Source organism: Euphorbia lathyris, chromosome 4, assembly GCF_963576675.1.
Source record: "Euphorbia lathyris chromosome 4, ddEupLath1.1, whole genome shotgun sequence".
In the NCBI taxonomy this organism is placed as follows: Eukaryota; Viridiplantae; Streptophyta; class Magnoliopsida; order Malpighiales; family Euphorbiaceae; genus Euphorbia; species Euphorbia lathyris.
Genome location: NC_088913.1, coordinates 84,937,036 through 85,009,124, shown reverse-complemented (window position 1 = coordinate 85,009,124; position 72,089 = coordinate 84,937,036).

The window sequence follows — 72,089 nt, the reverse complement described above, 5'->3', positions numbered from 1 at the left end:
ACTTGGCATACAACTGGTTCTCTCTTAAGGTCTGAAGAACAAGCCTCAGATGCTGCTCATGTTCTTCTTTACTTTTAGAATACACCAGAATGTCATCTATGAACACTATCACAAAACGATCAAGGAAGGGCTTAAACACCCTATTCATTAGATCCATAAAAGCTGCAGGAGCATTAGTGAGACCAAAAGGCATCACCAAAAATTCATAGTGACCATACCTAGTCCTGAAAGCTGTTTTAGGTATGTCAACATTGTTAACCCTCAACTGATGATAACCGGACCTCAGATCGATCTTAGAAAAGTACTTTGCACCCTGGAGCTGATCAAATAGATCATCAATTCGAGGAAGAGGGTATTTGTTACGTATTGTGACCTTGTTCAACTGTCGATAATCGATGCACAATCTCATTGATCCATCCTTCTTCTTCACAAATAACACAGGAGCACCCCAAGGAGAGACACTAGGGCGGATGAACCCCTTGTCAAGCAAGTCTTGCAATTGTTCCTTCAACTCCTTTAGTTCCGCAGGAGCCATTCGGTAAGGAGGCATATATATGGGTCTTGTTTTGGGTGCTAAGTCAACACAGAAATCGATTACTCTTTCAAGTGGCAAACCTGTCAAATCTTCAGGAAAAACATCAGCAAACTCATTCACCACATCAACATTCTCCAACTCGACACCCTTTGCTTGAGTATCCTTGACATGAGCTAGAAAGCCTTCACAGTTCTTATACAACAATCTTCTTGCAGCAATAGCAGAAATAAGACTATGAGGAGCCATGCTACGATCTCCTTGAAATTGAAATTCTATCTCCCCAGGAATTTTGAAAGTTACTAACTTGCTATAACAGTTTAAAGAGGCATGATATGAGGCTAACCAATCCATTCCCAAAAGCACATCAAAATCTAACATTTCAAGTAATACAAGATCAGCTAAGAGTTCCCTTTCCCCTACTTTTACTAAGCAATTCTTAAAAGCTAGATTTATGTCAAGGACATCTCCTATAGGTGTTGCCACAGATAACGGACAATCTAACATAGTGGGTGGTACACCAAATTTCATAGAAAAACAAGGAGAAACAAAGGAATGTGTAGCACCAGGATCAATCAAAACTCTAGCATCAAATGAACATACAGAAATGGTACCTGTCACCACTGCATTAGATTCCTGAGCATCCTGCTGTGTCAGAGCAAAGGCTCTAGACTGACCTCGACCTGCTGTTGCATGATTAGGAGCTGAGTTGGGACCTCGACCACCCTGACCTCGACCTCCTGAACTCTAGCCTCTACCACCATACTGAGAAGATGGCTGAGTATCGACAAAAGGAGTAGAAACTGTATCCTGACCCACAGCTAGTGTTGTGTTACTGCTTGGGAAATCTTTTCTTCTATGTCCCACCTGACCACAACCAAAACAAGCCCCAGTTGCTCGATGGCATGGAGAGTTACCATGGAATTTACCGCAAAGCTGACAAGTAGGGAATGATGATCTAGAGGAACTTTGACTATTCTGAGTACCAGTGGACTGAGCTCTCTGACCATATCTCTGATTATTCTTGGAGTATTGCCCTCCTTGACTAGGTAAGGAATGGGACCCATGAGATACTGAATAGTTACTTCCCCTACTATGTTGACCACTCTGGTTGTCATATCGGGCACGTTTGTTCTGATCACGAGCCCTACGCTGATCATCAAACATCTCCATCTGCCTGGATCGATCCACCACTTCCTCAAAGCTAGACAATCGTAAAGGAGCAGTTCGGTCTAACAGTCTGTCCCGAAGTCCCCTCTCAAACCTCCTTGCCTTCCTCTCCTTAGTTGGAATAAGATGCTCACCGAAACGAGCAAGTCGAGTGAATTTCATTTCATATTCACTCACAGTCACACCACCCTGTTTCAGCACTTCAAACTCTAAAGCTTTAGCTTCCTTAACACTAGGAGGAAGGAACCTCTCTAAGAAAGAATCACGGAACTGTGGCCAAAGGAAAGCGTTATCAAGTCCATTCCCTCTATTGGAAAGATACCAACTACGCGCCACTCCTTGTAACTGATTCCCTGCTAACAATACCATCCTAGCACTAGTGCATCCCAAGACCTCATAACATCTGTCCATAGCATCCAGAAAATCCATAGGATCTGTTACAGAATCCTCACCCGAAAACTTTGGAGGTTGTAACCTCAAGAAGTCACTGAGATCCTGTAATTGAGCTCTATCATTAGGTATAGCAGATCCTGTAGTTCTTGGTTGTCTGTTTTCACCTACCACATTTGTTAGCCTTTCAACTGCTTGAAAGACCCCTTGCAACCCAACAGCCAAATCAGTGTTAGATATTTGAGTAGGCTGAGAGGTTGAAGTTGTACGCGTGGGCTGAGATGACCCTCCAACTAGTTGCAAAATTGGTTCAGATGCTGGAGCTGGTCCTCCAATAGGGTGTGAAGCTCCCCCATCAAGTTGGGATGAATTCTCAACGGTCACCCTACTCCTAGTACTAACATTAACCGTATTCTTGCCTCTTTTTCTTCCTTTAGGAGGCATGATTACCTATCCATGCAGCAGAGTTAGACACTTTAGCAAATGAGATATTGAAAATGAGTAAATAAGAAGACCCAGATAGATATGCAAGATAAGGGATACGAACAGAACACGTGAATCCTATACAATAAGTCTCTGATACCACTTTTGTCACGACCCAAACCAGGCCATGAACGGCGCATAAATTAAATTAACTTTAATCTATGCTAGCCTTAATTATGAACTAATAGAAACTCCAAAATTTACTAACAGAATATCAAACTCGTCTCAATTACATGAATAAACCTTAAAAGAATCAAATGTGCAAGTCTAAACCTCAATAATCAAAATTCTCCAAAGATAATATAAAGCTAATTTATTAGGCAATCTCCTTCAACATCAATCCAAGGGTTACCTCACGAACAAGGACCTTAATCTGAAAAAGAAAGATTCAACGTGGTATGAGATTTTCGTCTATACGAGCGAAAACCTCAGTGAGTAGCAGCTATGGCACACAACAGAAAGGGAACAGGCAGGCATGCTGATACTTTTAAATTATGACAAATATAGTTCAAAATATAGTATTTCAAAATCAATTAAACTAAAAGGGTCAATATACGATAATCAATTCAAAATGCTGATAAGCAATTGTCAAACATAATACTGAAACCTTTCAAAATATCAAATATTAGGATAATCAGAAAATAAGACAGAACCTTTAAAACACATGGTACAGTGTAACAGAGTGGTGATACTGCACACCACTAGGGCCAGATAAATGGTAAGCGCGCTACCAATAACAGATACAGATAACAGATATTTGCCTTCACCGATCTTATGCATGATTCTAATGTTGACACAACTGATGACAAACTGACAACCTAACTCAAGGACAGATGCAAAGACCTAATGTTATGAAGATCGGTGTGAGGCCAGATAACAGATACAGATATACTGAGCACTTGTACCAGTTTGAAAAAAACATATAGGATATATATATAAATCAGAAAATCATAACTGATTGAACGAATTATCAGATTTCTAAAATAAAGGTAATAACCGCGATGAATCGCGTGTCAGAAAATACAGATCATATCAAATCAATTTTTAATAACTTCTTTGAAACTGATAATAAAACAAATCAATTATTAAGGCCTGTTCCCAGAATATACGCTCTATAACACTAAGGATATTTAGTAAACGTAAAGTTCAAGATATACGATATAAAACAAAATCTATATTCAAATGCCAATTTTTGATAAACAGCTTCAAGTTTCAAGTCCGATAATGTCACGACCCAACCCAGGCCATGACCGGCGCATAAATTAAACTAACTTTAATCTATGCTAGCCTTAATTCTGAACAATTGAAAATTTCAAAGTTTATTAGCAGAATATCAAACTCATCTCAATTACATCAATAAACCTTAAAGGAATCAAATGTGCAAGTCTAAACCTCAATAATCAAAGTTCTCTAAAGAATAAAATAAAGCTAAATTCTTAATCAGTCTCCTTCAACATCAATCCAAGCGTTATCTCACGAACAGGGACCTTAATCTGAAAAAGAAAGATTCAACGTGGTATGAGATTTTCGTCTATACGAGCGAAAACCTCAGTGAGCAGTAGCTATAACACACAACAGAAAGGGAACAGGCAGGCAGGCTGATACTTTTAAATTATGACAAATATAGTTCAAAATATAGTATTTCAAAATCAATTAAACTAAAAGGTCAATATACAATAATCAATTCAAAATGCTGATAATCAATTGTGAAACATAATACTGAAACCTTTCAAAATATCAATTATTAGGATAATCAGAAATAAGACAGAAGCATTAAAACACATGGTACAGTGTAACAGAGTGGTGATACTGCACACCACTAGGGCCAGATAAATGGTAAGCGTGCTACCAATAACCGATACAGATAACAGATATTTGCCTTCACCGATCTTATGCATGATTCTAATGTTGACACAACTGACGACAAACTAACAACTGACATAACAGATACAGATATACTGAGCACTTGTACCAGTTTGAAAAAAACATATAGGATATATATATAAATCAGAAAATCATAACTGATTGAACGAATTATCAGATTTCTAAAATAAAGGTAATAACCGTGATGAATCGCGTGTCAGAAAATACAGATCATATCAAATCAATTTTTAATAACTTCTTTGAAACTGATAATAAAACAAATCAATTATTAAGGCCTGTTCCCAGAATATACGCTCTATAACACTAAGGATATTTAGTAGACGTAAAGTTCAAGATATACGATATAAAACAAAATCTATATTCAAATGCCAATTTTTTATAAACAGCTTCAAGTTTCAAGTCCGATAATTCAACCAAATAGCATCATGTACTATAATTACCACTCACCTGATATCCAAACGAATGATATATCGAAGAATCCCGATAGCTTGCCACTCAATCGTCCGAAGGAATATTGTTATATCCTATGAATTCAAGTGGGGAAAAACATTACTAAATTGATCTAAAATTAGGATCCAATCTAAATTAATGGGGGTTAATATTTGGTTTAGAAAGAAAAGAGAAGGAATCGAAACAATATACTTAAACTGCTAAACATATCTATTTTGGGTTTCCTCGAAAAATTGAATTAAGAAGTATTAATCTAACTAACATTAAAACTTAGCCCTTTTAATATTTTAAACCAAACCATAACAATAATAAAGAATGTAGAAAAAGAAAGTGGTAATTAACATCAATTTCTATCCTATTCCACATGGTGGGTTTTGTATGGAAAGAAGCTTTTTCTTTCATGGACTTTGAAAACCATCCAAAAAAAAATGATATACATATATGTTTATATAAAAAAATAAAAAAATAATTCAATATTATAGGATATCTTTACTTATTAAATTAGGGAGGAAGAAGTTATTGGGACATGTCTACAACTCTTATTGGAGAAACCACACAGATTGAACCCAAAATCAAAATCCAACTTAAGGGTTTCAATTAATTAAATTTTCCTATATAACCATAAAATAGGAACACCTACCAGAGAAAAATTGGAGAGAGCAAGGGAGTGGAAGATAATAAAAATCAAATTCTGCAGGTGCTCGACTCCCACCCTCGATGGACGACGACGGCGGCTATGTTTCAAACAGTTTTTTTCTTCTTTCTTTTCTTTAAAGTGAAAGTGGAAAATAGTTTAGGTTTAGAATTGGTAAAGTAAAACAAATATTATATATATATATATATAATAATATAAAAAATATATATGTAAATACTTATATATATAAATATATATATAAATATATATAATTTAAGTATTTCATTTCAAATCCGATAAAAATTGGGATTATTACATTCTTCCCCCCTAAGAGAAATTCGGTCCCCGAATTTAAATTACAAGGACACTAACCTGGAATATCGAATAAATGAGGATATTCGATTCGCATTTCAGATTCAATCTCCCAAGTGGCTTCACTACTAGAATGGTTTTGCCAAAGAACTTTAACCAAAGGAATCTCTTTTGAACGCAACTTCCGAACTTTAATGTCTAATATCCTTATAGGCTGCTACTCATATGACAGATCATCTCTAACTTGTATAGTTTGAGGTTTCAAAACATGGGAAGTATCTGGAATATATTTCCTAAGCATCGATATATGGAATACAGGGTGAACCTTAGAGAAATCAGGTGGAAGAGCTAACCGATATGCAACTGCACCAATCCTTTCAAGAATCTCAAATAGACCTACATAACGCGGACTCAATTTTCCTTTCTTGCCAAATCGCATGATTCCTTTCATCGGAGAGACTTTCAAAAACACATGATCCCCGATCTGAAATTCTACATTCTTGCGCCTTGGATCAACGTAACTCTTTTGCCTACTTTGAGCTGTCAATAGTCTCTCACGGATAACTCGAACTTTGTCTGAAGTCAACTGTATCAACTCGGGTCTAGTGAGTCTCCTTTCTCCAACCTCATCCCAACAAATCGGCGACCGACACTTACGACCATATAAAGCTTCATAAGGTGCCATCTCAATGCTAGCTTGATAACTATTGTTATAGGCAAACTCTACCAAAGGTAAATGGTGATCCCAATTTTGACCAAAATCAAAGATACAAGCTCGAAGCATATCCTCTAGAGTCTGAATAGTCCTCTCTGACTGTCCGTCCGTCTGAGGATGAAAAGCGGTGCTAAACTGGAGTCTTGTGCCTAGCGCTTCTTGAAATTTCTTCCAGAATCGAGAAGTAAATTGAGCACCACGATCTGACACGATAGAGACTGGAACTCCATGAAGTCTAACAATCTCATCAATGCATAACTGAGCAAGCTTAGAGAAATCATAGGTTGTCTTCACATGAAGAAAATGAGCTGACTTAGTTAAACGGTCGACTATCACCCAAATGGAATCGTACCCTCCCCTAGTACGAGGCAATCCTACCACAAAGTCCATAGCAATATTCTCCCACTTCCACTCAGGAATGGGTAATGGTTGGAGCAACCTAGACGGTCTCTGATGTAATGCCTTACTTTTGTAACACCCTGATCCAATACCATGTAGATATTGTCCGCTCTGGACCAATTCCAACACATTGGGCCTCACGGCTTTAAAACACGTCTACATGTATTGGATTCTCATCTTACTAATAAGCCCCAATCACTCTCTCTCCATTTCCGATGTGGGATTCAGTTCATTCCTGCCCCCATCGCCATCCCTTAGGACCGCTCCTTGCTCAGGCCTTCTTACCCCGGCGCCACCCACTCCGGACCGGGTCGTTACAGGCCCACCAGCTTCCGCCTGGTTCATCCCCAAACCACACATCGTACGTGGAGAGTCGGCTCTGATACCACATTTGTCACGACCCAACCCAGGCCATGACCGGTGCATAAATTAAACTAACTTTAATCTATGTTAGCCTTAATTCTGAACAATTGAAAATTTCAAAGTTTATTAGCAGAATATCAAACTCATCTCAATTACATCAATAAACCTTAAAGGAATCAAATGTGCAAGTCTAAACCTCAATAATCAAAGTTCTCTAAAGAATAAAATAAAGCTAAATTCTTAATCAGTCTCCTTCAACATCAATCCAAGGGTTATCTCACGAACAGGGACCTTAATCTGAAAAAGAAAGATTCAACGTGGTATGAGATTTTCGTCTATACGAGCGAAAACCTCAGTGAGCAGTAGCTATAGCACACAACAGAAAGGGAACAGGCAGGCAGGCTGTTACTTTTAAATTATGACAAATATAGTTCAAAATATAGTATTTCAAAATCAATTAAACTAAAAGGTCAATATACAATAATCAATTCAAAATGCTGATAATCAATTGTGAAACATAATACTGAAACCTTTCAAAATATCAATTATTAGGATAATCAGAAATAAGACAGAAGCTTTAAAACACATGGTACAGTGTAACAGAGTGGTGATACTGCACACCACCAGGGCCAGATAAATGGTAAGCGCGCTACCAATAACAGATACAGATAACAGATATTTGCCTTCACCGATCTTATGCATGATTCTAATGTTGACACAACTGACGACAAACTAACAACTGACAACCTGACTCAAGGACAGATGCAAAGACCTAATGTTATGAAGATCGGTGTGAGGCCAGATAACAGATACAGATATACTGAGCACTTGTACCAGTTTGAAAAAAAACATATAGGATATATATATAAATCAGAAAATCATAACTGATTGAACGAATTATCAGATTTCTAAAATAAAGGTAATAACCGCGATGAATCGCGTGTCAGAAAATACAGATCATATCAAATCAATTTTTAATAACTTCTTTGAAACTGATAATAAAACAAATCAATTATTAAGGCCTGTTCCCAGAATATATGCTCTATAACACTAAGGATATTTAGTAAACGTAAAGTTCAAGATATACGATATAAAACAAAATCTATATTCAAATGCCAATTTTTGATAAACAGCTTCAAGTTTCAAGTCCGATAATTCAACCAAATAGCGTCATGTACTATAATTACCACTCACCTGATATCCAAACGAATGATATATCTAAGAATCCCGATAGCTTGCCACTCAATCGTCCGAAGGAATATTGTTATATCCTATGAATTCAAGTGGGGAAAAACATTACTAAATTGATCTAAAATTAGTATCCAATCTAAATTAATGGGGGTTAATATTTGGTTTAGAAAGAAAAGAGAAGGAATCGAAACAATATACTTAAACTGCTAAACATATCTATTTTGGGTTTCCTGGAAAAATTGAATTAGGAAGTATTAATCTAACTAACATTAAAACTTAGTCCTTTTAATATTTTAAACCAAACCATAACAATAATAAAGAATGTAGAAAAAGAAAGTGGTAATTAACATCAATTTCTATCCTATTCCACATGGTGGGTTTTGTATGGAAAGAAGCTTTTTCTTTCATGGACTTTGAAAACCATCCAAAAAAAAATGATATACATATATGTTTATATAAAAAAATAAATAAATAATTCAATATTATAGGATATCTTTACTTATTAAATTAGGGAGGAAGAAGTTATTGGGACATGTCTACAACTCTTATTGGAGAAACCACACAGATTGAACCCAAAATCAAAATCCAACATAAGGGTTTCAATTAATTAAATTTTCCTATATAACCATAAAATAGGAACACCTACCAGAGAAAAATTGGAGAGAGCAAGGGAGTGGAAGATAATAAAAATCAAATTCTGCAGGTGCTCGACTCCCACCCTCGATGGACGACGACGGCGGCTATGTTTCAAACAGTTTTTTTTCTTTCTTTTCTTTAAAGTGAAAGTGGAAAATAGTTTAGGTTTAGAATTGGTAAAGTAAAACAAATATTATATATATATATATAATAATATAAAAAATATATATGTAAATACTTATAAGTCTAGTGGGTAAGAGATGGAACAAGAATTATAATGGGTTGAAAAAGATAAGATTGAAAGTGGTAATTATCAAAATATTAATAGATGTAATGATGATGTCCCTACAATAAAATAAACTAAAATCCATGAACACTTACTTGTATTTTGTTATGAAAGAATGGAGAGCAATCAATTCTCTAAAGTCATATATATATATGTAGGTTTCGAAGAGGGGTAGCGGTGGAATTGAATTAGGATTTTAAAAGGACAGAAAAAAAATATATATATACTATTTGAAATATCAATTATTTAAAGACATAATAAAACTTTAACTCAAATAAACAAAAAAAACTATATGCATAAAATATTTTAATTGAGTGTTAAGTAATAATATAATCTAGGTCAGGTTATTACAAAATAAAAGTTGCTTTGGCGGGAATATGGCCCTCAAAATTGACATCAGAAAAGCTTTTGATACCCTAGACTGGAACTTCCTACTCACGGTTATGGAAGCTTTTGGTTTCTCGCTCAAGTTTCGGGACTGGATTCTGAACATTCTCTCCTGTGCGCGGATCTCTATTCTTATCAATGGAGAATCTAAAGGGTTCTTGAATTGCTCTAGATGGGTTAGACAGGGGGACCCTATCTCCCCAATACTATTTGGCATTGCGGAGGACTTTCTCACGAGATGGTTGGATAAATTGGAATTGGAAGGTCTCTTTACTCCAATGGCTTACACTAAAGGGGCAGCTTTCCCCTCTCACCTGCTTTATGCGGACGACATGCTACTTTTTGCGAAAGCTTCTATTGCTAATATGCAGACCATTAGAAACTGCTTCCAGTTATATGGGGATATTTCTGGTCAAACCGTCAATTGGGACAAGTCCTCGGTTTTTTTCAGCCATGGTGTCACGATCAGAAGACGCACTAGGCTAGCAGGTATTCTTGGCATTCGGCAAGCGGTTATACCTTTTCAGTATTTAGGAGTTCCGTTATTCACGGGGTCTCCCAAGTCCAGTTCTCTGCTTGGCATGACAGATAGATTTATATCTCAATTCAGCAACTGGAAAGGCTCAACATTGTCAATGGCGGGGTGCTTGACATTAATTAAATCCGCTTTTACAGGTGTCCTAGTACATGCCTTTACAGTCTACAAGTGGCTCGTGAAACTGCTGAAGAAAATAAACCGTTGTATCAGAAATTTCTTCTGGACCGGCTCGATTGAATCCAAAAAAAGTATAACTGTTAAATGGAGTCTTTACTGCAGGAGTATAGCCTCAGGGGGACTTGGTATTAAGTAGCTCCACAACTTCAACTCTGCTCTTATCGGAAAGTTGGCATGGGAGCTCATTCAGGGAAGGTCCTTCATTTCCACGCTTCTGCAAGCCCGATTCCTGAACAGCACTGGCAGTCCAAAATTGATCAGTTCTTCCTCGGTTTGGACCTCTTGCAAGTCTATGTTTGGGGTTATTCAATATCGGGTTAGGTGGTGGATTGGGAAAGTATCACATATGAATTTTTGGTTGGGGCCATGGATTAAACCAGTTATTGCGGATCAACTTCACCTCCCAAGGGCTAGTCGAAAATTTCTGGTCAGCAGTGTGGAAAACTATCTCGACGGTGATGATGGGATAAACTTGGACATCTTTCCGGATCACGTCCAAGACAATATCAGACGTATAAAAAGAGGTATGGATGATTTTGACCTTTGTATTTGGGAACCTGCTGAATCTGGGACTTTCTCCGAGTCACTGCAATCACATACTCCAGCTTCTGACTCACACAAATTTATTTGGGGAGCTCATATCCCTCCGTCAAGATCGCTTCTCTACTGGAGGGTGTTAAACAACCACCTACCAAACCATGAGAATTTGCAGGCCCGGGGATTCATGCTCGCCTCTTTCTGTTATCTTTGTCTGGAAAATGCAGAGACCACAACGCACCTGTTTGCCTCATGCCACTTCGTTACTGCACTTTGGCATCATCTCAGTTTCGTCTTTGGCGTCATACTAGACCTCACGGGTAATACTAGCTCCTTTTTTAATCAGCTCATGCATATGAAATTTGGCAAACAGGTTTACCGCCTATGGCAAGCGGTTGCGATCAGTTGTTTCTGGTTAATCTGGAGAACGAGATACTTAACATGCTTTGAGTCTAAGCTGCCTTCAATCCAAAGATCTGTCATTAAGCTGACCTGCCACATTCGTGAATCTGGTTTTCTGTATTTGGGGCATTGCTCTAGTGCTTATGATGCTCAGGTGCTTCGATACCATCATATCCGGCCCCGGCCTCCGCCTGCCCCTAACATCATTGTTGTTCATTGGCTTCCCCCGCCTCCGAATTGGACGAAGGTAAACACAGATGGCTCCGCGAGTGGTTCGCCGATTGCTGCTGGTTCAGGAGGAATTTTTCGAAATTTTAGAGGCTTCCCAAAAGGCTGTTTCGCCATCCCGTTGGGGTCTACTCCTGCACATTACGTGGAAATACAGGCGGTTATTTATGCAGTTGATATTGCCAGGATGCGCGGTTGGTTTCATCTTTGGGTCGAGTCTGATTCGGCGCTCGTGGTTCAGCTTATGCGCAACAGGTCTGATCAGGTCCCCTAGTCGATCCACCAACAATGGTTGAATTGTCTCCATCAGTGCTCGGGAATGGAAATCAAAATTTCCCACATCTTCAGGGAGGGAAATAGGACTGCTGACGCGCTTGCTCGTCATGCAGTAACAGCGAATTGCAGCCTATGGTGGCATTCGGCTCCCGATTTCTATCAGAGATTTGTTCTTGATGATATTGCTTCGGTTGTAAATTATCATTTTTCTTAGCACTTTTTATTCTTTCTTCTCCTCCCCCCTCTCTTTAATTTTGATGTAAAACATTCTTTCATTTTTTATATATAGTTTTGGGTTTGTGTGTTTTGTCCTTGGGGTGCCAGCCTGGCTGGGATGTCCGTGGATCAAATACACTCGTCCCAACCTTTCCATAAAAAAAGTTTTGAGGCTTCATCCTATAAAATAGAAAATCAAATGAAATATTAATCACTATTTGAATATAAATAATGCATGCTATATGTATCATTAAAGTTGTCATTGTTGAGAAAATGAATATAGATTTACTTTAGTGTACATTAAAAAAAAATAGAATTTGAATTAAAGAGACTCAATAACTTAAGACTGATGAAAAAATAGAATTTAAAGAGACTTAATAATTTAAGACTGCTGAAATTCCCAATAAATATTTATTGGAATGGAAAGGTGTGTGTGTTCGATATAATAAAAAATAGAAGATGAAGAGGTTCAATCATTTAAAACTGTTGAGATTCCCAATAACTGATTATTTATGCGTGTTGTGTATAGCATGTCTTCTATAAATATTATTCTTTTCTCTCTTGTTTGTACTTTCAGAAAAAATGTTAGGAAGTAGTTCAAGTTCAGGGAAGAGAAAGAGATCTCCTTCTCCACCAGAACAACCACCGCCACAGCCACAACTGAAAACTCCTTCCAAGTTTCTTCAAGTAATTCAAGACATGCATGATGCTTTTCACGAGAGGGATGCTGATGAGATGATAAGGAAAGTGAACAGAATGAAGGCATTCGTGTTTTTCTTCTGTGACTCAATGGTATCTTACATTGAGAAAGCAGAAGAACAGAAAGAGGATCTGAAGGAGGAACTGAAGGAAGAGAAGAAAAAACTGAAGAAAAAAAATAGACAATACAACAATGATGTTTTAGGTCCTGGTTCTGTTAATTTTTTTAATTATGTATTTTGTTTTTTTAATTATTAACATCGGTTGTTATGAATTTCTACTTTAATTATATATTTCTTTTTTTCATGATTACGTGATGACACAAATTTTTAATTACATATTACTCTTTTTCATGATGAGTTGTTCCAAATGAGAATACAAGTTGTTCCAAGCTGGTAAACTTACATTATTCCTTTCGTTTTTTGGGCAGTTTCTAATATCATGGTGGCACAATTGATTACAACATTTGCACATCCTTTGCTTTTTCTGTGTTTGTTCAATTGCTTTCTCTTTTTCTCCCTTCAATCTTTTCTCACTGTTTGTAATATGAATCCCAGTTCCTTTGTTTTTTGAAACTTTAGGTTCTTTGATTACAACTTCAGAGGGCCGACTTGTTCCAACCAACATCTCTATGTCTTGTATTTTACTAGAATTGTTGACGTTGTTCTTTCTCTTCTTTGCTTCCAAATCTGTCCTCAATGCTTTAATGTTTCTTGAAGATTAGTGCGGTCCTCTTCATCACCTTCAGCCAAACACACAGACATGTGAATCTCAAACCACAAGTTATTCAATATTATTTTCCTATCCATTGTTCGAGCACATTCTTCTATAACATTATTCTGCAATGTTATCTCTGGCAAGATTTTCCATTTGTTCAGAACATACTGATGAGGAATTCTGTCCAACATTCTATCCTTCCACACGAACACCATATGTCTACAAGGAATTCCTCCTCTATTGAACATCTCGCATGAACATGTTGTGTCACTGTTGTTTGTATTATAAACAACCTGATATGTTGTTGTTTTACTTTTTTCCTTGACAATGATTCTGCATTTTTCATTGTATTTCTGTATATCATCAACTCCATAGTTAAAGGAAGCATCAAGCACTTGTTTTTTAAATTCATAAAAAAATTGTTGTTGTAAATACTTCTGATCCATGCTTTTCAATAGGAATTGGTGTTTCACACACAGGTTTTGAGTGTTTGGAATCACTGTCATTTTTACCTTGTGCATGTCTTTGTGCTTCCATTTCACCCTCAAACTAGAGAAGGAACTCAACAAGAGTTAAATGACTTTTTGTGAAAGAAGTGAAGAAGTGATTTTCACTTTCTGACCTTGGGGTTGTTCTTATTAAGCCCGCTAGGAATGAGTCTCTGAAATAAGCAGGTATCCATATTGATCTGATATCATACATGTGTTTCAGCCATCCATGTTCTTCTAAATTGAATTCCAACATAATTTCCATCCATTTTGGCTCAAACTCTTCTGGTTCCAATTCGACACTCCACATACATGAATTTGTCTTTGCGATAAAATTTGTTTCTTGCATTATTTGTCGTCCTGTATTAGTAACAAAAGAGTTTAGAAGAAATTGAACTTATGGAACAATTTATGTATGCGTATGGAACAACACATGTACTCTGTTGGAACATTTTAAGTATTGAATGGTATTATAGAAAATAAAGGGCATAGAATGATCTTTCGTACCTATTTTGTCTGATATCTTCTTCATAATGTGCCACATGCAAAATCCGTGTTCTGTTTTTTGGAAAACATTTTTTTATTGCAACTATCATTGTTGGATCTTGGTCTATTATCAAGCATGTTGGCTCATTGTTGTCCATGGCTTTGAGAAACGTTTTAAACACCCACTCAAATGATGCAATATCTTCATTAGCCACGAAACAAACCGCAAATGTAATACATTTTTTGTGGTTGTCAACCCCAGTAAATGGCCCAAATATCATATTATACCTGTTCAGTGTAGTATAAAAATAAGTTTTCTATTGGAACAACATGACTATTGTGTTGGAACAACATAAGTTTTCTGTTGGAACAACAGCATATGAAGGGAAGAAAACAATAATTTTATGTCAAAGATTATTATAAGAGTGTAGTTTTTGATACATTCAGGGTCTGCCCATAAAGCTCTACATAGTCTGTTGTCTTCATCTACTTCAAATTCGAAAAATAAGGCACTCCATATGTAACATCTCAATTTGGTGCATTTCATTTCATATAGGCATATGCATTACATGACCTTATTAGGGTACATTAGAAAATAATATTTGCATTTTTACATGTCATTAATGTCATTGAATACATGATAATTTATGTAGATACTAATATTATGATAAGTGAAAGTATATGAAATAGATGTTTAAGTGTGTCTTAAAAGTATAGGGACTAAATTGAATAATCTTAAAAGTATAAGGACTAAAGTGTAATTTGCTAAATTTATAATTTAAATAATAAATATAATTTCAGATCTAATAATAATAATAATAATAATAATAAGATAGTGGGGAGTGTAGGGATAGATGTGGGGTTTTACTCAAACCCATAAGATAACCTTGTGGAAGGTTTATTTAATCCATTCTAATCTGGAATTCTCCAGAAAATTGAGAGAGAGAAACACTTTTAAGAGAGAGAAAGTGAAGAAAAGAGAAGAAGATGAAGATGAAGTGGTAGAAGAAGAGAAAGGTACTCAAAACTTTGAAGATATTCCGGAGGAAGGTACAAGTCGCCGTTAAGGAAGCTAGCGGCTTAGTTGTGAGTATAAACATGATATGAATATTTTGGCTTTTGAAGTTGTGATTGAAATGTTGATATTAATTGATATTTTGTGATATTGTGAATTTTCTTACTATGTTTGATGTGAATTGATACTTGATTTAATTACTTGTGATGGAATGACTTAAATGCAAAGTATGTGCACATGTTGCATAAAACGTAAATGGCGTTGTGGTGTACCAGTCTAGACACTTATGACTACTTGATTATATGGACTACTTGGACCTATATGGTCAGATATATGAACTACTTGGGCCTATATGGTCATTTACATGGACTACTTGATTACATGGGCCGAAAGGTCGAATTATGAAATTACAAGGCTGCACAGCAATACATGTGTTACCGTTTACCTGCTACTTGATCCCGGCAAGTGTCTAGCTGGTGGTGTCACAACAAAATTAATAAAAAGGCTTAGCATTTGCATATGCATGAATTTGTACGTGTGCATGTGTATGTGATTTATAATTCATTGATTGTTTATATTCACTGAGTGGCGACTCATATAAATCGCTAAATTTTTCAGTTGGTTGATGAAGTAGACGAATAAGAGTTTCTAGAAAGTTCAGATATTGTAGATAGCATGGATGAAAGGTCGGTCTGCTGGATTCCATCTCATTCTATCTCCTCTCCTCACAAGCATGTAGTATAAGTAAACTTTTGGACTATACAAGTTTGTAGACTGTATGTATAAAGATATATATATATATATATATGTATGTGTGTGTGTGTGTGTATATTAACGTGTATATGTTTGATATACCTACGAGTATAGGTTGTTAATATATGCTTTTATCTAACGAATAGTTTTAGTAAAAAAAAAATTATTATACGTCTAGGGTGTTACACCATAGCTCCTTTTTTCTCTCAAAATTATCTACGAACATTTATGCATCTGAATCCTTAATATAGGCTTTCAGGTCTCTCTGGAAATTCTTAAAATCTATCTTCGATGCACCAATATTTTTATATCCTCCATAAAGTTCCTTTGCTTGTCTATAAGTTTTCAGAGGACGAACATTCATCTATTTAATCAAATCAGAACACTTTTTTTAGATGAAATGATAAATATTCTATAACTAAACATTTTAGTATTTATAATGCAGTAACTATTATGAAGAAGATGGTTTACCTTTGCATTATTAACTACCATCTTTTTTAGTAGAAGGTTTCATCTTCATGCCCTCTTTTTGATATTGTATACAACCTGGAGTGTAAAGAATATGATTATGTTCTTCTTTAAATTGTGTCACTTCATAGATTCCCTTGTCAGAAAGTTTGATAATCATTCTAGCACTGCATCCTACACGACTGAGTGTCCTTTTTCTGGGTTTTTTTTATCACTGGATGTCGTTGTTTGTCTTTGATATTTGTAACCTTCTTTATTGCATACAAAAAATTGTTCTTTTATAACACCATGTTTCTTTCTTGATGTTGATACCCTACTATTAAATCCAGCAGCATATGCCTATGACTTGTAGAATTCATGAGCTTTATTAATTCTCAAATGTCATTCCAAGAGCAGGTTTTAATTCATTTAAACAAGTAGGCAATCATAATTTTGATCCATTAGAACCATGGTTTTAAAAACCGGATCGGCCCGGACGGTTGAACCCGTTCAACCGCGAACCGGCCAGACATCCGATCCGGTTATTGTACTTTGGGGTCACTGCTAGTGACCCCATGTAAACCGGGTGAAACCGGCGAACCGGGATCAACCCGGTGAACCGGTTTCACCCCGGTTTGTGTAAAAAAAATTATAAAAAAATTCTAATACGCCGACACTATTTATAGAAGACCTTCTCTTTGCTGTGCTCTCCAAAAAGCGATGTGGGATTGTATATGTTTTGAATTTTTTTTCATTTGTACGCCTACATGCCATATCTACCAGTCCAAGATTATTTTTTTTTATTATTCTTTTAATATTAATTACTACTTGTAGTTTCAAATTTCCTAGTTTCAAAATTTGTACTCCTATCTATATTCTTGTTTCAAATTACAATTATATCCTTGTTTCAAATTACAATTACTATTGCTTAGGCCTTTTTTTTCTTTTTAGGTTAAAATTTAAAAACAAACAGTATCATGGCATAGAAATTTTTTATTACTTAGTACATACATATGGCTTAGAAATTATTGTAATGTTGATTATTTATATATTTGGGTCATATTTACTTTATTAGAATTTATTATATATATATATAATCTATGACGTCATCCGGTTCAACCAATCCGAGTCAACCGGTTGAACCCATTAACCCCTGAACCCTTTGTCACAACGGTTCGATATCCGGTCCGGTTTTTAAAACATTGATTAGAAGTGAATCTTGTAATTACTTCTGGTGTGTAAGTTACAATTGCAGTACAAGAGTGACTAGGTGAAAGCAAATCTACAAAACAGGTAAGAAAATTGAGATTAGGACAAACATGTTCTTGAAACAAATGGTACATTCGCTCGGAACAAATGGTACATTCACTCGGAACAAATGGTACATTTAGTTGGAACAAACAATACATTTAGTTGGAACAAATAATATAATTACATGGAACAAGTGGTAAAATTTGTTAGAATTCGATTTGAATAATTAGTGTAAACAGATTTCAATATTTCCAAGAATTACGAACAGAATATTATAAAGCAAATCTACAAAACAGGTAAGAAAATTGAGACTAGGACAAACATGTTCTTAAAACAAATGGTACATTCGCTCGGAACAAATGGTACATTCACTCGGAACAAATCATACATTTAGTTGGAACAAATAATATAATTACATGGAACAAGTGGTACAATTTGTTAGAATTCAGACTACAATCTTTTGGAATAATTAGTGTAAACAGATTTCAATATTTCCAAGAATTAAGAACAGAATCAATAATTATTGTAAACAGAATTAAGAACAACTATTATTAATAATGGTCGACAACAGAATCGATCAATAATGATGAGTAGAAGAAAATCGATCGATAATTCAGAGGAGAAGAAAATCGATCAAAATACCTGAAGATGATGTTCTTTGTGTCGTATTGGACTGATTCTGGTCTTCAGATTCCATGTCTTGGTGTTCGGATTTCATATTTAATGTGAATACAGATCAGAAATCGATCGAGAATAAATAATGGTGAGGAGAAGAAAATCGATTGTTAATTCAGAGGAGAAGAAAATCGATCAATAACGGTGAGGAGAAGAAAATCGTTCGATAATGGTGAGGAGAAGGAAATCGGAGATTAATCTGTAGAAATCGATCGAAGTTTTCGGTGAGGAGAAGAAAATCGATCGAGAATGGTGAAGAATAATCTTTGATTCGCACGTTTTTTGTCTGAGGGAGGAAGGACGCATGTTTTTTTATTGGATTTTCTTGCCAAAACTATGTAGTTTTGTTATGTCACACAATAAACTCATTGCCACACCTAGACCCCTGGTCGCACTGGATCTCACCCCTATATATATATATAAATAATAAATATCTAGTTACACAGTTGAAATATAAACTTCATACCAATAATAAACTGAAAAAAATTTCAAATTATAATATCTACTTCAATTTCATTCTCAAATATCACACTTCATATCAATAATACAACTTCAATCACATTTTCACAGTTCAAATATGTACTTCATATCAATAATAAACTCAAAAATATTCAAATTATAATATCTACTTCATAGAATTAACTAACCTCAACTGGCGCCGAAATTTATAATATATGTAACGTTAGTAACTGCACAAAATCACAACAAATATCATTTTTATAAACGGTTTTGATATATGCATCCCTTAGGGCTGCATATAGGCATTAAATATAATAGAATATTCTTTTGTATTTTCAAGATGTATATTTATTATATATTGAACTTTTAAATACATCAAAATTCATTTAATGCAATCATAAATTCTTTTATATTTTCTATATCTGTATTACTTTTTTATTGTTTATTTTTTGAAAAGATATCTGCATTTATTATTTCGACAGATTATTTGTAACTGTGTTAGTAACAGAATAAAAGTTACAAATAACTCGTCGAAATAATACAGTTACAAATAACATGCATTTATTATACATTGAACTTCTAACGTTTTTGAAACAGTGCAGATTTACCCGTAACTATGAATTTGTACAATTTTATTCCTAACAATGTCAAGTATGTTCGATTTTATCCTTACACAACTAAAAATTTGAACTTACTGATTTGACAGTTATTTGACTATCACATCAGATATTCCAAAGAAGTTCGTCGATAAAATAAAGCAGTTAATTGTATTTTGACGGGTTGTTTGTAGTTTTTTGTGTGTAACTTTTATCTGTCAGACTTAAACATTATCATTTCGATATGTTATTTGTAACTTTTATTCTGTTACTAACACAGTTACAAATAACCTGTTGAAATAATAAATGCAGATATCTTTTCAAAAAATAAAAAATAAAAAATTAATGCAGATATAGAAAATATAAAAGAATTTATGATTGCATTAAATGAATTTTGGTGTATTTAGAAGTTCAATGTATAATAAATAGGGTTCTTTACATGAAAATCATATATGATAATAATATTATTGTTTTGTTAATGTTGGTAATTTAATTTTTAATATATCAAAAAGTGTAATTTTTATTCTATAAATGTCAGAATAATTTCCTAAATGGTTTTTCTTTTGAAGTGGCAGTGGAGGAATAACTGTCAAAATATTAGGATTGATATAGTTGAAATAACTAATTGACAAAAGTGTAGATAGTTTTTAAGATTTAAATTTCTTTGTAAATTCCCCTAATAAATATAACGGGCCCGCTAACGCAAAAGAAAGGTGAAATGGTGGGAAATATTATGGAGGGAATGAGATTTTTTTCTTGACGGAAGATGAAATGGGATGATGAGAAACTCAAGTTTATTTATTCTTTTATAATTTATTATCTTTTTTCTAATGAATTAATAACCATTTTATTTATTCTTTCAATTAAAATTATAAAATTTATAAGGAAAGATGAAATGGTGGGAATAGAAAATATACGGAATGAGATATTATGGTGAGAATAAAATAGAGTAATTAATGATCAATTAGTAAAAAAAAATGATTAATGATTAATTAGTCAAAAAAAATGATTAATGATCAATTAGTAAAAAAATGATTAATGATCAATAATGATATCATTTTCTTTATTCTTTCAATGTATTAATTAATGGCAATTGTTTTTCTTATCTAGCGCCCCGGGGGCGCTCGTTAGCTTTTGCCTAAATATAAATTTTGAAAATACAAAAGAATATTCTATTGTATTTAATGCTTATATGCAGCCCTAAGGGATGCATATATCAAAACCGATAAATTATAGTATAAAATTCTCATTATATATATATATAAAGCATAAAATATCAATAACTTTACGTATACCAATTTCTCATATTTTTATACAATTTTAAAATATTAGTTACTATAATTTTGTTTAACTAACATTTATATACTATTATTAGAGTTTATAGGCAAAAATTAAAAATAATATTAACAATAAATCACAATCCACATCAATTTTAAAATTATACCATCAAATTCTCATTATATAAGTATATACATAAAAATCTCATTAATAATACATACAAATATATTTAGGTTTCTAATTTAAGAGAATTTCCTAACAAGTTAGTGTTTATAAGAATAATTCTAAAAAACTTATAAGTAAGCATTATTACAGTTTATAAAAATAATTCTAATTTTTTTCTAACATAGCTATATACATTTTTAGAGTTTATAACAATAATTCTAAAAAATACAAGAGATTTTCTAACAAGTTAAGGTTTATATAATAATTACATTTAACAATATTGTTTAATTTAACTATTAAATTCTTAACAAAGCTATGTACATTTATAAAATTATTAGAGTTTATAAGCATAATTCTAAAAATATTAAGAGATCTCCGAATAATTTACAGTTTATATTAATAAATACATTACATTTAACAATATTGTATAAATTAATTACTAAACTCTTAACAAAGCTATATACATTTTCATAACATTATTAGAGTTTATAAGTACAATTATGGTTAGTATTAATGGGTTTCCTTAAACAATTTAGAGTTTATATTAATTTTTTTTTGGTAGGAAAGGAAATAAAAAACAAAAAATCCGGTTTCCTTAAACAATACGAACTTTGTCTGAAGTCAACTGTATCAACTCGGGTCTAGTGAGTCTCCTTTCTCCAACCTCATCCCAACAAATCGGCGACCGACACTTACGACCATACAAAGCTTCATAAGGTGCCATCTCTATGGTAGCTTGATAGCTGTTGTTATAAGCAAACACTACCAAAGGCAAATGATGATCCCAATTTTGGCCAAAATAAAAAATACAAGCTCGAAGCATATCCTTTAAAGTCTGAATAGTCCTCTCTGACTGACCGTCCGTCTGAGGATGAAAAGCGGTGCTAAACTGAAGTTTTGTACCAAGTGCTTCTTGAAATTTCTTCCAGAATCGAGAAGTGAATTGAGCACCACGATCCGACACAATAGAGACTGGGACTCCATGAAGTCTAACAATCTCATCAATGTATAACTGAGCAAGCTTAGAGAAATCATAAGTTATCTTCACATGAAGAAAATGAGCAGACTTAGTTAAACGGTCGACTATCACCCAAATGGAATCGTACCCTCCTCTAGTGCGAGGCAATCCTACCACGAAGTCCATAGCAATATTCTCCCACTTCCACTCAGGAATGGGTAGTGGTTGGAGCAACCCAGACGGTCTCTGATGTTCTGCCTTGACTTGTTGACAAGTAAGGCATTTAGCAACAAAGTCTGCAACATCTCTCTTTATTCCACTCCACCAGTATAACTCCCTTAAATCTCTATACATCTTAGTGGAACCAGGATGAACTGTATAAGCTGAACAGTGTGCTTCCTCCAAAATTTCCCTTTTTAAATCATCAACATCAGGAACACACAGTCTAGTCCCATAACGAAGAACTCCATCATCACCAATCACGAATTCCTGAACCTTACCCTGACAAACACCATCCCTAACTTTACACAATTGAGGATCTTCTTGTTGGGCTACCTTGATTCTATCTAATAGAATAGGTCTAACACGAAAATGAGCTACTAACGCTTCAGAAGTTGCCTCAATTTTTACTCCTTGATCAATCAATTCATGAATGTCACTAATTAAAGGTCTCCTCACTACGGAAAGATGAGCTAAGCTACCTAGAGATTTCCTACTTAAAGCATCTGCTACAACGTTTGCTTTCCCTGGATGGTATTGAATTGTGCAATCATAATCCTTGAGATACTCCACCCATCTTCTCTGCCTCAAATTCAAATCACGCTGATAAAAGATGTATTTGAGACTTTTATGGTCAGTGAAAATCTCACATGTCTCCCCATACAAGTAATGTCTCCATATCTTTAGGGCAAAGATCACTGCTGCCATTTCTAAATCATGAGTTGGATAATTCTTTTCGTGCTGCTTTAATTGGCGAGAAGCATATGCAATCACATGACCATGTTGCATCAATACACAACCCAGACCAACCCTTGAAGCATCACAAACACTGTGTAGCCCCCCGATCCAGATGGAAGAGCTAACACTGGTGCTGAAGTTAAACGAACTTTCAATTCTTCAAAGCTCTTCTCACACGCTTCTGACCACTGAAACTTCACATTCTTCTGGGTTAACTTGGTTAAAGGAGAAGCTATTCGAGAAAAGTCTTGCGTAAAACGTCGATAGTAACCCGCTAACCCAAGAAAACTCCGAATCTCCGACACTGAACTAGGCCTTGGCCAATGAAGAATAACATCAACCTTCTTCGGATCAACGCTCACCCCATCTTTGGATACCACATGCCCTAAAAATGCGACACTATCCAACCAGAATTCACATTTTGAGAATTTGGCATACAACTGGTTCTCTCTTAGGGTCTGAAGAACAAGCCTCAGATGCTGCTCATGTTCTTCTTTACTTTTAGAATACACCATAATGTCATCTATGAATACTATCACAAAACGATCAAGGAAGGGCTTAAACACCTTATTCATTAGATCCATAAAAGTTGTAGGAGCATTAGTGAGACCAAAAGGCATCACCAGAAATTCATAGTGACCATACCTAGTCCTGAAAGCTGTCTTAGGTATGTCAACATTTTTAACCCTCAACTGATGATAGCCGGACCTCAGATCGATCTTAGAGAAGTACTTTGCACCCTGGAGCTGATCAAATAGATCATCGATTCGAGGAAGAGGGTATTTGTTACGTATTGTGACCTTGTTCAACTGTCGATAATCATTGCACAACCTCATTGATCCATCCTTCTTCTTCATAAACAACACAGGAGCACCCCAAGGAGAGACACTAGGGCGGATGAACCCTTTGTCAAGCAAGTCTTGCAGTTGTTCCTTCAACTCCTTTAGTTCAGCGGGAGCCATTCGGTAAGGAGGCATAGATATGGGTCTTGTTTCGGGTGCTAAGTCAACATAGAAATCGATTACTCTCTCAGGTGGCAAACCTGCCAAATCTTCAGGAAAAACATCAGCAAACTCATTCACCACATCAACATTCTCCAAATCAACACCTTTTGTTTGAGCATCCTTAACATAAGCTAGAAACCCTTCACAGTTCTTATACAACAATCTTCTTGCAGCAATAGCAGAAATAAGACTATGAGGAGCCATGCTACGATCTCCTTGAAATTGGAATTCTATCTCCCTAGGAATTTTAAAGGTTACTAACTTGCTATAACAGTTTAAAGAGGCATGATATGAGGCTAACCAATCCATTCCCAAAAGCACATCAAAATCTAACATTTCAAGTAATACAAGATCAGCTAAGAGTTCCCTTTCCCCTACTTTTACTAAGCAATTCTTAAAAGCTAGATTTATGTCAAGGACATCTCCTATAGGTGTTGCCACAGATAAAGGACAATCTAACATAGTGGGTGGTACACCAAATTTCATAGAAAAATAAGGAGAAACAAAGGAATGTGTAGCACCAGGATCAATCAAAACTCTAGCATCAAATGAACATACAGAAATGGTACCTGTCACCACTGCATTAGATGCCTGAGCATCCTGTTGTGTCAGAGCAAAGGCTCTAGACTGACCTCAACCTGCTGTTGCATGATTAGGAGCTGAGTTGGGACCTCGACCACCCTGCCCTCGACCTCCTGAACTCTGGCCTCTACCACCATACTGAGAAGAGGGCTGAGTACCAACAAAAGGAGTAGAAACTGTATCCTGACCCACAGCTAGTGTTGTGTTACTGCTTGGGCAATCTTTTCTTCTATGTCCCACCTGACCACAACCAAAACAAGCCCCAGTTGCTCGATGGCATGGAGAGTTACCATGGAATTTACCGCAAAGCTGACAAGTAGGGAATGACGATCTAGAGGAACTTTGACTATTCTGAGTACCAGTGGGCTGAGCTCTCTGACCATATCTCTGATTATTCTTGGAGTATTGCCCTCCTTGACCAGGTAAGGAATGGGACCCATGAGATACTGAATAGTTACTTCCCCTACTATGCTGACCACTCTGGCTGTCATATCGAGCACGTTTGTTCTGATCACGAGCCCTACGCTGATCATCAAACATCTCCATCTGCATGGATCGATCCACCACTTCCTCAAAGCTAGACAATCGTAAAGGAGCAATTCGGTCTAACAGTCTATCCCGAAGTCCCCTCTCAAACCTCATTGCCTTCCTCTCCTTAGTTGGAATAAGATGCTCACCGAAACGAGCAAGTCGAGTGAATTTCATTTCATATTCACTCACAGTCATACCACCCTGGTTCAACACTTCAAACTCTAAAGCTTTAGCTTCCTTAACACTGGGAGGAAGGAACCTCTCTAAGAAAGAATCACGGAACTGTGGCCAAAGGAAAGCGTTATCAAGTCCATTCCCTCTCTTGGAAAGATATCAACTACGCGCCACTCCTTGTAACTGATTCCCTGCTAACAATACCATCCTAGCACTGGTGCATCCCAAGACCTCATAACATCTGTCCATAGCATCTAGAAAATCCATAGGATCTGTTACAGAATCCTCACCAGAAAACTTTGGAGGTTGTAACCTCAAGAAGTCACTGAGATCCTGTAATTAAGCTCTATCATTAGGTATAGCAGATCATGTAGTTCTTGGTTGTCTGTTTTCACCTACCACATTTGTTAGCCTTTCAACTGCTTGAAAGACCCCTTGCAATCCAGCAGCCAAATCAGTGTTAGATATTTAAGTAGGCTGAGAGGTTGAAGCTGTACGCGTCGGCTAAGATGACCCTCCAACTGGTTGCAAAATTGGTTCAGATGCTGGAGCTGGTCCTCCAATAGGGTGTGAAGCTCCCCCATCAAGTTGGGATGAATTCTCAACGGTCACCCTACTCCTAGTACTAACATTAACCGTATTCTTGCCTCTTTTTCTTCCTTTAGGAGGCATGATTACCTATCCATGCAGCAGAGTTAGACACTTTAGCAAATGAGGTATTGAAATGAGTAAATAAGAAGACCCAGATAGATATGCAAGATAAGGGATACGAACAGAACACGTGAATCCTACACAGTAAGTCTATAAGAACCTAAACCTAGGCTCTGATACCACCTTTGTCACGACCCAACCCAGGCCATGACCGGTACATAAATTAAATTAACTTTAATCTATGCTAGCCTTAATTCTGAACTAATAGAAATTCCAAAATTTACTAACAGAATATCAAACTCGTCTCAATTACATGAATAAACCTTAAAAGAATCAAATGTGCAAGTCTAAACCTCAATCATCAAAATTCTCCAAAGATAATATAAAGCTAATTTATTAGGCAATCTCCTTCAACATCAATCCAAGGGTTACCTTACGAACAGGGACCTTAATCTGAAAAAGAAAGATTCAACGTGGTATGAGATTTTTGTCTATACGAGCGAAAACCTCAGTGAGTAGTAGCTACAGCACACAACAGAAAGGGAACAGGCAGGCAAGCTGATACTTTTAAATCATGACGAATATAGTTCAAAATATAGTATTTCAAAATCAGTTAAACTAAAGGGGCAATATAAGATAATCAATTTCAAATGCTGACAATCAATTGTCAAACATAACTCTGAAACCTTTCAAAATAGCAAATATTAGTATAATCAGGAAATAAGACAAAAGCTTTAAAACACATGGTACAATGTAACAGAGTGGTGATACTGCACACCACCAGGGCCAGAAAAATGGTAAGCGCTACCAATAACAGATACAGATAACAGACAATCGCCTTCACCGATCTTATGCATGTTTCTAATGATGACACAACTGACGACAAACTGACAACTGACACCTGACTCAAAGACAAATGCAAGGACCTAATGTTATGAAGATCGGTGAGAGGCCAGATAACAGATACAGATATACTGAGCACTTGTACCAGTTTGAAAACATATAGTATACATATATAATTTAGAAAATCATAACTGATTGAACGAATTATCAGATTTCTAAACAAAGGTAATAACTGCGATAAATCGCGTATCAGAAACTACAAATCATATCAAATCAAATTTTTAATAAATCCATTGTATCTGATAATAAAACAAATCAATATAAAGGCCTGTTCCAGAATATACGCTCTAATACTAAGGATATTTAGTAAACACAAGGTTTAAGCTATACGTTTTTAGGAACGAAAATATATTGTCAAACGCTAATTTTTGATAAACAGTTTTTCAATCTAATATTTCAATCAAATAGGATCATGTACTATAATTACCACTCACCTGGAATTTAAACGGAAGCAAGCACCGAAAAGCTCATCTCTCAATCAACTGAAGGGATATCAGAATTTCCTATTGGTTCAATAAAAGGGAAAAATGAATTAACTAAGCTTAATCATATCTAAACTAATGGGGACAATTAATATATTAGGGGAGCAAGCAATAAACCTTCAGAAATCAATTAAACTAAACCATTTTTAAAACTACTTATGTGAAGATATTGCTAAAATTATTAAACCTTTGTTTGTGGAAAGAAAAAAAAAAGAGAAAACGGATTTACTGTGCCTTAATCCAAAGCTTTTATTTCCATGTAAAAAAAAGAGATTAAATGGGTCAAAGGTTTGGAAAAGTTTTTATTATATAATAATATATTATAATAGCAAAGGTAGAAAGGTAGGTAGATAGGATGGGATAGTCTTATCAATTCATGGACAAAAAAATGAAGTTCCAGAGGAAGGTAAGTTGTACTATTATATAATAATAAATTGGCAATTGAAATCATGGACAAAAAAAAATGAAGTTCCAGAGAAAGTTAAATCAATAGATTGTGCTATGCTCACTTTTCCAATATGAAATTAACAATAGTATATTTTATTTGTAAAACACAATGAATTCGAATAGGACTACGATTTGGAAAGGCAGAGAACAAGTTTTTTTTATAAAAATATATATATAAAGTTACCTGACAATGATGGAACAACCTTGAGAAGAGGAAATTATTATAAAAGTTTGATGGTTCCAAATTTGATAGAGCAGTTTTAGAGAACCTTGAAGAAAGCCATTGGCGGCTGTTTGAAACAATTAGAAGAAGAAACCCTTTTTTTTCACTTTGCCTTTTAGCAAGGGTTTATTTGGTAAAAGTAAACCCCTTAGCTGTAAAACATAAAATTTAGTATTTTTAATATGATAAAAATAATTAAATTAAATATATAATTTTCTCAAAATAGGGTTATTACACTATTTTAATGGAAGTTGATGATATGGCTATTATTATTTTTGTTTCGTGATTTCTTTGAGGAGGAGAGATGCGAGAAAGGATCCAGCATCAGGTTTTGGAGGTGGGAGAGAGATGGACGACTTTGAGCTTGAAGAAGGGAGGCTTGCTCAGACCATAACAACATGGTAATTATTGCTCTCTATTATGCAGTAAGTTGTTTCTTTCCTTTTTCCCGAAATAAGTTTGAGAGCAATTCTTTTTTTTCGAATTAAGGTTTTGCTGGAGCTAAATATCATAATGTGTTGACTTTTCCCTTTGGGGTATGCTGTAGATCTGAACTACAGACGGTATTGGGTTTTTTGTCTTCATTTTGATGGAAAAATTCATAGTAGCTGATAATTGTGAATCAATAAGATTCACTAGTAATCAAATTTTTGGGATTATATGACCTAGCTTGGTAATCATGAGGAAAGATGTTGAAATTTCTATGGATTAATTATATTATCAAATTTCGTGCGAAGTTCTATTTTCAGTTTTGTAACTGTTATAAGCTTCTCATCTGAATTGTTTTCCATGCTCTTAATGGAAAACAGCCACATCTATTCCATACTTCATCTATTACCTATGTTCATATTTCCTATTTTGTGGTTATTTTGGTTTTTCTTTTTTTATTTACAATTAACTCGAGAATGTTAACTATGTTGTGTAGAAAGTCTTTGTAGATATAATTAGCTCCCTTCAATCCAAATGTTGATATTTAACAAATAATATCATTTTTTTAAATTTTATAAATGCAGGAATTCACGGGCAGGTTTAAATCAGTGGCTAAGTAATTATCTAATATTGTAACTGAGATGTTTATGTTGGTGGATGAAGCAGAAAATATGTTTGAGGAGAATGACTTACCTGTACGAATGAATACATTTGTTGAGAACATTTTTACGAAGTACAGAGTCAGCAAGGAAGAGAGGATGAGCCAGCGTTCCGAGCGAATGCTAGCAAGTCAGCATTCGGGAAAATTATTTAAAGAATCTGATGAGGATAATGATTTTTTTAATCTTCCTGGTTTTTGGGAAGAATATAATGTTGTTAATGAAGAATACAACAAGCAGGTACAGAGAAAGAGAGTTGAAGGTTTTGAAAAAGAGAGGGGAGGAGCAGAGAATGAGAAGAAGAAGAAGAAGAAGAAGAAGAAGAAGAAGAAGAGAGGAGTAGTGAAGAAAGTTAGAGGGAAAGTAGAGTCATCTGAAGGACTGAGGTTGAAAATAAAGATGAATTCTGCTCCTCAATTTGAGTTGTTAAGCCAGTCCTTATCTGATGAAGCTGTTTCATCTCAAATGTAATTTATTATGTTTGAATAATTCCTGTTTTTTGTTTTGGAACAACTCAATTAATATTTGTGGATTAATTAATGTTTTTTCTTGTTTGTAGGGCTGCTGATATAGTTTGTGGGGCTGGTGCTTTAGTTTGTATAAATCAAGATCAAGGCGATGAGGTTGTTGATTGTACTGATTAAATTGTGTAAGTGATTATTTGTTGAACAAATGGTTCAGTTGTTTGGAACCTTTCTTATATATGTGTGGAGGTGTTGGCAACTGTTACTTGGTCACAAAACAAAGTAAAGTTACTTTGTGTTTTACACCGTTTGATCTCAAAAATATTAGAATCTCATCATTAAATTATTAAATTCATTTTACCGGCTACTTAAACTCCTTGTTAGAGATTGATTTCTAATTAACACCTGCTATACTTTTTATTTTTTCTGGAAATTCTTTCAACCTTACTCTCCTTCATTATTATATTTTTCTAATCACCATTTTATAACATTTTTTTTCTTCTAATCTCCCTGAATTTCTTGTTTCTCAATCTTGATAACTTTTTTTATATAAAATTAAATTTAATTTACATAAAGTTCTATTTTTTAAATACAAATTAGTAATTTTGTAAAAAATCAAATTTACGTAAAACCTTTAAACTTTACATAAAATTTTTATTTTTAGACAAAATTAACGTAAAGTTTAACTTAATTTATTTAAAATTGTATTTTTTTTTAATCATTAACATTGCGAAAAAATTGAGTTTTACATAAAACTTTTGATCTTTATGCAAATCTTCTATTTTTAGACATAATTTACGTAAAATTTGACTTAATTTAAGTAAAGTTTTATTTTAATTTTGCGAAAAATCTAGTTTTACATAAAACTTTTGAATTTTACGTAAATCTTATATTTTTATACATAATTTATGTAAATTTGTAATTTTAGAAAAAAAAATCAGTAACTTCCAAAAAAATTGAGTTTTACGTAAAACCTTTCAACTTTACGTAAATTTTGTATTCTTAGACATAATTTACGTAAAGTTAGACTTAATTTACGTAAAGCTATATTTTTATAAAAAATATTAACTTTGTGAAGAATTTAGTTTTGCGTAAAATCTTTGAAAGTTACTTAAATCTTCTATTTTTAGACGTAATTTACGTAAATTTTGACTTAATTTTGTAAACGTTAGACCTATATTGGTGCTATTTTGTACATGAGGCCTAAATTGATGCTATATTATAAACGTTAAGCCTAAATTGATATTATGTTGTAAACGTTAAGCCTATATTGGTGCTATTTTCGAGATTATTGTGTTAGATTATAAGGACACTAACCTGACATATTGAATAAATGAGGGTATCTAACTCGCATCTCGGATTCAGTCTCCCAAGTGGCCTCACTACTTGAGTGATTTTGCCAAAGAACTTTAACTAAAGGAATTTCTTTAGAACGCAGCTTCCGAACTTGGTTGTCTAAAATGCCAATGGGTTGCTCTTCATAGGTCAGATCATCTCTAACTTGTATAGTTTGAGGTTGCAAGACATGGGAAGCATCATGAATGTATTTCCTAAGCATCGATATATGGAATACCGGATGAACCTTAGAGAAATCAGGTGGGAGAGCTAATCGATATGCAACTGCACCAATCCTTTCTAGAATCTCAAACGGGCCTACATAACACGGACTTAATTTTCCTTTCTTGCCAAAACGCATGATTCCTTTCATCGGAGAGACCTTCAGAAACACATGATCACCGATCTGAGATTCTACATTCTTGCGCCTCGGATCAACATAACTCTTTTGCCTACTTTGAGCTGTCAAGAGTCTCTCACGGATAATACGAACTTTGTCTGAAGTCAACTGTATCAACTCGGGTCTAGTGAGTCTCCTTTCTCCAACCTCATCCCAACAAATCGGCGACCGACACTTACGACCATACAAAGCTTCATAAGGTGCCATCTCTATGCTAGCTTGATAGCTGTTGTTATAAGCAAACACTACCAAAGGCAAATGATGATCCCAATTTTGGCCAAAATCAAAAATACAAGCTCGAAGCATATCCTATAAAGTCTGAATAGTCCTCTCTGACTGACCGTCCGTCTGAGGATGAAAAGCGGTGCCAAACTGAAGTTTTGTACCAAGTGCTTCTTGAAATTTCTTCCAGAATCGAGAAGTGAATTGAGCACCACGATCCGACACAATAGAGACTGGGACTCCATGAAGTCTAACAATCTCATCAATGTATAACTGAGCAAGCTTAGAGAAATCATAAGTTATCTTCACATGAAGAAAATGAGCAGACTTAGTTAAACGGTCGACTATCACCCAAATGGAATCGTACCCTCCTCTAGTGCGAGGCAATCCTACCACGAAGTCCATAGCAATATTCTCCCACTTCCACTCAGGAATGGGTAGTGGTTGGAGCAACCCAGACGGTCTCTGATGTTCTGCCTTGACTTGTTGACAAGTAAGGCATTTAGCAACAAAGTCTGCAACATCTCTCTTTATTCCACTCCACCAGTATAACTCCCTTAAATCTCTATACATCTTAGTGGAACCAGGATGAACTGTATAAGCTGAACAGTGTGCTTCCTCCAAAATTTCCCTTTTTAAATCATCAACATCAGGAACACACAGTCTAGTCCCATAACGAAGAACTCCATCATCACCAATCACGAATTCCTGAACCTTACCCTGACAAACACCATCCCTAACTTTACACAATTGAGGATCTTCTTGTTGGGCTACCTTGATTCTATCTAATAGAATAGGTCTAACACGAAAATGAGCTACTAACGCTTCAGAAGTTGCCTCAATTTTTACCACTTGATCAATCAATTCATGAATGTCACTAATTAAAGGTCTCCTCACTACGGAAAGATGAGCTAAGCTACCTAGAGATTTCCTACTTAAAGCATCTGCTACAACGTTTGCTTTCCCTGGATGGTATTGAATTGTGCAATCATAATCCTTGAGATACTCCACCCATCTTCTCTGCCTCAAATTCAAATCACGCTGATCAAAGATGTATTTGAGACTTTTATGGTCAGTGAAAATCTCACATGTCTCCCCATACAAGTAATGTCTCCATATCTTTAGGGCAAAGATCACTGCTGCCATTTCTAAATCATGAGTTGGATAATTCTTTTCGTGCTGCTTTAATTGGCGAGAAGCATATGCAATCACATGACCATGTTGCATCAATACACAACCCAGACCAACCCTTGAAGCATCACAAAACACTGTGTAGCCCCCCGATCCAGATGGAAGAGCTAACACTGGTGCTGAAGTCAAACGAACTTTCAATTCTTCAAAGCTCTTCTCACACGCTTCTGACCACTGAAACTTCACATTCTTCTGGGTTAACTTGGTTAAAGGAGAAGCTATTCGAGAAAAGTCTTGCGTAAAACGTCGATAGTAACCCGCTAACCCAAGAAAACTCCGAATCTCCGACACTGAACTAGGCCTTGGCCAATGAAGAATAACATCAACCTTCTTCGGATCAACGCTCACCCCATCTTTGGATACCACATGCCCTAAAAATGCGACACTATCCAACCAGAATTCACATTTTGAGAATTTGGCATACAACTGGTTCTCTCTTAGGGTCTGAAGAACAAGCCTCAGATGCTGCTCATGTTCTTCTTTACTTTTAGAATACACCATAATGTCATCTATGAATACTATCACAAAACGATCAAGGAAGGGCTTAAACACCTTATTCATTAGATCCATAAAAGTTGTAGGAGCATTAGTGAGACCAAAAGGCATCACCAGAAATTCATAGTGACCATACCTAGTCCTGAAAGCTGTCTTAGGTATGTCAACATTTTTAACCCTCAACTGATGATAGCCGGACCTCAGATCGATCTTAGAGAAGTACTTTGCACCCTGGAGCTGATCAAATAGATCATCGATTCGAGGAAGAGGGTATTTGTTACGTATTGTGACCTTGTTCAACTGTCGATAATCATTGCACAACCTCATTGATCCATCCTTCTTCTTCATAAACAACACAGGAGCACCCCAAGGAGAGACACTAGGGCGGATGAACCCTTTGTCAAGCAAGTCTTGCAGTTGTTCCTTCAACTCCTTTAGTTCAGCGGGAGCCATTCGGTAAGGAGGCATAGATATGGGTCTTGTTTCGGGTGCTAAGTCAACATAGAAATCGATTACTCTCTCAGGTGGCAAACCTGCCAAATCTTCAGGAAAAACATCAGCAAACTCATTCACCATATCAACATTCTCCAAATCAACACCTTTTGTTTGAGTATCCTTAACATAAGCTAGAAACCCTTCACAGTTCTTATACAACAATCTTCTTGCAGCAATAGCAGAAATAAGACTATGAGGAGCCATGCTACGATCTCCTTGAAATTGGAATTCTATCTCCCTAGGAATTTTAAAGGTTACTAACTTGCTATAACAGTTTAAAGAGGCATGATATGAGGCTAACCAATCCATTCCCAAAAGCACATCAAAATCTAACATTTCAAGTAATACAAGATCAGCTAAGAGTTCCCTTTCCCCTACTTTTACTAAGCAATTCTTAAAAGCTAGATTTATGTCAAGGACATCTCCTATAGGTGTTGCCACAGATAAAGGACAATCTAACATAGTGGGTGGTACACCAAATTTCATAGAAAAATAAGGAGAAACAAAGGAATGTGTAGCACCAGGATCAATCAAAACTCTAGCATCAAATGAACATACAGAAATGGTACCTGTCACCACTGCATTAGATGCCTGAGCATCCTGTTGTGTCAGAGCAAAGGCTCTAGACTGACCTCAACCTGCTGTTGCATGATTAGGAGCTGAGTTGGGACCTCGACCACCCTGCCCTCGACCTCCTGAACTCTGGCCTCTACCACCATACTGAGAAGAGGGCTGAGTACCAACAAAAGGAGTAGAAACTGTATCCTGACCCACAGCTAGTGTTGTGTTACTGCTTGGGCAATCTTTTCTTCTATGTCCCACCTGACCACAACCAAAACAAGCCCCAGTTGCTCGATGGCATGGAGAGTTACCATGGAATTTACCGCAAAGCTGGCAAGTAGGGAATGACGATCTAGAGGAACTTTGACTATTCTGAGTACCAGTGGGCTGAGCTCTCTGACCATATCTCTGATTATTCTTGGAGTATTGCCCTCCTTGACCAAGTAAGGAATGGGACCCATGAGATACTGAATAGTTACTTCCCCTACTATGCTGACCACTCTGGCTGTCATATCGAGCACGTTTGTTCTGATCACGAGCCCTACGCTGATCATCAAACATCTCCATCTGCCTGGATCGATCCACCACTTCCTCAAAGCTAGACAATCGTAAAGGAGCAATTCGGTCTAACAGTCTATCCCGAAGTCCCCTCTCAAACCTCATTGCCTTCCTCTCCTTAGTTGGAATAAGATGCTCACCGAAACGAGCAAGTCGAGTGAATTTCATTTCATATTCACTCACAGTCATACCACCCTGGTTCAACACTTCAAACTCTAAAGCTTTAGCTTCCTTAACACTGGGAGGAAGGAACCTCTCTAAGAAAGAATCACGGAACGGTGGCCAAAGGAAAGCGTTATCAAGTCCATTCCCTCTCTTGGAAAGATACCAATTACGCGCCACTCCTTGTAACGGATTCCCTGCTAACAATACCATCCTAGCACTGGTGCATCCCAAGACCTCATAACATCTGTCCATAGCATCTAAAAAATCCATAGGATCTGTTACAGAATCCTCACCAGAAAACTTTGGAGGTTGTAACCTCAAGAAGTCACTGAGATCCTGTAATTGAGCTCTATCATTAGGTATAGCAGATCATGTAGTTCTTGGTTGTCTGTTTTCACCTACCACATTTGTTAGCCTTTCAACTGCTTGAAAGACCCCTTGCAATCCAGCAGCCAAATCAGTGTTAGATATTTGAGTAGGCTGAGAGGTTGAAGCTGTACGCGTCGGCTAAGATGACCCTCCAACTGGTTGCAAAATTGGTTCAGATGCTGGAGCTGGTCCTCCAATAGGGTGTGAAGCTCCCCCATCAAGTTGGGATGAATTCTCAACGGTCACCCTACTCCTAGTACTAACATTAACCGTATTCTTGCCTCTTTTTCTTCCTTTAGGAGGCATGATTACCTATCCATGCAGCAGAGTTAGACACTTTAGCAAATGAGGTATTGAAATGAGTAAATAAGAAGACCCAGATAGATATGCAAGATAAGGGATACGAACAGAACACGTGAATCCTACACAGTAAGTCTATAAGAACCTAAACCTAGGCTCTGATACCACCTTTGTCACGACCCAACCCAGGCCATGACCGGTACATAAATTAAATTAACTTTAATCTATGCTAGCCTTAATTCTGAACTAATAGAAATTCCAAAATTTACTAACAGAATATCAAACTCGTCTCAATTACATGAATAAACCTTAAAAGAATCAAATGTGCAAGTCTAAACCTCAATCATCAAAATTCTCCAAAGATAATATAAAGCTAATTTATTAGGCAATCTCCTTCAACATCAATCCAAGGGTTACCTCACGAACAGGGACCTTAATCTGAAAAAGAAAGATTCAACGTGGTATGAGATTTTTGTCTATACGAGCGAAAACCTCAGTGAGTAGTAGCTACAGCACACAACAGAAAGGGAACAGGCAGGCAAGCTGATACTTTTAAATCATGACGAATATAGTTCAAAATATAGTATTTCAAAATCAGTTAAACTAAAGGGGCAATATAAGATAATCAATTTCAAATGCTGACAATCAATTGTCAAACATAACTCTGAAACCTTTCAAAATAGCAAATATTTGTATAATCAGAAAATAAGACAAAAGCTTTAAAACACATGGTACAATGTAACAGAGTGGTGATACTGCACACCACCAGGGCCAGAAAAATGGTAAGCGCTACCAATAACAGATACAGATAACAGACAATCGCCTTCACCGATCTTATGCATGTTTCTAATGATGACACAACTGACGACAAACTGACAACTGACACCTGACTCAAAGACAAATGCAAGGACCTAATGTTATGAAGATCGGTGAGAGGCCAGATAACAGATACAGATATACTGAGCACTTGTACCAGTTTGAAAACATATAGTATACATATATAATTTAGAAAATCATAACTGATTGAACGAATTATCAGATTTCTAAACAAAGGTAATAACTGCGATAAATCGCGTATCAGAAACTACAAATCATATCAAATCAAATTTTTAATAAATCCATTGTATCTGATAATAAAACAAATCAATATAAAGGCCTGTTCCAGAATATACGCTCTAATACTAAGGATATTTAGTAAACACAAGGTTTAAGCTATACGTTTTTAGGAACGAAAATATACTGTCAAACGCTAATTTTTGATAAACAGTTTTTCAATCTAATATTTCAATCAAATAGGATCATGTACTATAATTACCACTCACCTGGAATTTAAACGGAAGCAAGCACCGAAAAGCTCGTCTCTCAATCAACTGAAGGGATATCAGAATTTCCTATTGGTTCAATAAAAGGGAAAAATGAATTAACTAAGCTTAATCATATCTAAACTAATGGGGACAATTAATATATTAGGGGAGAAAGCAATAAACCTTCAGAAATCAATTAAACTAAACCATTTTTAAAACTACTTATGTGAAGATATTGCTAAAATTATTAAACCTTTGTTTCTGGAAAGAAAAAAAAAAGAGAAAACGGATTTACTGTGCCTTAATCCAAAGCTTTTATTTCCATGTAAAAAAAAGAGATTAAATGGGTCAAAGGTTTGGAAAAGTTTTTATTATATAATAATATATTATAATAGCAAAGGTAGAAAGGTAGGTAGATAGGATGGGATAGTCTTATCAATTCATGGACAAAAAAATGAAGTTCCAGAGGAAGGTAAGTTGTACTATTATATAATAATAAATTGGCAATTGAAATCATGGACAAAAAAAAAAATGAAGTTGCAGAGAAAGTTAAATCAATAGATTGTGCTATGCTCACTTTTCCAAAATGAAATTAACAATAGTATATTTTATTTGTAAAACACAATGAATTCGAATAGGACTACTATTTGGAAAGACAGAGAACAAGTTTTTTTTATAAAAATATATATATAAAGTTACCTGACAATGATGGAACAACCTTGAGAAGAGGAAATTATTATAAAAGTTTGATGGTTCCAAAACTAATTGGAGGAGAGACACAGAAAATTTGATAGAGCAGCTTTAGAGAACCTTGAAGAAAGCCATTGGCGGCTGTTTGAAACAATTAGGAGAAGAAACCTTTTTTTTTCACTTTGCCTTTTAGCAAGGGTTTATTTGGTAAAAGTAAACCCCTTAGCTGTAAAACATAAAATTTAGTATTTTTAATATGATAAAAATAATTAAATTAAATATATAATTTTCTCAAAATAGGGTTATTACACTATTTTAATGGAAGTTGATGATATGGCTATTATTATTTTTGTTTCGTGATTTCTTTGAGGAGGAGAGATGCGAGAAAGGATCCAGCATCAGGTTTTGGAGGTGGGAGAGAGATGGACGACTTTGAGCTTGAAGAAGGGAGGCTTGCTCAGACCATAACAACATGGTAATTATTGCTCTCTATTATGCAGTAAGTTGTTTCTTTCCTTTTTCCCGAAATAAGTTTGAGAGCAATTCTTTTTTTTCGAATTAAGGTTTTGCTGGAGCTAAATATCATAATGTGTTGACTTTTCCCTTTGGGGTATGCTGTAGATCTGAACTACAGACGGTATTGGGTTTTTTGTCTTCATTTTGATGGAAAAATTCATAGTAGCTGATAATTGTGAATCAATAAGATTCACTAGTAATCAAATTTTTGGGATTATATGACCTAGCTTGGTAATCATGAGGAAAGATGTTGAAATTTCTATGGATTAATTATATTATCAAATTTCGTGCGAAGTTCTATTTTCAGTTTTGTAACTGTTATAAGCTTCTCATCTGAATTGTTTTCCATGCTCTTAATGGAAAACAGCCACATCTATTCCATACTTCATCTATTACCTATGTTCATATTTCCTATTTTGTGGTTATTTTGGTTTTTCTTTTTTTATTTACAATTAACTCGAGAATGTTAACTATGTTGTGTAGAAAGTCTTTGTAGATATAATTAGCTCCCTTCAATCCAAATGTTGATATTTAACAAATAATATCATTTTTTTAATTAATGAATTTATAATTATAAAAACAATGCTGATATATTATTATATATTTTAAAAAAATTTAAATTTACTGACGGAATGTTCCGTCAAATAAAACTATCCTGACGAAAATATTCCCGTGTAACATAACGACAACAATTTTGACGGTTTTTAATGTCAATGGAAACAGAACATTTTGACGGTTCAAACGTCAAATAAAACGTCAGAATGTACTGACAGAATTATTCCGTCAATATTCCGTCAATATTCCGTCAGAATGTATTTACTGACGTGTGTTTATCTGACAGTTTTCATTCCGTCAGATTTTCGTCAATAACATGCTTTACTGACGAAAATTTCCGTTAGTAAACAGTTATTTTCTTGTAGTGTTTGCAACGTGGTGTTGATTTGAGGCCACGTTCCTTTCCACTAACCTTTGTGTGGAATAATGTTCTGAAAGAATTAAGTTGGAAAAAGCCAGTGGTTTTGGTAAGGGAATTGTATTGAAGAGATTAGTGAAATCTGAGGCAGAGGTAGAATGTGAAGGCCCTAAGGTCGAAGGTAAGAAGAAGAATAAGAGAGAAGAAAAGAAGAAGAAGCATGTAGAAAAAGGAGAAGATGAAGATACTCAAGAAGGAGTTTCTGGCTATCCTAGTTACTTCATGGTATGCATCTGTGTTTTTCTTTTATATAGAAGATTCTGTTTCGTTTTGATAAATTTTATAAATGCAGGAATTCACGGGCAGGTTTAAATCAGTGGCTAAGAAATTAGCTACTACTGTAACTGAGATGTTTATGTTGGTGGATGAAGCAGAAAATATGTTTGAGGAGAATGACTTACCTGTACGAATGAATACATTTGTTGAGAACATTTTTACGAAGTACAGAGTCAGCAAGGAAGAGAGGATGAGCCAGCGTTCCGAGCGAATGCTAGCAAGTCAGCATTCGGGAAAATTATTTAAAGAATCTGATGAGAAGAATACAATGTTGTTAATAAAGAATACAACAAGCAGGTACAGAGAAAGAGAGTTGAAGGTTTTGAAAAAGAGAGGGGAGGAGCAGAGAATGAGAAGAAGAAGAAGAAGAAGAAGAAGAAGGAGAAGAAGAAGAAGAAGAAGAAGAAGAAGAAGAAGAAGAAGAAGAGAGGAGTAGTGAAGAAAGTTAGAGGGAAAGTAGAGTCATCTGAAGGACTGAGGTTGAAAATAAAGATGAATTCTGCTCCTCAATTTGAGTTGTTAAGCCAGTCCTTATCTGATGAAGCTATTTCATCTCAAATGTAATTTATTATGTTTGAATAATTCCTGTTTTTTGTTTTGGAACAACTCAATTAATATTTGTGGATTAATTAATGTTTTTTCTTGTTTGTAGGGCTGCTGATATAGTTTGTGGGGCTGGTGCTTTAGTTTGTATAAATCAAGATCAAGGCGATGAGGTTGTTGATTGTACTGATTAAATTGTGTAAGTGATTATTTGTTGAACAAATGGTTCAGTTGTTTGGAACCTTTCTTATATATGTGTGGAGGTGTTGGCAACTGTTACTTGGTCACAAAACAAAGTAAAGTTACTTTGTGTTTTACACCGTTTGATCTCAAAAATATTAGAATCTCATCATTAAATTATTAAATTCATTTTACCGGCTACTTAAACTCCTTGTTAGAGATTGATTTCTAATTAACACCTGCTATACTTTTTATTTTTTCTGGAAATTCTTTCAACCTTACTCTCCTTCATTATTATATTTTTCTAATCACCATTTTATAACATTTTTTTTCTTCTAATCTCCCTGAATTTCTTGTTTCTCAATCTTGATAACTTTTTTTATATAAAATTAAATTTAATTTACATAAAGTTCTATTTTTTAAATACAAATTAGTAATTTTGTAAAAAATCAAATTTACGTAAAACCTTTAAACTTTACATAAAATTTTTATTTTTAGACAAAATTAACGTAAAGTTTAACTTAATTTATTTAAAATTGTATTTTTTTTAATCATTAACATTGCGAAAAAATTGAGTTTTACATAAAACTTTTGATCTTTATGCAAATCTTCTATTTTTAGACATAATTTACGTAAAATTTGACTTAATTTAAGTAAAGTTTTATTTTAATTTTGCGAAAAATCTAGTTTTACATAAAACTTTTGAATTTTACGTAAATCTTATATTTTTATACATAATTTATGTAAATTTGTAATTTTAGAAAAAAAAATCAGTAACTTCCAAAAAAATTGAGTTTTACGTAAAACCTTTCAACTTTACGTAAATTTTGTATTCTTAGACATAATTTACGTAAAGTTAGACTTAATTTACGTAAAGCTATATTTTTATAAAAAATATTAACTTTGTGAAGAATTTAGTTTTGCGTAAAATCTTTGAAAGTTACTTAAATCTTCTATTTTTAGACGTAATTTACGTAAATTTTGACTTAATTTTGTAAACGTTAGACCTATATTGGTGCTATTTTGTACATGAGGCCTAAATTGATGCTATATTATAAACGTTAAGCCTAAATTGATATTATGTTGTAAACGTTAAGCCTATATTGGTGCTATTTCGAGATTATTGTGTTAGATTATAAGGACACTAACCTGACATATTGAATAAATGAGGGTATCTAACTCGCATCTCGGATTCAGTCTCCCAAGTGGCCTCACTACTTGAGTGATTTTGCCAAAGAACTTTAACTAAAGGAATTTCTTTAGAACGCAGCTTCCGAACTTGGTTGTCTAAAATGCCAATGGGTTGCTCTTCATAGGTCAGATCATCTCTAACTTGTATAGTTTGAGGTTGCAAGACATGGGAAGCATCATGAATGTATTTCCTAAGCATCGATATATGGAATACCGGATGAACCTTAGAGAAATCAGGTGGGAGAGCTAATCGATATGCAACTGCACCAATCCTTTCTAGAATCTCAAACGGGCCTACATAACACGGACTTAATTTTCCTTTCTTGCCAAAACGCATGATTCCTTTCATCGGAGAGACCTTCAGAAACACATGATCACCGATCTGAGATTCTACATTCTTGCGCCTCGGATCAACATAACTCTTTTGCCTACTTTGAGCTGTCAAGAGTCTCTCACGGATAATACGAACTTTGTCTGAAGTCAACTGTATCAACTCGGGTCTAGTGAGTCTCCTTTCTCCAACCTCATCCCAACAAATCGGCGACCGACACTTACGACCATACAAAGCTTCATAAGGTGCCATCTCTATGCTAGCTTGATAGCTGTTGTTATAAGCAAACACTACCAAAGGCAAATGATGATCCCAATTTTGGCCAAAATCAAAAATACAAGCTCGAAGCATATCCTCTAAAGTCTGAATAGTCCTCTCTGACTGACCGTCCGTCTGAGGATGAAAAGCGGTGCCAAACTGAAGTTTTGTACCAAGTGCTTCTTGAAATTTCTTCCAGAATCGAGAAGTGAATTGAGCACCACGATCCGACACAATAGAGACTGGGACTCCATGAAGTCTAACAATCTCATCAATGTATAACTGAGCAAGCTTAGAGAAATCATAAGTTATCTTCACATGAAGAAAATGAGCAGACTTAGTTAAACGGTCGACTATCACCCAAATGGAATCGTACCCTCCTCTAGTGCGAGGCAATCCTACCACGAAGTCCATAGCAATATTCTCCCACTTCCACTCAGGAATGGGTAGTGGTTGGAGCAACCCAGACGGTCTCTGATGTTCTGCCTTGACTTGTTGACAAGTAAGGCATTTAGCAACAAAGTCTGCAACATCTCTCTTTATTCCACTCCACCAGTATAACTCCCTTAAATCTCTATACATCTTAGTGGAACCAGGATGAACTGTATAAGCTGAACAGTGTGCTTCCTCCAAAATTTCCCTTTTTAAATCATCAACATCAGGAACACACAGTCTAGTCCCATAATGAAGAACTCCATCATCACCAATCACGAATTCCTGAACCTTACCCTGACAAACACCATCCCTAACTTTACACAATTGAGGATCTTCTTGTTGGGCTACCTTGATTCTATCTAATAGAATAGGTCTAACACGAAAATGAGCTACTAACGCTTCAGAAGTTGCCTCAATTTTTACTCCTTGATCAATCAATTCTTAAATGTCACTAATTAAAGGTCTCCTCACTACGGAAAGATGAGCTAAGCTACCTAGAGATTTCCTACTTAAAGCATCTGCTACAACGTTTGCTTTCCCTGGATGGTATTGAATTGTGCAATCATAATCCTTGAGATACTCCACCCATCTTCTCTGCCTCAAATTCAAATCACGCTGATCAAAGATGTATTTGAGACTTTTATGGTCAGTGAAAATCTCACATGTCTCCCCATACAAGTAATGTCTCCATATCTTTAGGGCAAAGATCACTGCTGCCATTTCTAAATCATGAGTTGGATAATTCTTTTCGTGCTGCTTTAATTGGCGAGAAGCATATGCAATCACATGACCATGTTGCATCAATACACAACCCAGACCAACCCTTGAAGCATCACAAAACACTGTGTAGCCCTCCGATCCAGATGGAAGAGCTAACACTGGTGCTGAAGTCAAACGAACTTTCAATTCTTCAAAGCTCTTCTCACACGCTTCTGACCACTGAAACTTCACATTCTTCTGGGTTAACTTGGTTAAAGGAGAAGCTATTCGAGAAAAGTCTTGCGTAAAACGTCGATAGTAACCCGCTAACCCAAGAAAACTCCGAATCTCCGACACTGAACTAGGCCTTGGCCAATGAAGAATAACATCAACCTTCTTCGGATCAACGCTCACCCCATCTTTGGATACCACATGCCCTAAAAATGCGACACTATCCAACCAGAATTCACATTTTGAGAATTTGGCATACAACTCGTTCTCTCTTAGGGTCTGAAGAACAAGCCTCAGATGCTGCTCATGTTCTTCTTTACTTTTAGAATACACCAGAATGTCATCTATGAATACTATCACAAAACGATCAAGGAAGGGCTTAAACACCCTATTCATTAGATCCATAAAAGCTGTAGGAGCATTAGTGAGACCAAAAGGCATCACCAGAAATTCATAGTGACCATACCTAGTCCTGAAAGCTGTCTTAGGTATGTCAACATTTTTAACCCTCAACTGATGATAGCCGGACCTCAGATCGATTTTAGAGAAGTACTTTGCACCCTGGAGCTGATCAAATAGATCATCGATTCGAGGAAGAGGGTATTTGTTACGTATTGTGACCTTGTTCAACTGTCGATAATCATTGCACAACCTCATTGATCCATCCTTCTTCTTCACAAACAACACAGGAGCACCCCAAGGAGAGACACTAGGGCGGATGAACCCTTTGTCAAGCAAGTCTTGCAGTTGTTCCTTCAACTCCTTTAGTTCAGCGGGAGCCATTCGGTAAGGAGGCATAGATATGGGTCTTGTTTCGGGTGCTAAGTCAACATAGAAATCGATGTTGATATTTAACAAATAATATCATTTTTTTAATTAATGAATTTATAATTATAAAAACAATGCTGATATATTATTATATATTTTAAAAAAATTTAAATTTACTGACGGAATGTTCCGTCAAATAAAACTATCCTGACGAAAATATTCCCGTGTAACATAACAACAACAATTTTGACGGTTTTTAATGTCAATGGAAACAGAACATTTTGACGGTTCAAACGTCAAATAAAACGTCAGAATGTACTGACAGAATTATTCCGTCAATATTCCGTCAATATTTCGTCAGAATGTATTTACTGACGTGTGTTTATCTGACAGTTTTCATTCCGTCAGATTTCCGTCAATAACATGCTTTACTAACGGAATTTTGATGTTTATTGACGGAAATTTCCGTTAGTAAACAGTTATTTTCTTGTAGTGTTTGCAACGTGGTGTTGATTTGAGGCCACGTTCCTTTCCACTAACCTTTGTGTGGAATAATGTTCTGAAAGAATTAAGTTGGAAAAAGCCAGTGGTTTTAGTAAGGGAATTGTATTGAAGAGATTAGTGAAACTTGAGGCAGAGGTAGAATGTGAAGGCCCTAAGGTCGAAGGTAAGAAGAAGAATAAGAGAGAAGAAAAGAAGAAGAAGCATGTAGAAGAAGGAGAAGATGAAGATACTCAAGAAGGAGTTTCTGGCTATCCCAGTTACTTCATGGTATGCATCTGTGTTTTTCTTTTGTATAGAAGATTCTGTTTCGTTTTGATAAATTTTATAAATGCAGGAATTCACGGGCAGGTTTAAATCAGTGGCTAAGTAATTATCTAATATTGTAACTGAGATGTTTATGTTGGTGGATGAAGCAGAAAATATGTTTGAGGAGAATGACTTACCTGTACGAATGAATACATTTGTTGAGAACATTTTTACGAAGTACAGAGTCAGCAAGGAAGAGAGGATGAGCCAGCGTTCCGAGCGAATGCTAGCAAGTCAGCATTCGGGAAAATTATTTAAAGAATCTGATGAGGATAATGATTTTTTTAATCTTCCTGGTTTTTGGGAAGAATATAATGTTGTTAATGAAGAATACAACAAGCAGGTACAGAGAAAGAGAGTTGAAGGTTTTGAAAAAGAGAGAGGAGGAGCAGAGAATGAGAAGAAGAAGAAGAAGAAGAAGAAGAAGAAGAAGAGAGGAGTAGTGAAGAAAGTTAGAGGGAAAGTAGAGTCATCTGAAGGACTGAGGTTGAAAATAAAGATGAATTCTGCTCCTCAATTTGAGTTGTTAAGCCAGTCCTTATCTGATGAAGCTGTTTCATCTGAAATCTAATTTATTATGTTTGAATAATTCCTGTTTTTTGTTTTGGAACAACTCAATTAATATTTGTGGATTGATTAATGTTTTTTCTTGTTTGTAGGGCTGCTGATATAGTTTGTGGGGCTGGTGCTTTAGTTTGTATAAATCAAGATCAAGGCAATGAGGTTGTTGATTGTACTGATTAAATTGTGTAAGTGATTATATGTTGAACAAATGGTTCAGTTGTTTGGAACCTTTCTTATATATGTGTGGAGGTGTTGGCTACTGTTACTTGGTCACAAAACAAAGTAAAGTTACTTTGTGTTTTACACCGTTTGATCTCAAAAATATTAGAATCTCATCATTAAATTATTAAATCCATTTTACCGGCTACTTAAACTCCTTGTTAGAGATTGATTTCTAATTAACACCTGTTATACTTTTTATTTTTTCTGGAAATTCTTTCAACCTTACTCTCCTTCATTATTATATTTTTCTAATCACCATTTTATAACCTTTTTTTCTTCTTCTAATCTCCCTGAATTTCTTGTTTCTCAATCTTGATAACTTTTTTTATATAAAATTAAATTAAATTTACATAAAGTTCTATTTTTTAAATACAAATTAGTAATTTTGTAAAAAATCAAATTTACGTAAAACCTTTAAACTTTACATAAAATTTTTATTTTTAGACAAAATTAACGTAAAGTTTAACTTAATTTATTTAAAATTGTATTTTTTTAATCATTAACATTGCGAAAAAATTGAGTTTTACATAAAACTTTTGATCTTTATGCAAATCTTCTATTTTTAGACATAATTTACGTAAAATTTGACTTAATTTAAGTAAAGTTTTATTTTAATTTTCCGAAAAATCTAGTTTTACATAAAACTTTTGAATTTTACGTAAATCTTCTATTTTTATACATAATTTATGTAAATTTGCAATTTTAGAAAAAAAAATCAGTAACTTCCATAAAAATTGAGTTTTACGTAAAACCTTTCAACTTTACGTAAATTTTGTATTCTTAGACATAATTTACGTAAAGTTAGACTTAATTTACGTAAAGCTATATTTTTATAAAAAATATTAACTTTGTGAAGAATTTAGTTTTGCGTAAAATCTTTGAAAGTTACTTAAATCTTCTATTTTTAGACGTAATTTACGTAAATTTTGACTTAATTTTGTAAACGTTAAACCTATATTGGTGCTATTTTGTACATGAGGCCTAAATTGATGCTATATTGTAAACGTTAAGCCTAAATTGATATTATGTTGTAAACGTTAAGCCTAATTTAAGTAAAGTTATACTATATTTACGTAACCTTGTTATTTTAGAAGAAAAAATACACAAAGCTTGTGAAAAATAGAGTTTTATGTAAAACTTTTATTTTTAAACATAATTTACGTAAATTTTGACTAAATTTATGTAACCTTATTTTTTTATAAGAAAAAAATCCACAAACTTAGTTAAAAATAGAGTTTTACGTAAAACCTTTGAACTTTACGTAAATCTTTTATTTTTACACATAATTTACGGAAAGTTAGCCTATATTTACGTAACAGTGTTATTTTAGGAGAAAAAAATCTAGAAAGATTGTAAAAAATAGAGTTTTACGTAAAACCTTTAAACTTTACATAAAACTTTTACTTTTAGACATAATTTACGTAAAATTTGACTAAATTGAAGTAACTTTAATCTTTTATAAGAAAAAATCAACAAACTTAGTGAAAAATATAGTTTTACGTAAAACCTTTAAACTTTACGTAAATCTTTTATTTTTAAACATAATTTACGTAAAATTAGACTACATTTACGTAACCGTGTTATTTTAGGAAAATTCTACAAAGCTTGTAAAAAATAGAGTTTTACGTAAAACCTTTAAACTTTACATAAAACTTTTAATTTTAGACATAATTTACGTAAAATTTGACTAAATTGAAATAACTCCATTCTTTTATAAGAAAAAATCCACAAACTTAGTGAAAAATAGAGTTTTACGTAAAACGTTTGAACTTTACATAAATCTTTTAGTTTTAAACATAATTTACGTAAAATTAGACTACATTTACGTAACTGTGTTATTTTAAGAAAAATCTACAAAGCTTGTATAAAATAGAGTTTTACGTAAAACCTTTAAACTTTACGTCGTAAAATTTGACTAAATTTACGTAACCTTATTCTTTTATAAGAAAGAAATCCACAAACTTAGTGAAAAATAGAGTTTTACATAAACCCTTTGAACTTATGTAAATCTTTTATTTTTATACATAATTTACATAAAGTTAGACTATATTTACGTAACCCTGTTATTTTAGAAGAAAAAAATCCACAAAGCTTGTGAAAAATAGGGTTTTATGTAAAACAAACTTTACGTGAAACTTTTATTTTTAGACATAATTTACATAAAATTTGACTAAATTTACGTAACCTTATTCTTTTAAAAGAAAAAATCTAAAAAGCTTGTGAAAAATAGAGTTTTATGTAAAAGCTTTAAACTTTACGTAAAAGTTTTATTTTTAAAAATAATATACGTAAAATTTGACTAAATTTACGTAACATCATTTTTTTATAAGAAAAAATCCACAAACTTAGTGAAAAATAGAGTTTTACGTAAAACCTTTGAACTTTACATAAATCTTTTATTTTTAGACATAATTTACATAAAGTTAGACTATATTTACGTAACCGTGTTATTTTAGGAGAAAAAATCTACAAACCTTGTAAAAAATAGAGTTTTACGTAAAACCTTTAAACTTTAATAAAACTTTTACTTTTAGACATAATTTACGTAAAATTTGACTACATTTACGTAACCTTATTCTTTTATAAGAAAAAATCCACAAACTTAGAGAAAATAGAGTTTTACGTAAAACCTTTGAACTTTATGTAAATCTTTTATTTTTAGACATAATTTACGTAAAGTTAGACTATATTTACGTAACCTTGTTATTTTAGGAGAAAAAAATCCACAAAGCTTGTGCAAAATAGAGTTTTACGTAAAACTTTTATTTTTAGACATAATTTACTTAAAATTTGACTAAATTTATGTAACCTTATTCTTTTATACGAAAAAATCCACAAACTTAGTGAAAAATAGAGTTTTACGTAAAACCTTTGAACTTTACGTAAATCTTTTTGTTTTAAACATAATTTACGTAAAATTAGACTACATTTACGTAACCGTGTTATTTTAAGAAAAATCTATAAAGCTTGTATGAAATAGAGTTATACGTAAAACCTTTAAACTTTACGTCGTAAAATTTGACTAAATTTACGTAACCTTATTCTTTTATAAGAAAAAAATCCACAAACTTAGTGAAAAATAGAGTTTTACATAAACCCTTTGAACTTTATGTAAATATTTTATTTTTAGACATAATTTACGTAACGTTAGACTATATTTACGTAACTCTGTTATTTTAGAAGAAAAAATCCACAAAGCTTGTGAAAAATAGGGTTTTATGTAAAACCTTTAAACTTGACGTAAAACTTTTATTTTTAGATAATTTACATAAAATTTGACTAAATTTACGTAACCTTATTCTTTTAAAAGAAAAAATCTCAAAAGCTTGTGAAAAATAGAGTTTTATGTAAAAGTTTTAAACTTTACGTAAAAGTTTTATTTTTAGACATAATTTACGTAAAATTTGACTAAATTGACGTAACCTCATTCTTTTATAAGAAACAATCCACAAACTTAGTGAAAAATAGAGTTTTACGTAAAACCTTTGAACTTTACGTAAATCTTTTATTTTTAGACATAATTTTACGTAAATTTTTTATTTTTAGACATAATTTACGTAAGGTTTGACTAAATTTACGTAACCTTATCATTTTAGGAGAAAAAATCCAAAAACCTTGTGAAAATTAGAGTTTTACGTAAAACCTTTGAATTTTACGTAAATATTTTATTTTTAAACATAATTTACGTATAGTTTGACTAAATTTAGGCAATCTTTTTATTTTAGGAGAAAAAAATTCACAAAGCTTGTAAAAATAGATTTTTACTTAAAACCTATGAATTTTACGTAAATCTCTTATTTTTAAACCTAATTTACGTAAGATTTTACTAAATTTACGCAACCATTTTCCTTTAGGAGAAAAATCCACAAACATTTTGAAAATTACAGTTTTACGTAAAACTTTGAAACTTTATGTAAAGATTTTATTTTTAGATATAATTTACGTATAATTTGACTAAATTTACGTAACCTTTTTATTTTAGGAGAAAAAAATTTAAAAACTTTGTGAAAATAGAATTTTACGTAAAACCTATGAATTTTACGTAAATCTTTTATTTTTAGACATAATTTACGTAAGCTTTGACTAAATTTACATCACCTTGTTATTTTAGGAGAAAAAAAATTCACAAACCATGTGAAAATAGAATTTTACGTAAAACCTATGAATTTTACGTAAATCTTTTATTTTTAGACATAATTTACGTAAAGTTTGACTAAATTTACGTAACCTTGTTATTTTAGGAGAAAAAATCCACAAACTTAGTGAAAATAGAGTTTTACGTAAAACCTTTACACTTTACGTAAATCTTTTATTTTTAGACATAATTTACATAAAGTTACACTATATTTACGTAACGGTGTTATTTTAGGAGAAAAAATCTACAAAGCTTGTAAAAAATAGAGTTTTACGTAAAACCTTTAAACTTTACGTAAAACTTTTATTTTTAGACATAATTTACGTAAAATTTGACTAAATTGACGTAACCTTATTCTTTTATAAGAAACAATCCACAAACTTAGTGAAAAATAGAGTTTTACGTAAAACCTTTGAACTTTACGTAAACCTTTTATTTTTAGACATAATTTTACGTAAATCTTTTATTTTTAGACATAATTTACGTAAGGTTTGACTAAATTTACGTAACCTTGTCATTTTAGGAGAAAAAAATCCAAAAACCTTGTGAAAATTAGAGTTTTACATAAAACCTTTGAATTTTACGTAAATATTTTATTTTTAGACATAATTTACGTATAGTTTGACTAAATTTAGGTAATCTTTTTATTTTAGGAGAAAAAAATTCACAAAGCTGGTAAAAATAGAGTTTTACGTAAAACCTATGAATTTTACGTAAATCTCTTATTTTTAGACATAATTTACATAAGATTTGACTAAATTCACGCAACCCTTTTACTTTAAGAGAAAAATCCACAAACATTGTGAAAATTAGAGTTTTACGTAAAACCTTGAAACTTTACGTAAATATTTTATTTGTAGATATAATTCACGTATAGTTTGACTAAATTTACATAACCTTTTTATTTTAGGAGAAAAAAATTCACAAACCTTGTGAAAATAGAATTTTACCTAAAACCTATGAATTTTACGTAAATCTTTTATTTTTAGATATAACTTACGTAAGGTTTGACTAAATTTAAGTAACCTTGTTATTTTAGGAGAAAAAATCCACAAACTTAGTGAAAAATAGAGTTTTACGTGTAAAACCGTTGAACTTTACGTAAATCTTTTATTTTTAGACATAATTTACATAAAGTTAGACTATATTTATGTAACCGTGTTATTTTAGGAGAAAAAATCTACAAAGCTTGTAAAAATAGAGTTTTACGTAAAACCTTTAAACTTTACGTAAAACTTTTATTTTTAGACATAATTTACGTAAAATTTGACTAAATTGACGTAACCTTATTCTTTTATAAGAAACAATCCACAAACTTAGTGAAAAATAGAGTTTTACGTAAAACCTTTAAACTTTACGTAAACCTTTTATTTTTAGATATAATTTTACGTAAATCTTTTATTTTTAGACATAATTTACGTAAGGTTTGACTAAATTTACGTAACCGTATCATTTTAGGAGAAAAAATCCAAAAACCTTGTGAAAATTAGAGTTTTACGTAAAACCTTTAAATTTTACGTAAATATTTTATTTTTAGACATAATTTACGTATAGTTTGACTAAATTTAGGTAATATTTTTATTTTAGGAGAAAAAAATTCACAAAGCTTGTAAAAATAGATTTTTACTTAAAACCTATGAATTTTACGTAAATCTCTTATTTTTAAACCTAATTTACGTAAGATTTTACTAAATTTACGCAACCATTTTCCTTTAGGAGAAAAATCCACAAACATTTTGAAAATTACAGTTTTACGTAAAACTTTGAAACTTTATGTAAAGATTTTATTTTTAGATATAATTTACGTATAATTTGACTAAATTTACGTAACCTTTTTATTTTAGGAGAAAAAAATTTAAAAACTTTGTGAAAATAGAATTTTACGTAAAACCTATGAATTTTACGTAAATCTTTTATTTTTAGACATAATTTACGTAAGGTTTGACTAAATTTACGTAACCTTGTTATTTTAGGAGAAAAAATCCACAAACTTAGTGAAAATAGAGTTTTACGTAGAACCGTTAAACTTTACGTAAATATTTTATTTTTAGACATAATTTACATAAAGTTAGACTATATTTACGTAACGGTGTTATTTTAGGAGAAAAAATCTACAAAGCTTGTAAAAAATAGAGTTTTACGTAAAACCTTTAAACTTTACGTAAAACATTTATTTTTAGACATAATTTACATAAAATTTGACTAAATTGACGTAACTTTATTCTTTTATAAGAAACAATCCACAAACTTAGTGAAAAATAGAGTTTTACGTAAAACCTTTCAACTTTACGTAAATCTTTTCTTTTTAGATATAATTTACGTAAGGTTTGATTAAATTTACGTCACCTTTTTATTTTAGACGAAAAAAATTCACAAACCTTGTGAAAATAGAGTTTACGTAAAACCTATGAATTTTACGTAAATCTTTTATTTTTAGACATAATTTACGTAAGGTTTGACTAAATTTACGTAACCTTCTTATTTTAGGAGAAAAAATCCACAAACCTTGTGAAAATTATAGTTTTACATAAAACCTTTGCGTAAATATTTTATTTTTAGATTTAATTTACGTATAGTTTTGCTAAATTTAGGTAACCTTTTTATTTTAGGAGAAACAAATTCACAAACCTTGTGAAAATAGAGTTTTACGTAAATGTTTTATTTTATCAGTCCATATTGTTTAGTTCTCGTATTTTAATAATATATTGTTTACTTTTCAATTTTTATTTTGATCAACACTTTTGTTACTTAAATTTTTAAATTATTGAACAGATTAATCCCTCTACAAGGGACTAAACTCTTGAATTGAGCTAAAATTAAAGACTGATAGTGTATTATTAACATATAATGACTAAATAGTGATTAGATTAAAATATAGGGACTAATATATTATTTATCTTGTAATTAATAATCTTTAAAATTTTATAATTAAATATTACCTGCTATAGCAGGTTACCTTTTTTATTAATTTTAATTAACCTTATTTTTATTAACACATGTCCAATTACTATTGGATACTAAAACAAAGTATTATCACTTTTTTCCAACATAGTAACCATAGAATTTACCATGTGTGGAACAATGTTTTTTTTTTGTTATATATTTGAGTTGTTTTTATATTTTCACCAGTGATATCGATGATGCAATTGAGACAGAGATGTCTGATGATGATGATGATGATATAAACTTGGAGTCTTTGCCTGCAAATGTTCCAGATGAATTTGCAGATATGTGCATATGGGCTAACAATTATTTATGTAATGGGAGGACAGTTTTTACCACGTTTGAATATTACATTTTTGGTCATGCGGTGAATGCAGTTATTTTGAGGAGGGATATTCGTGAATTGGCTGATCTAGCTGCAATAGGGTGTGGCCGAATTCTTTATTACATGAGGTATTTTTTTAATCTATAATTCCATGTTTGTATTAGTGATTATATATTTTCTTTTGAATGACATGTTTTCTGTATATGTTTTGTGTGTGTTTTGTACAGGCACCTCTATGATGTGATTCTGAATAATGATAGATTGAATACCACCTTCTCCCTTGTTGATCCAAACAGAACTAATAAATTTGAAAGAGTTAATACGAGAGGGAAGAAGATCAAGTTTTTGACAGAGAGATATGAACAGTGCGACATCAAATGTTTGTATCTGATACCGCGAAACAAACAGTATGCATTATTTATCTATACTGATGATTTATTTTATTTGGTTAATAATGTATTATAGTTTTACTAATGTGTTTGTTTTCTTCAGGTATCATTGGACTTTGACTGTTGTTGATCTTGAGGGGAAACATGTTTTTCTGTTGGATCCATTGAAATCTCGTTTGGGCGTGAAAAATGATCAATGGAGATTTGTTATTGATGAGTATGTTTAATAATCAAATGCCTTTTTATAATGTATTTTATTTTTTGAATGCAATAGTTTGACATATATATGAATTTGTTTTGTAGAACTATTAATTCTTTTTATCATGAGAAGTTTTTGGTACAATGGATTTGCCCTGTGGTACGTCTTTAATTTGTATGTATATTTATATATTTTTGTTTTATTGTTTTTAAGTTTTTTGTATTTTATTTTGCAGAATATTCCATCTCAGACAGATACCACAAGCTGTGGTTATTATGTAATGAAGTACATGCATGATATAGTGTTTGAGAAAGTGTTGAAGATTGATAATATTGTAAGTGTTTATTTTTTGAATAATTGGTGTTTCTTCTTTGAACAATTGGTGTTTATTCTTGGAACAATTAGTTTTAATATATGACATGTCGAAGTTATAGTTTTGATGCATGATTTTAATTGTGATATGTTTTTTAGTGGGATAAGTATCCTAGGAGGTCAGGATACAGTATAGATGTGATAAACGAATTACGTCGAGATTTAGGAGAAATTGTTTTGAAATATGGTATTGATAATGAAAATGGTGGAGGAGGTCGTGTAAGGAGGACTATTAAGGAATCTAAGTACATCTGTTCTCCATTTATTTCTCGGCATCCAAAGTTGATGGAAAACATGGATAGTCGTAAAAGGAGGATTGTTGAATTTGCACTGAGTCCTGGTGTAAGGAGGTAAGAAGTTAAAGTTATGTTATATGAATTTATATGTTATTTTGGCATATACTGATAGTTTTTTTCCTTGTTTTGAAGTGATGCATTCTTCAGTGATGGACAAACCTTTATTGATAAACAGGAGATTTTATCATTGTCTGGTAATGATCATCTTGTCAATAATGTTGTGGATGCTTGGAGTTCAATTTTGAACACTGAAGAATTGAAGAAATATAATGGAAAACTGAAAAGATTTTTTTTCAGTACATATGCTTTTGTATGTTTCTTAACTTTGTAAGTTTGTTTTTTGTTTTCATTTTGTAAATAATTGTTGTGCTAACTGTTGTTTTGATTATTTTGTAGAATCTTCTGTTTTCTGGAGCTAGTAGATCAAAAGAACGTGATTTTAAGGAAAGACTTCAGACTGAACTTGATTTTTTCAATTTTAAAAACTTGGCTGATGTTGAATTGGTAAGTTTTATGGTGGAACAGCAGCAGTTGAATAGTATAAAATGTATTAAGATACTAATGTATTTTGGTGTTTATTAGGTGTTTTTTTCCAGTTATTTCTCATGCACATTTTTATCTGATTGTTGTCAACAATCTTTCAAAGACTGTTGAAATATTGGATAACAAAACACTCCCTCGGAACATCAGTCGTGTTGACAAGTATGGGGATTTCCAACAACAAATGGTATGTTGTAACATGATTTACTTCATGCTTTGGATTTTTTTGCATATGTGATAACATATTTTCTGATTTGTTTGTTGTAGTTAAAATCCTATGCTGATTTTGTTTTAAAAAACGATGCTTCTTCATTCAAACAAATGTGTGCATACAAAGTGCATATCCTGAAGATGAAGTGGAGAAGCAACAGTAACCACAATGATTGTGGTATTTTTCTTTTGAAGCATATGGAAACATACATGGGTCAGAGTGTGAAAGAGTGAGATATTGGATTGACAAAGAATTCTAAGGTATATGTTGTAAATTCTTTATGTAACAGTTTGTATTACTATTATTCCATATTCTTAGAATTCATTATTGCTGGAGCATTCTATTGAATCCAATAAATCAGCTTATTGAAGAAATTGATAAGAAGTCAAAAGAATGGGTTGTTGGAGCTGGACTAAATTTGGAATAACATATTTGTATCTTACATTTGTAAATAAATTTTAGAATTTGTAAATATATTTTAGAATTTATATATATTATTTTATATTCAATTTGGAACAAACCTTACATTTAATTTATATATTTGTATCTTACAGATGTCAATATTTTCAATATATAGCAGATATAATTCACTCGGAACAAACCTTACATTTAATTGGAACAAATGGTACATTCATTTGGAACAAATGATATAGTTACATGGAACAAGTGTTTCAATTTGGTAGAATTCAGTCTATAGCTTTTGTCAATACTCACAACCACTTAATGGTACATTAAGTTGGAACAAATGATATAGTTATATTAAACAATTTGTATAATTTATGTATACATTTGGAACAATATAAGAGCATATCCAATGGTTTATACTAACAACCACTTTATATACATCATCCATTTAATAAACATGATATACTTTACAATTTATATATATTATTTTATATTCAATAAGGTTTTTGAAATTATATTTTTGTTTATTGTTAACAGATGTCAATATTTTCAATATATAGCAGATATAATTCACTCGGAACAAACCTTACATTTAATTGGAACAAATGGTACATTCATTTGGAACAAATGATATAGTTACATGGAATAAGTGGTACAATTTGGTAGAATTCAGTCTATAGCCTTTGTCAATACTCACAACCACTTAATGGTACATTAAGTTGCAAAAAATGATATAGTTATATGAAACAATTTGTACAATTCATGTATACCTTTGGAACAATATAAGAGTATATCCAATGGTTCATACTCACAACCACTTTATATACATCATCCATTTAATAAACATCATTTTATTAAACAAATTGTCTTGGAACATAGTACTAATTATGTTGGAATGGGAAATGAGTTTAGATCACATTAAAGTAATAAAAAAGAATGTAACTATTTCTGAAGGAACAATTTAATATTTATTCCGGAACAACATATGTATTCGTTTTGAACAATATAGTTAAAGGAATGGAACAAATTGTGTATATCATTGTAACAATGTAAGAGTATATCCAATGGATCAGTAAGTTTGCTTTTAAGGCTTAATCCTGTAAAATAGAAAATGAAATGATATAGTTACATTTGTTTCAGTAATAAGGGATCAATAAGTAATCATTGTTTGTTTGAATATAAATAATACATGGTATATGTTTCATTAAAGTTGTAATTGTTAATAAAATGAATGCAAATTTATTTTAATTGTTTATAATTCATCCCTTTTGCAATAATAAAGAAATGATGAAATAATTACTGATTCTGATAATTTATTACTATTAAATTTCAATTAATATAGGAAATAATACCAATAGTTTGAGAGACTGATTAACAGATTTATTTTAGTTTGCATTTAATAAAAAATTTGATATACGTAATAATCTTAAGACTGCTGAGATTCCCAATATACATTTATTTTGAATGAAAGGGCGTGTTTCATTACAGAAAAAGTAGAATTTGAAGAGACTCAATAAATTAAAGCTGCTGAGTTTCCCAATAGATAATCATTTGAATGAAAGAAAGCATGTTTGACAGTAGGAAGTTGAAGAGACTAAATAAAATTCTATAAATAGTATCGTTCTCTCTATTGTTCGTATTTTTTTAGAAGTAGAATTGAAGCAAATATGTCAGGAAGCAGTTCGAGTTATTTGAAGAGAAAGAGGTCTTCTTCTCCTGTTGAACAATCAGCACGTAAAGCAGAGAGTGAAATTCTTGATGAGCTATTTAAAGTTATTGAAGATATGTAGGAAACTTTTATGGAAGGGGATATTGACGACATCATAAAGAAGCTGAAGGGCTTGAAGACTTTCATGTCTTTATTTTGTGACTCAAAGATGTCTTTCATTGAGAAAGGAGAGGAGGAGAAAGCGGAGTTGAAGGAGGAGCTGGGGGAAGTGAAAATGTCTCTGAAGAACAAGATCCCGCAATATAACAATGACGTTTTAGGTCCTGATAATGATTTTATTTAATGTTTTTTTATTGTGAACAATTGTTTTGATTTTTATGTTTGCATGTTTTTTATGTTTTTTATGTTTGTGTTTTTATGTTTCTTTTATTTGATGATATATTTTGTTATGTTTTTACTTATTTCTCCTAGAAGTTGCATATTTTTTTACTTCTATATATTATTGATGTCCATATATTGTTAATGTAAACACATGTTGTTCGAAATTAAAACACAGGTTTTCGAAATGAAGTCAAATAAGAAAATATACTGTTAGAGGAAAGAAAGTTTAGACATAGGGAATTTACCTTATTTCTTTGCTTTTTCTGGACAGTTTCTAATGTCGTGGTGGCACAATTGATTACAACCTTTGCACATCCTTTGTTTTTTCTGTGTTTGTTCAATTGCTTTCTCTTTTTCTCCCTTCAATCTTTTCTCACTGTTTGTAATATGAATCCCAGTTCCTTTGTTCTTTGAAATTTTAGGTTCTTTGATTAGAACTTCAGAGGGCCGACTTGTTCCAACCAACATCTCTATGTCTTGAATTTTAGTAGAATTGTTGATGTTCTTTCTTTTCTTTGCTTCCAAATCTGTCCTCAATGCTTGAATGTTTCTTGTGAGATTATTTAGGTCATCTTCATCCCCTTCAGCCAAGCACATAGTCATGTGAATCTCAGACCATACGTTATTCAACATTATTTTCTTACCCATTGTTCTAGCACATTCTTCTATAACATTATTTTGCAATGTTATCTCTGGTAAGATTTTCCATCTGTTTAGGACATACTGCTCAGGAATTCTCTTCAGCATTCTATCTTTCCATACGAACACCATATGTCTACAAGGAATTCCTGCTCTATTGAACATCTTGCACGAACATGTTGTGTCACTGTTGTCTGTATTATAAACAACCTGATATGTTGTTTTTTTTACCTTTTTCCCTTACAGTGATCATGCATTTGTCATTGTATCTCTGTATATCATCAACTCCACAATTAAAGGAAGCATCTAGCACTTGTTTTTGAAATTCATAAAAGATTGTTCTTGTAAATACTTCTGATCCATGTTTTTCAATAGGAATTGGTGTTTGAGATATAGGTATTGAGTGTTTGGAATCATTGTCATTTTTACCTTGTGCATGTCTTTGTGCTTCCATTGCACCCTCAAACCGGAGGAGGAATTCTATGAGAGTTAAATGAATTTTTGTGAAAGAAGTGAAGAAGTTATTTTCACTTTCTGACCTTGATGTTGTTCTCATTAAGCCGACTAGGAACGAGTCTCTGAAATAAGCAGGAATCCATGTTGATCTTATATCATACATGTGTTTTAGCCATCCATGTTCTCCTAAATTGAATTCCAAAATAATTCCCATCCATTTTTCCTCAAACTCTTCTGGTTCCAATTCTACACTCCACACGCAAGAATTTATCTTTGTGATAAAATCTGTTTCTTGCATTATTTGTCGTCCTGTATTAGTAACAAAAGAGTTTTAGAATAAATTGAATGTATGTGTATTGAACAACACATATATTCTGTAGGAACAATTTATGTATTATTATGGAACAACACATGTATTATTTGGGAACATGTTATTTATTGAATGGGATAATAGAAAATAAAGGGCATAGAATGATTTTTTATTTCTATTTTGTCTGACATCTTCTTCATAATGTGTCACATGCAAAATCTGTGTTCTGTTTTTTTGAAAACATTTTTTATTGCAACTATCATTACTGGATCTTGGTCTGTTATCAAGCAAGTCGGCTCATTGTTGTCCATTGCTTTGAGAAATGTTCTAAAAACCCACTCAAATGATGTAATATCTTCGTTAGCCACGAAACAAGATGCAAATGTAATACATTTTTTGTGGTTGTCAACCCCAGTAAATGGTCCAAATATCATATTGTACCTGTTCAGTGTAGCATAAAAATAAGTTTTTTTGTTTGAAGAACATGACATTTGTATTGGAACAACATAAGTTTTCTGGGGCAACACCAGTATATGAAGGGCAGAAATCAATAATTTTATGTAAAAGATTATTATGTAGTACCTGTTTGTGCTATATGTGGTGTCAAATGAGACCATATTACCATAAAGAGCATAGTTTTTGATACATACAGGGTCTGCCCATAAAGCTCTACAGAGTCTGCCGTCTTGATCTACTTCAAATTCGAAAAATAATGCACTCCATAACTTCTTTTTTTTCTAAAAATTATCTACGAACATTTGTGCATCTGAATCCTTAATATAGGCTTTCAAGTCTCTCTGGAAGTTTTTAAAATCTATCTTCGATGCACCAATATTTTCATATCCTCCATAAAGTTCCTTTGCTTGTCTATAAGTTTTCAGAGGACCAACATTCATCTATTCAACCAAATCAGATTTTTTATTTTTAGATGAAATGAGCAAAATTATATAACTAATTAGTTTAGTATTTACAATGCATAACTATTATGAAGTAAATGGTTTACCTTTGAATTATTAACTACCATCTTTTTTAGTAGAAGGTTCATGTTCCTGCCCTCTTTTTGATATTGTACACATCCTGGAGTGTAAAGAATATGATTATGTTCTTCTTTGAACTGTGTCACTTCATAGATTCCACTGTCAGAAAGTTTGATAATCATTTTAGCACTGCATCCTACATGTCTGAGTGTCCTTTTTCTGGTTTTTACATTACTGGATGTCGTTTTTTTCTGTGATATTTGTAACCTTCTTTATTGCATATAAAAAATTGTTCTTTTATAACACCTTGTTTTTTTCTTGATGTTGATACCCTACTATTAAATCCAGCAGCACATGCATATGATTTGTAGAATTCTTGAGCTTTATCATAATTCTCAAATATCATTCCAAGAACAGGTTTTAACTCATTTGAACAATTAGGCACCTATAATTTTATTCTGTTAGGACTGAGTCTTGTAGTTACTTTTGGTGTGTAAGGTACAATTGCAGTAGAAGAGTAACTAGGCGAAAGCAAATCTACAAAACAGGTAAGAGAATCGAGATTAGGACAAAGATGTACTTGAAACAAATGGTACATTATTTCGGAACAAACCATACATTTATTTGGAACAATCGGGTCATTCATTTGGAACAAATGATATAGTTACATGTCAACTCCGAAATCAGCTATTATTCAATAAACTTGCATTGTGTCACATTTTTATATCTTTAACCAAATATCCTAAAACTAATCATAGCTATTATTCAATGATATAGTTACATATAACAAGTGGTACAATTCGTTAGAATTTAGACTACAGTTTTTATGAATAATTAGTGTAAGAAATCTATTATCAAGACAGTGAATAAATTGTTAATGTAAACAGATGTCTATATTTTCAATATATAGCAGATATAATTCATTCGGAACAAACCATACATTTAGTAGGAACAAATGGTACATTCAGTTGGAACAAATGGTATATTCAGTTTGAACAAATGATATAGTTACATTGAACAACTGGTACATTCAGTCTACAACCTTTGTGAATAATTAGTGTAAGAAATCTATTACTAATGTGAACAGATCTCAATATTTTCAATATATATCAGATAAATTTCGAGTTGCAGATATAAGCAAAATACCAGAAGATGATGTTGTTCTGTGTGTCATTTTGGACTGATTATGGTCTTCATATTCCATATTTTGGTGTTCGGATTCCATATTCAAAGTGAATTATATGAATACAGATGAGAAATCGATCGATAATGTTGAGGATAAGAGAATCGATCAGTAATGTTGAGAGAAGAAAATCGATCGATAACTCAGAGGAGAAGAAAATCGATCAATAATGGTGAGGAGAGGGAAATCAGAGATTAATCTGAATACAGATTACAAATCGATCGACAATGGTGAGAAGAAGAAAATTGATCAAGCATGGTGAAGAATGAACTTTGATTCGCGCGTTTTTTGTGTGATGAACGCAGGAGAACGAAGTTGACGCGTGTTTTTTGAATTGAATTTTGTTGCCAAAACTATGTAGTTTTGTTATGTCACACAATAAGCTTCTTGTCGCACCGTAAGCCATTGTCACACTGGATCTCACCCCTATATATATATATATATATATATATGAGAGAGATCAGGTGTGACACATTTCTTATGGTGTGACAACAGTGATTTTTTTGTAATTGTTTAAAAACGGAGGGTGTATATTTGTAATGCGCGCTTTGTATAAATAGTTTTTTAGTCAGGGGTATATTTGTAATCTTTATTTTCTCTTCGATTTTTCTTTCTTCTCTAGTTCTTCTCCGAGATTTCTCTCATTTTCCGATTGCGTTGTTTCATTTCCGATCATTTTGTTGTGGATTATTTCATTGGATTTCTTTGTTCCGGCTCTCCTTTGGTGTATTTGGGAAGATATCGGTGAGTTCCTCTATGTTTTCGTTTTCATCACATTTATGTTTGTTGTTTTCTCATTTTTGTTCGTTTTTTTGTTGAATATTTTGTTCGACTTATGGCTCTCATTTCGTGTGTATTTATTACTTTATCGGTAGGTTCGGCTCTCCTTTGGTGTATTTGGGAAGATATTAGTGAGTTCCTCTATGTTTTCGTGTTCGTTTTCATCGCATTTCTGTTTGTTGTTTGCTCATTTCCGTTCGTTTTTTTGTTGAATATTTTGTTCGACTTAGGGCTCTCATTTCGTGTATTTGTTACTTTATCGGTAGGTTGTTCCATAATTTCGTGTATGTTTTGTTAAGTTTATGTAGTTATTTATAATGGAACATGTTTTCTTTGTTAATGTTAGATATTGTTTTATTCATGTTCTTAGTTTATTTGTTTATATTTTCTGTTTAGGTTTTGTATTTTGTTTTTGTTTTGTTTCTTATTTTTTAGGGTTTCAACGGGATTGCATTTTGATTTTTCATTCTTTCCGTCTCTCATTTGTTAGTTTTCTGACTTGTATATGTGTTTTTTTTATTGTTTTTCAGTATATATCATAATGTCTAAAGCTACATCTAGTATAAAAGATCGTTTGCGTGAGAATGTTATTGATCCTTCGTTGCTTGATGCTATAAATTCTGAATATATAGCAGATGATGAAGACATGTACTATTTTTTTACTTATGTTTTCATGGAACAATATATGTTTTCGTTTGGAACAATATATGTATTCATTTGGAACAATATTTTTGTATTCGTTTGAAACAATATTTGTATTCGTTTGGAACAATATATAAATTCGTTTGGAACCATATATGTATTTTGTTGATTTTAGTATTGTTGTTAATCTTGTTATTTCTTATGTTTCAAGGGTCTTTGAAAAGAAAAGTGATGAAGGAAGTAAGAAGGGATTTGTGAAGAAATCTGATGCTTTGAGGAAAAAGTCATCAAATATTGATATGCCTGTTGATGAAAGTTCTTCTGATGCTTTGAAGGACGTAGAAAGTTGTTCAGATGCAGATGGCAGTTCTTCTAATGCTCGAGATAATATAAATGATCCTAATTTTGTGATCAGTGCGAGTACACCATCTGAAGAACAAAGAGAAGATGAATATGTTGTTTCTGGCAGAGATGGAAAGAAAAAAAATGTTAGAGTTAATGTGAAGGGACATGGTGGTTCTAGATCTGGTTCTAATGCTGTGAACCGTAATTCTGAAAGAAGGATGGTGAAGAAGGACAGTCTTTATTCTGTTATGGAGGACAATTTTTGTGCTGTAGGATTGAATCAGAGGGTTCGTCCAACAGCTTTTATTAAGTTTGTTAAAAGTATGCTAGAGACACACAAAGCTGCTATTAGGAATATAGGCTTTGGTGGTTTTTTGTGTCTAGATCTTGGCAAGCACAATTCATCATTTTATGCCAAGGTTGTGGCTTCTGTGGATCCTGCCAGATGCTGTTTTGTTCTTCCTGGAAATGACTGTATTGATTTGACTGAAGAAGATTTCCATTCTGTTTATGGCCTGCCTTATGGAGGAATGGAAATTCAGGAAGTCAATAATAACAGTGGGGGGGAGTTGGTCTAAGTTTTTAGAGACATGGAGGAAGTCATTTGGTCTTAAGAGTGGCAGTCATGTGGATAAAGATGTGCTTGATAGGCTGTCAAATATGTTGATGGTGGATGTTTGCGATGAGTTCATTTGGAACTTTATTATTATTGCTGTCGATTGTTGCATTCGATCAACAAAGAATAGGTCGTTGTACCATAAGTTTTTATTCAGTTGCATGAATGTGACTGAAATTTCAAAGTTGGATTGGTGTCGTTTTAGTTTTAAGCATCTTATGGATTATGTTCATTCTTACAAGAACGATTCTAATCCATATTTTTTCACATGCCCTCTTCCATTTATAATGATAATTGTTTTAATGTGTTGGAACAATTTATGTTTTTATCTGGAACAATTTATGTTTTTATTTGGAACAATTTATGTATTTGCTTATAATTTTTTTCTCTTTTGTTTTATTGTAGATATGTTATTTTGATCGTTTGCAATATGGTGTTCATTTGAGGCCACGTTCCTGTCCACTAACCTCTATGTGGAATAAGGTTTTAATCTCTGAAAGAATTAAGTTGGAAAATGCCAGTGGTTTTGGCAATGAGATTGTTTTGAAGAGATTGGTGGAATCTAAGGCAGAGGTAGAATGTGAAGGCCCTAAGGTAGAAGGTAAGAAGAAGAAGAGAGAAGAAGAAGGAGGTAGAAGAAGAAGAAGAAAAAGATACTCAAGAAGGAGTTTATGGCTGTCCCAGTAACTTTATGGTATACATCTTTGTTTTTCTTTTATGTAGAAGATTATGTTTCTTTTTGATAAATTAGTAAATAGTGTTTTTATAAATGCAGGAATTCATGGGCAAGTTTAAATCAGTGGCTAAGAGATTAGCTACTGATGTAACTGAGATGTTTATCTTGCTGGATGAAGCAGAAAGTATGTTTGAGGAGAATGACTTACCTGTACGAATGAATACATTTGTTGAGAACATTTTTATGAAGTACGGAGTGAGCATTATTGCTGGACCATTCTATTGAATTCAAGAAATGAGCTTATTGATGAAATCGATAAGAAGTCAAAAGAATGGGCTGTTGGAGCTGGACTGAATTTAGAATAGCATATTTGTATCTTACATTTGTAAATATATTTTAGAATTTGTATATATACTTTAGAATTTATAAATATTATTTTATATTAAAAAAGGTTATTAAAATTATATTTGTTTAGTGTAGTAAACAATTAGTGTAAGAAATCTATTATCAAGATATTGAATAAATTGTTAATGTAAAAAGATGTCAATATTTTCATATATAGCAGATATAATTCACTCGGAACAAACCATACATTTAGTTGGAACAAATGGTACATTCAGTTGGAACAAATGATATAGTTACATGGAACAAGTGGTACAATTTGGTAGAATTTAGTCTACAGCCTTTGTGAATAATTAGTGTAAGAAATCTATTAACAAGACAGTGAATAAATTGTTAATGTAAACAGATGTCAATACTCACAACCACTTAATGGTACGTTAAGTTGGAACAAATGATATACTTATATGAAACAATTTGTACAATTTATGTATACCTTTGGAATAATATAAGAGCATATCTAATGGTTCATACTCACAACCACTTTATATACATGCCACATCATCCATTTAATAAACATGATTTTATTAATAAAATTGTCTTGGAACATAGTACTAATTATGTTGGAATGGGAAAGGAATTTAGATCACATTAAAGTAATTAAAAAGAATGTAATTATTTCTGTTGGAACAATTTAATATTTCTGCCGGAACAACATATGTATTCTGTTGGAACAATATAGCTAAACCAATGGAACAAATTATGTATACCGTTGGAACAATATAAGAGTATATCCAATGGATCAGTATGTTTGCTTTTGAGGCTTTATCCTGTAAAATAGAAAATGAAATGATATAGTTACATTTGTTTCAGTAATAAGGGATCAGTAATAAGGGATCAATAAGTAATCACTGTTTGTTTGAATATAAGAGTTGGGCTAAGTTTTTAGAGACATGGAAGGAGACATTTGGTCTCAAGAGTGGCAGTCCTGTGGATAAAGTTGTGCTTGATAGGCTGTCAAATATGTTGCTGGTGGATGTTTGCAATGAGTTCATTTGGAACTTTATCATTGTTGCTGTTAACTGTTGCATTCGATCAACGAAAAATAGGTCGTTGTACCATAAGTTTTTATTCAGTTGCATAAATGTGACTGAAATTTCAAAGCTGGATTGGTGCCGCTTTGGTTTTAGGCATCTTATGGATTCTATTTGTACTTACAAGTCCGATCCTAATCCAAATTATTTCACAGGCCCACTTCCATTTATTATGGTAATTGTTTTAATGTGTTGGAACAATTGTTTCAATTTGTTGGAACAATTTATGTTTTTATTTGGAACAATTTATGTATTTGTTTATAACTTTTTTTTTCTCCTGTGTTTTTTTGTAGATATGTTATTTTGATCATTTGCAACATGGCGTTGATTTGAACCAAGGATCTGTCCACTAACCTCTGTGTGGAACAAAGATTTAATCTCTGATAGAATTAAGTTGGACAATGTCAGTGGATTTGGCAATGAGATTGTTTTGAAGAGATTAGTGGAATCTGAGGCAGAGGTAGAATGTGAAGGCCCGAAGGTAGAAGGTAAGAAGAAGAAGAGAGAAGAAGAAAAGAAGAAGCAGGTAGAAGAAGAAGAAGAATAAGAAGAACAACAAAATATTCCAGCCGAACAAGAAGAAAAAAATAATGAAGAATAAGGAGTTTCTGGCTGTCCCAGTAACTTCATGGTATGCAGCTTTGTTTTTCTTTGATATAGAAGATACTGTTTCTATAAATATAGGAATTCATGAGCGAGTTTAAATAAGTGGCTAAGAGCTTAGCTACTGATGTTACTGAGATGTATATTTTGCTGGATAAAGCAGAAAGTATGTTTGATGAGAATGACTTACCTGTGAAATGAATACATTTTTTGAGAACATTTTTATGAAGTAGAGTGAGTAAGGAAGAGAGGATGAGCCAGCGTTCAGAGCGAATGGCAGCAAGTCAGCATTCAAGAAAAGTATTTAAAGAATATGATGAGGAAAATGATTTTTTTAATTTTCCTGGTTTTTGGGAAGAATATAATGCAGTGGATGAAGAATACAACAAACAGGTAGAGAGAAAGAGAGCAGAAGCATTAGAGAAAGAGAGAGAGAGAAAGAGAAAGGAGGAGAAGAAGAAGAATAAAGGAGGAGTGAAGAAAGTGAGAAGGAAAGTGGAGACAGAGGAAGGACTGAAGTTGAAAAAAAAGAAGAAATTCTTTTACTCATTTTGAGTTGTTGAGCCAGTCCTTACTTGATGAAGCTGTTTCAGATAAAATGTAATTTATTTTGTTGGAATAATTTGTGTTTGTTTGTTTTGGAACAATTCAATCAATGTCTGTGGATTAATTGATGTTTTATGTTGTTTGTAGGCCTGGTGATATAGTTTGTATAAATGAAGATCGAGGCGATGAGGTTGTTGATTGTACTGATGAAATTTTGTAAGTGATTATGTGTGGAACAAATGGTTCAGTTGTTTGGAACAAATGGTTCAGTTGCTTGGAACATTTCTTATATATGTGTGGGACATTTCTTAGGTCTGATGATGCTGATGATGATGATATAGACTTAGAGTCTTTGACTGATAATGTGCCAGATGAATTTGCAAAACTGTGCAGATGGGCTGACAAGCATTTATGTTCTGGGAGGGCAGTTTTCACCACTTTTGAAAGTTACATTTTGTTGTCATGAGGTGAATGCATGTATTTTGAGGAGGGATCTTCGTGATCTGACTGATATAGGTGCGATAGGGTGTGGCCCAATTGTTTATTACATGAGGTATTTTTTAATCTATCATTCAATGTTTGTATTAGTGATTATCTTTTTTTTTAATGACATGTTTACTGTATATGTTTTGTGTGTGTTTTGTACATGCACCTCTATGATGTGATTCAGAATAATGAGAGATTGGATACGAACTTCTCCCTTATTGATCCAAACAGGAGTAATAGAATTGAATGATTTAAAACGGTAGAGGAGAAGATCATGTTTTTGTCAAAGAGATATGAACAGTCCGACAGCCAATATTTGTATCTTATACCGCGAAACAAAGAGTATGCATTATTTACCTGTATTGATGATCTATTTTAGTTGGTTAATAATGTAGTTTAGTTGTACTAATGTGATTGTTTTGTTCAATTAGCATTGGACTTTGGCTGTTGTTGATCTTGAGATGAAACGTGTTTTTATGTTGGATCCATTGAAGGCTCATTTGGGTGTGAAAAATGATGAATGGAGATTTGTTGTTGATAAGTATGTTTAATAATCAAATGCCTTTTTCATAATGTATTATATTTTTTGAATGCAATAGTTTGACATATATATGAATTTGATTTTGTAGATCTATTAATTCTTTCTATGGTGCGAAGTTTGTAGTAAAATGGAGTTGCCTTGGGGTACTTCTTTATTTTGTATTTGTGTTTTTTTTTTTGTCTGTATATTTGTATATTTTTGTTTTTTTTTTGTTTTTAAGTTGTTTGTATTTTGTTTTTGCAGAAGTTTCCAACTCAGGCAGATACCACAAGCTATAGTGTCTGAGAAAGTTTTGAAGATTGATGAGATTGTAAGTGTTATTGTTTGTTACAATTGGTGTTTCTTCTTGGAACATTTCATTGATTTTGTCGAAACAATTATTATTAATGTATGACATATTGAAATTATAGTTTTGATGCATAATTTAATTGTGATTCCGTTTTTTATTGGAATAAGGATTCAAAGAAGTCGTCATACAGTATAGATGAGATAAATAAATTACCACAAGAGTTGGCAAATATTGTTTTGAAATTTGCTGTTGATAATGAGGATGGTGGAGGAGGGCGTGGAAGGAGGACTGTTAAGGAGTCAAAGTACGTATGTTCTCCTTTTATTTCTCGGCATCAAAGGTTGGTGGAGAACATGGATAACCGTCAAAGGAGAATGGTTGAATTTGCATTTAGTCCTCATAAAAGCAGGTAAGAAGTTGAAGCTATGTTGTTATATGAATTTATATGTTATTTTGGCATATATTGATTGTTTTTTTCTTGTTTTGAAGTGATGTATTTTTTGGCAATGGACAATCATATATTAATAAAATAGAGATTCTATCTCTTTGTGGCAAGGAACATCTTGTTAATAATGTTGTTGATGCCTGGAGTTCAATTTTGAACTGTCAAGAAATGAAGAAATCTGAGCGAAAAGTCACAAGACTTTTTTTCAATATCTATCCTTTTGTATGTTGCTTAACTTTGTAAGTTTGTTTTTTCTTTTCATTTTGTAAATAATTGTTTTGCTAACTGTTGTTTTGCTCATTTTGTAGACTTTACTGTTTTATGGAGTTAGCACATATAGCTCAATAGAAGCGGAAAATGTTGCCTATTTTAAGCAAATGTTTGAGAGTGAACTTGATTTTGCCAATGTGAAGAACTTGGTTGATGCTGACTTCGTAAATTTTATTTTTCAAACAACTGATACTAGTATCATTTAGTAATTTGAGTATGATAGTTTATAATATGCAATGAATATATAATGACATTATATTTGTTGGAACAACATAAATATCCTGTTGGAACAATTTTAATGTACTTTTGGAACAATACAAGTTTCCGGTTGGAACAACATAAATATCTTGTTGGAACAATTTTAATTTTATGGCGGAACAGCAGCAACTTAAGGGTATAAAATGTATTCAGATACTTACATATTTTGTTGTTTATTAGGTATTTTTTCTTGTTATCTGTAATGCACATTTCTATTTGATTGTTGTGAACAATCTTGCAAAGAGGATTGAAATAGTGGATAACAGAACACTCCCACCTAACGTTCATCATGCTAAGAAGTACGGGAATTGCCCAGGATAACTGGTATGTTGTAACATAATTTACTTCATGTTGTGGATTTAATGTTTATTATTTGTTTGCATATGTGATAACATATTTTCTGTTTTGTATGTTGCAGTTAAAGTTCTATGCTGAATTTGTGTAAAAAAATGATGCTTCTTCATACAAATGAATGTGTGGAGACAAAGAGCATTTGATGAACATGAAATGGAGTGGGAAGAGTAACAACAATGGCTGTGGTATTTTTCTTTTGAAGCATATGGAAACATATATGGGGCAGAGTGTGAATGAGTGGGATATTGGACTGACAAAGAATTCTAAGGTATATGTTGTAAATTCTTTACGTAACATTTTGTATTACTATTATTCTTTTTTCTTATATCATTTTTTTTGCAGGAAAAAGAGTTTAGAAAGCTTAAAGTTCAGTATTGCTGGACCATTTTATTGAATCCTAGAAATGAGTTTCTTGGTGAAATTGATAAGAATTCAAAAGAATGGGCAGTTAAAGCTGGATTGAATTTACAATAGCATATTTGTAATTAGCAGTTTATAATATTAGTTTATTGTAAATATACTTTATAATTTGTATATATTATTTTATATTAGAAAATAAATTTAATAATAGTACGAATTATGTTGAAATGGGAAAGAAATTTAGATCGCATTAATTTAATTAAAAAGAATCTAACCATTTGTGTTGAAACAATTTAATATTGCCAGTGGAATAACCTTTGCATTATGTTGGAACAATGTATGCAGATTGTTGGAACAATATTCAATTTAATATTGCTAGACATGATTCAAAACATGGTCACATTTTGTACAAGTTTCCAAGAGTTTCGGTTTCCAAAACGGATAGAGAAACTCTTGAGAATTAACATACCTTCATATGAATCTATATACATGTGCAGGCCCTGGGAAAATTTGGGATAATATGCATGGAAGATTTGATTCATGAGATAATGAGTGTGAGTCCCCATTTCAAGGAGGTAAACAATTTTCTGTGGCCATTTCAACTAAGTGCTCCATCTCGAGGTTTAATGAAAAAGAGGAACCATTATGTGGAAGGTGGAGATGCTGGTAATCGTGAGGATTACATCAATGAGCTTATTAGGAGGATCAATTAATAATTAGATCATATTGGATTATGTATTCTGTTTTTCAGAAAAAAAAAGAAAGAAAGATAGATAGATTAAGAATTTTGTAGTAATGACATTACTGAGTGTTAGGGACAAAGTAATTAAAAAGAATCTAACCATTTGTATTGAAACAATTTAATATTGCTAGTGGAACAACATGTGTATTATGTTGGAACAATATATGTAGACTGTTGGAATAATATCCAATTTTAGTTGGAACAATAAATGTTTTCTTCTGGAACAATGGATCAGTAAGTTTTGAGGCTTCATCAAAGAACAATAAGGCAGAGGTGACCTAATTGCTATGTCGGCTACAGGTCCCCTGCCGGCAACGGCACTTCCACTCTCTACCACCCCTGCTTCTGCATCATTTGCGATTGCCCACCTCTTCTTCAGGAAATCTTTCACAACACCTTCGCCTGGCACAACTACTTCGATAGATTCCCAACCAAAGTCCCTGTCTTCTGCCGACCCCAACATAGCCCATCTATTTAGCCGCGAGGGTTTTTGGCTGTGAGCAGGTATCGCCGGTACTGCAAAGTACAAATCTCCGGTGGTACAACCCAAGGCCAGATCTTTCGCAGATGCTCTCTCGGAAAACAACAAATCTGTGTTCATTAATGACTCTGCTCTCCTAGAATCACCGATGAGGGGGTTTTCCGTGCCATCAAAATCCCACAAGCAGGATACCAGGAACGCATAAAGGTATGTCAAAACTCCATCATTGGTCGAATTACTCTCTCCTAAGGGGAAGCCCTATGGAAACATTCAGAGCTGAAATCAAAATTGTCTTTAATTTGAAATTGCAATATAGACCGGAAACTAATTTCTTTAGGGAAAGGTTTCTACCATGTTATTATGCCATCTGCGGAGGCAATACAAAAGGTCTGGGGGCAAAGAGTCATCCACCTAAGACCATGTATTATGCGTTTTTCCCACTGGTCACCAGGTTTTAATCCAGAAACATACAAGCCCACCACTACCCAGGTATGGGTTAGGTTTTACAACTTACCATGGGAATACTGGGACAAGAGGATTTTGGCTAGTATAGCTAAGGCATTGGGGATACCCCTCAGGTTTGACAGAAACACTATTAAGGGCGAATTTGGGCACTATGCCCGAGTTCTTATCGATATCGACTTGGCTCAGAAATTACAGCACAAGGTAAGGGTGGACACGGACTCCAGTATGCAGTGGGTTTACATTGAGTATGAAAATTTGCCTGCCATTTGCTCGATTTGTCAATCAATTGGGCACTCTGCAGCATAGTGTAGACGCAACCCTAGGAGAGCAGAAACGAAAAAAGGGCCCCAAAGAGAAGGCAAATAACACCAGCCAATGGAAAAACAAGATAATATCGCACAACCAGCAGTAGCATCATCCTCAGGCAACATAGAAAAGTCTTCTGATAATGTTCAGGTGGAGCCTAATGACACCGGCGGTAGATGGGCTGATTACAGTGAGCCAGAGTTAGATAAACTGAGTTCTTCTGACACAGAACAGGAAGTC